Genomic DNA, 64,091 nt, shown 5'->3' with positions numbered 1-64,091 from the left:
ACTGAATACCTAAGAATTTGGTTGACATCTTAAAGGGGAAGGAGGTTGTATTTGCCAGAACTGTTGCTCAGTGCAACTCCTCTCCTATAGCGAGCTTTTCTAAGCTCAGGGTCTGTTAGATTCCGACACACATGAAAAGCTGAATCAAGCACTCACAAGCTAGCGGAGATCTGCTGGTACAGCAAACCTTGGGGAGGTGGGCTTGAGAACGCCAGCTGGGATGCCTGCGCGGGTTGAAATAGTACCCGAGGGCCACCACGGGGCGGCCGCAGGCCCATCCTGGTCCTGCTGAGTTCTCATTGGCTCATAAATGGCCTTGAGGAGCAGGTGGAAGGCCGTCTCCATACACGTACACTCTGGGGATCACCCCAGCGCTCCACGCCCGCGTAAGTGGGTCACTGCCTGCACAGCCTTTTGAGAGACACCCTGAGGAAAGGTCAGCCATGCAGGGTATGCTCGACGTAGAGCTCCTGCTTCTAAGTTTTCGGGGGCGGCCTTAGCTCGATCCTCTGACAGGCCCTTCTGCTAGGGCCCAGCCACTGTGCTCACACCCAATCCAGCCGCATCCCCTCAGCCCCTCACATACCTGTGGACCCCAATCTCAAGCAGTCTAAGCCTTCTACTGTGTTTCCTATTTAGACATGAATCTGTAAAGCGCTTCACATGTTTTTGTGTTGTTCCATTAATCCTGTAACTATCTGGAGGTAGATGAGACAGGTACTATTTACGCTAGCTTTAAAAATAAGCAAACCAAGGCTCCATGAGACAGACAGCACGTCCTGGGACACACAGGGGCTTGGGAGACCCACCCTTCCCTAGGAGTGCTCGGGGCTGCTTTCTATCTCCCTTTAACCTTCTCCAACACCTGGTGTGTTCTGGAACATAACAGATCCTCGAGGGATCTCTTCCAGTGAAGGGCCAAAGACATCTTAAATGAAGCCATGGCTCCATGTGCAGCCACCCTCTGTCACCCCAAAAAGAACAGGGAGGGGGGCTGCCTGGCAAGACACAAAGTCAGAAGCATTCCAGTGACCAGGCGGGTAAAGGGAAAAACCAACTCACTGCCCTCCCAAATCACACATCTAAAAATGTCCAGTTGACCGTGGCAGGCAGGAAGAGAGGACTTCGATCTCCTACTGGTTTTCTCACACTAGGACTCGCTCTGCTTCGGCATCTCTAAGGGACTAATGATTCCATCCGAGGCTTACTTTCGCCTCCTCCCCGTCTCCTCCCCCTCCCCTCCCCTCCTCCCCACCCCAGCACACCAGGCCAGCTATAATGAACTAGTTAAAAAAGCCTGCACTTCGGTAAAGCACATCTGGCTGTACCTGCCCCTCTGACGGGCTATGTGACCTGGGGTGGGTGGCTTCCAGAGACACTCAGCCTTCTCAGCTGAGGATACCACCTGCTCCTTAAGACTGATTTGAAGGTTGAAACTAGGTAAGTGCCTGGAACACAAGAAACGAGAAATGGTACAGTATCTTTCTTCTAAGTGTTTGGAGGAGGTGAGAGGGGTGAGGTGGTAGGAGAGGTGAGCAAAGGACACTAAAAATCATTAGAACGGCTCACTGACCACTTATCAACGTCATCACTAACTGAACAGGAAGAGTCGGTGTCATTTTAAATGTATCTGGAATGAACAGATTTTTGTACAAAGATTTATTCCAGTATTACGGTAAGAAAAAAAACAAAGACAAAACCCCAACCCAACCCAACCCCAAACCATTAACCCAAGTGTTTTTAAGACTGTTAAGAAGAGACAGACCTGTTAAATTATGATACAGCCATATGGTAAAGTATCAGGCAGTCATTGAAAAAAATTGTACCTTGAAGAATACGGAAGACATGCATTCTTGAAGGGGGAAAAGTTGGTTCTTAGGGGGTTAAAAAAAAAATCTTAGATATTACAATGATGTGTGGCTCCAAAGGCTGTGGTACATAAAAAGATATACAATATATTTGTGGTATTAAACTTTCAGAGTGGGTGAAGGGCGCAGAGTGATTAAAGAAAATTGTCTTAAGAAGTCTCCTTAGGAGGAGTGATAACGAAAAGGAAGGATGACAGATGAATGGATAAAGAAGATGTGGCACATATATACAATGGAATATTACTCAGCCATAAAAAGAAACAAAACTGAGTTATTTGTAGTGAGGTGGATGGACCTAGATAGAGTCTGTCATACAGAGTGAAGTAAGTCAGAAAGAGAAAAACAAATACCGTATGCTAACGCACATATATGGAATCTAAAAAAAAAAAAAAAAGTTATAAAGAACCCAGGGGCAGGATGGGAATAAAGACGCAGACCTACTAGAGAACGGACTTGAGGACATTGGTAGGGGGAAGGGTAAGCTGGGACAGAGCGAGAGAGTGGCAAGGACATATATATACTACCAAATGTAAAACCGATCGCTAGTGGGAAGCAGCCGCATAGCACAGGGAGATCAGCTCGGTGCTTTGTGACCACCTAGAGGGGTGGGATAGGGAGGGTGGGTGGGAGGGAGACGCAAGAGGGAAGAGAAATGGGGATATATGTATACGTATAGCTGATTCACTTTGTTATAAAGCAGAAACTAACACATCATTGTAAAGCAATTATACTCCAATAAAGATGTTAAAAAAAAAAAAGGGTGAGAAATACCAGATTAAAGATACATAGAAATGCTCACAATACCTCACATCAAAATAAGCAGGTTACAAAATGTAACACATGCACAGTCCAAATACTGATATATGCACAATCTAGGATATATTTCAAAATGGTAACTGAAGTTATTTCTGGCTGGTGGGATTACAGGGGTTTATTTTCCTCCACACACTTTTTTTTTTTCTTAATAGGTTTCACATTTTCTACAGTACTTTTTAAATTTTAGAATTAAACAAGATTATATCTAAAACATATACCTTGGTATTTAATGAGTGAATTTTACGTAGGAATATAGAAAGCTGTTTTCTTTAGAAGTGTTCCTTGAATAAAGTCTCCAGGAACGGGTAGGCGGGCTACACTAATGCTTTCGTAGTTATTAGCCTGAAAACGCACATGTGCGCGGGGAGTGAGGCTGCGGTCACCTCGGGCCTCGAGGGGTGCGCTTCACACCGATCCCCGACAGCCCCCACACCTGGAGGGTGAAGCTGTGAGAAAAGCACGATTCAGACCCCAAAGTAAAAAAGCAGCACAACCCGATTTCTAAAGTTTTCTTCAGACCGAAATCCCTAAAACAGAGGGCGTCAGTCGCCTTCCACCTCACCAAGAATTCCAGCACTGTCTCTTGCTGTGATTCTCAAATTCTGTCTTAATCCTCGACATGTTCACGAGTTCCTAAAACACAGCCACACGCAAAGCCTGTTGCTCACGATCAAGCCCCCAACCTTCCTGTTTGATTTAATCGGGGCCACAAGCTGTGACTTTTCAAGCAGCGTTCAAAGACACGAGTGAAGAAAACCTTCTCCAAGTCAGTCCACTTTCTCTTTCCTAGTAAACATGCACACCTTTACAGCACCTTTACACTTTGTCATCGCCAACTACTCAGTTTATATAAAAATCAGTAATTCTTTAATGAAGACTGTGGTGTGCAACAAATTTTTAAAATTTAGAAGAAAACATTACTCAATATCTTAGGCCTCAATTTCACTATTACTGTTAAAATAATTTTTAAGAAACCCAACCATTTTGGAGCTATGGCTACCATCTCTAACAGGGGTAGGAGAGAGCCTTTTTCTCCCTCAAAATGAGACAACTATCCACCCTGCTGTGAGAGCGGCAGCTTTACATCCTCGTGGTCCGTGGGCCGGGGTCATCGTCAGACTGGCTTTCGTCACACGGGGGTAACTGGGTTTGTGGCAGCGCATGAAGGTGGCAGGGTCCTGTGTCCCAGTCACAGTATCACCTGACAGGATCTCACAGGTGAGACCCGTAAGGCCCTGTAAAACCAAAGTCTTCTAACACAAGAATTCAACCATTTCTTAGGCCGTCTAACAAGTTCCTCTCCCTAACTCCCCCTAGTGCCCTTCAGGATATTCCTAACTGCGACGCACGCTGTCCCAGCACCCGTGTTGCAGACAGAGGCCGGGCTGCCCATTTCCTTCCTCTGGTGACTGCCGACAGCAGCTCCTCCAAGAACCCATCCTTCCACACACGCTCAGAGGCGGGATCTGAAGCCTGCAGGGGACAGGGCGCGAGAGCTGCACTTCGTGAAGCCGGGAACCGGACCCTCTTCACCATATTTAACTCCTGACCTTTTCAGCTGTTGGAGCAAGTTGTTTAGTGAGGATTCAACTGGGCCAAAGCCTGAATATGCCAGCAACTCCGTCTTTATTTAAAGCCCAACAAAAACTGAGTGACAACATTGGTCAGGACAAACCTTTGAGACAACTACTTTTCAGTTAAATCAGTCGCCATATTAAGAAAACCTATAAAGGTTTCTAGCATTACACACACCTTAGATTAGCTAGACAGACTGTGGTAAAGATGGAATTCAGTGTAAATCATCCTGAAAATGCATAAACCTGACTGAATCCCCACACTGACAGGTTATAACCTATTATATGGTAACTTATAGATAGATTAGAAAGCCACATAAATATGTTTTATTCACCAAAATACTTTTATTAATACTCTATTATTTATGTAGACAAATCTGACATTTTTCCCAATGAAGTAATCAGTTATCAAGCTCACAATGAATTAGGCCCACTTTGTCTTTTAGTTTCATAAGTTAGCAAATTTTGACATTTATCCCACTAGATATTTTCCCCCAGACCTAACCAAAATAGATACCGAATATTCCAGACACTGTCCAGTACATAACATCCAGAGTTACAGCAATTTCAGAGACAACTTAGTGCAATCTTGCCATTTTTAGAGTTATAGAAGCTGAAGCCTAGAAGTGATCCGTGCATACACGTAGCCAGAACCAGGACCCTGGATGGAGTGAGATAAAAAGGAAGGGTAGCAAGTATGAAAACCACAGATAAACTTCAGATGGAAAAGAAGAAGAAAAAAATATCATGTAACCGAAAACTAAAACTACAGTCATACAACTATTTTGTAGTAGCTTCCAAATAAAGTATAAAAAATTCAGAAATACATGTTATAAAACTGTACAAACTTCTAGATGTTTAAGGTCTAAAATTTTTATAAGGACACACTCAGACAAATTTTCAGGAACAATGACCATTTTTAGCAAAATCACATTTGTCCCTGGACATAGTATTCATAATTAGCTTTTAAAACAAACTCAAAGTAAGGATTGGACTTCAAACTTCCCAACTGGTCTGCTTGCAGCAGGTCCTTCACCTCTGGCAGGTACTCACTGAGCTGAATGCCTATAAACACAAACACAGAACGTTTTTTTTTTTTTTCACATAAGTCTCAAATGAATTGAGATGACTGATGATAAAAACACCTGTGCTTCTATTTAAAATATAATGTCACTCTGCTCTTGGGAAATACTCTGTTCTAAATTCCTTCCCATCTGCCAAGCATACTCGCAGGCCTGAGAATATGACATTCTTTACTTAGCAGGGGCTGCGTGACTGTTCTTCCCCCTAGTGGTCCAAACAGCCACTCTATTTAAAGTCTTTAATACAATCTGAAATACTTTCATTTTTCTCCACAGCTTAAGCCATTCCTTCAGTGTGGAAGTTTTAAACTAATAATCACTTGAAGATAAGTATTTCAAGCCCAAGCAAACAGCATTCTAAGCAGCTATACAGTGAGAGGTAGAAGGTATCCGTGAAAGATGGCTTATAATCCAGCTGTAAAATTTGAAAGACAGGAATCTGAATTACTAAGGAAGGCAAGTTATACCATGTCTTCTTAAAAGGCGTTCAGACATTTACCTGTCCCCCAGATCAAAGATCCACTGTTTTGCTTGGGTGGGTGGTCTTCCCACACTCTAGAGATGCTTCACTGCAGAGGTGCTTATTTGAGAACAGGTTTTTAATGTTTTTTTCCTGGGGTGATTGGTCTGCTTAATTTATTATTATTATTATTATTATTATTATTATTATTATTATTTTATGTATGTATGTATGTATGTATGTATGTATGGCTGTGTTGGGTCTTAGTTCCTGTGCGAGGGCTTTCTCCAGTTGCGGCAAGCAGGGGCCACTCACTCTTCATCGCAGTGGTCTGCTTAATTTTTTAAAAATTATTTTCTAGAGTCAACTTTGGTAATATGTATTTTCCTTGAAGTTGATCAACTTTATTTTGTATTTCAAGTTTACTTAATTGTTTAAAAATTTAAACAAAAGAAAACAAGTATTTCAAACAATATTCTCCTATTCAGGAAAATAATTTAGTAGAAACACGGCCGTGAAAGCTGTCTACAGTGTCGCCAAACGTATTACAGCTTCTCTCTACGACTGGAGAGGGGAAGAACCATGTCCTCATCAGTCAGTCCTCTACTGAGCTGGAAAGCCAATGAGCATCTGTGTAGTCACAAAACAGTATGTATGATTTTTCTCATTTGATAAATAAAGAGAACTGGAGGAAACATTTTAAATTAATAAGGCAATATTTTATAGTTTGTTACATTATCGTAAGGTTCTCAAAATCAAATACTGTTTATTTTTAATACCATCTAAGTGCCTAGCACCATGTTTGATACTTAATTATTATACAATAAAAAAATCTCGGGGCTTCCCTGGTGGCGCAGTGGTTGAGAATCTGCCTGCCAATGCAGGGGACACGGGTTCGAGCCCTGGTCTGGGAAGATCCCACATGCCGCGGAGCAACTGGGCCTGTGGGCCACAACTACTGAGCCTGCGCGTCTGGAGCCTGTGCTCCACAACAAGAGAGGCCGCGATGGTGAGAGGCCCGCGCACCGCGATGAAGAGCGGCCCCCACTTGCCGCAACTGGAGAAAGCCCTCGCACAGAAACGAGGACCCAGCACAGCCAAAAATAAATAAATAGATTAATTAATTAAAAAAAAAAAATCTCATAACAAGTGTTATGAGACTAAAGCTGCAATATTTATATATCATTTATTACAATTAACACACTTTCAATAGAGACTTTTTCTCTGTAAAACAGCATTACACTTGTGAAAATATCACATTAATTTCCTAAAGATTAATTCTCTTAAAAAAAACCATCTTATTTAACTTCTATTTTTATAATGCATGCCTTCTGTTAGACATAATATTTGATGGTTTATTTTTCTTTAGAGCAGGAGTCAAAAAAACTCAAAACGCCTGCAAAGCCCTGGCAGGTACCATGAGGAAGAGGGCCTAGGGGTTCTGGTAAACTTAGGACCAGCGCCCCTTTCAAAGCGGGCAGTGCTCATCAGCTCCAGCTGCCAGCTGCCAGGTAAATATTTCAGTCTGGTGTAGGCAAATCTTTTGACTTTTAAGACAAGTCAGAAAACAAGACTTTTGTAAGAACTCTTCTCAACTATTAAATGCCAGAGACTAATTAGGAAAAATGTTAAACTCCGTGCAATGACATGCATTTTTTTTCTGTATGTATAATGTACTTTAATAACATGTAAAAACTGAAAAGCTCCAGGTGGGTAATTTAAATATATCTGCAGGCTGAATTCATTCCACAGGCTGAAGTGATTGTTGGGCTGCCCAAGTCTATGAAATATAATGTGAAGCTATCTATATCTACCTTCAGAATCTGCCCTTTAAAAACATTTACTCTTGGGCTTCCCTGGTGGCGCAGTGGTTGAGAATCTGCCTGCCAATGCAGGGGACACGGGTTCGAGCCCTGGTCTGGGAAGATCCCACATGCCGCGGAGCAACTGGGCCCGTGAGCCACAATTACTGAGCCTGCGCATCTGGAGCCTGTGCTCCGCAACAGGAGAGGCCGCGATAGTGAGAGGCCCGCGCACCGCGATGAAGAGTGGCCCCCACTTGCTGCAACTAGAGAAAGCCCTCGCACAGAAACGAAGATCCAACACAGCTAAAAATTAAAAAAAAAAAAAAAAAAAAAAAAAGAATCACCCTGTCAAAACAAACTTATGGTTACCAGGCGATGGTGGGGGAGGGATAAATTGGGAGATTGGGATTGACATATACACACTACTATATATTAAATAGATAACTAATAAGAACCTGCTGTACAGCACATGGAACTCTGCTCAGTACTCTGTAATGACCTATATGGGAAAATAATCTAAAAAACAAGAGTGGATATATGTATATGTATAACTGATTCAGTTTGCTGTACACCTGAAACTAACACAACATTGTAAACCAACTATACTTCAATAAAAATTAAAAAGAAAAAAAAAAAAAAAAAAAAGAATCACCCTGTCGACTGAAAGCAAGCGTAGAACCTAAAAGTTGAGAATTATGTTTTAAAAAAAAAAAAAAAAAAATTTACTCTTGTACATGGAAGCCATATTATTAAAAAGGTTCCAAAAATAAATGTCTTTGGCTTGGTTTTATTATATATGTATAATATTATAAATGTATGTTATTAATATATATTATATGTATTATATATTATATCATTACATATTATAATTTATATATAATAGTTTCCACTTGTTTTTGTCCTTTGGTCAAAATTTAATAATTCTTTTTGTAAAATTATAGGTTTCTATTTCTGGTTTTCATCTATGATTTATAATCTAAAAATAGCAAAAACTGAAAAGTGAACTTTAAATAGCACCAAATACTTAATTAGCCACAATTCGGTTCAGTGGCACCTTTACAAGAACTAACTTCATGGAAAGCATCAGATTTGGGTCCGAATGAATCTCTTCAACAGCACAGAGAAATCAACCATATCCAGTTATTTCTTCAATTCCAAATCTAGAAAAGAGAAAGCCTAGTAGATATATTTTAACTCTGTCTGAATTTCAAGTATTTTTAAGCAAAAGATATTTTCTTTTGCTATACCCCTTCATTATTTAATTTTTTATTTTTATTTTTTTGACAATGAAAAGGCTTAATTCCCTTTGTGTTATTTATTCATCTTTGAGAAGAAAAGCATTCAGTAAATCTACTGTCAATGCGGGGTAGTCAAGTATTCATTTTTCCTAAGTAAACATCCAGGTCAATGCTGAGGTCGACAGCTCTATCCAGAGCGAACTTCCGGCATGTAAACACCGAGGGTTTGCTGCTCCTTCACCTCAGCATATTGGCTGGTATGGTGAGCTCCACAGTGCTTCTCTGAGGCCCCCGTCATTTCGGTTAAGCCAGTGATTCTCAAGCAGAGGACTGCAGAGTGGAATCTATTACAGAAGAACTGGGGCTATGAATCTGTAAAATAATTCTAGGCATTCAAAGAACAAATGTTTGTTGGGTAGCTACTATGTACCAGGCACTGGGCCGGGCATGTCTTATGTAGATTAAATAATGTGTCTTGCAGATATATGTACAGAAATTTCTGAATGTGTGTAAATGTCAGCATCATGAATAAAATCCACATCCATTTAGAAGGGCTGTTGAATTTACTGTAGTTTTTTGTCATTGTGTACTTTTTTCCAGCTGGTATTAAAGAGAGTGTCCTTATATCTGAAAAGACTGGTAAACACTAGGTTAGCCTATTTTGCACACTGCCTGGATTATCATCATATATTTTGATTTAATAATTCTACAACAAATGAGCCACACTTGTCTTTATGTATAAAATGTGGAAAATCTCTCACCTCTAGTCTTTCTCCATATATTAAGCTCCAGTTATATTAAAGTAAAAGTTAAGTACCCTCTAATTCATCTTCTCCCTTCATAATAAACATTTAACCATAAACGCTTCTTTACTTACTTGCACCTCGATCAGCAAATGGAATTTTGCTGTCTTAGGTACAAAACATATACGAAACATACTCCCTTCCTGTCTCCTTTTATTTTGTTCTTTTTTTTTTTTTTTTTTGACGTGGACCATTTTTAAAGTCTTTATTGAATTTGTTACAATATTGCTTCTGTCTTATGTTGTGGTTTTTTGGCCCTGAAGCATGTGGGATCTTAGCTCCCCAACCAGGGATTGAACCCGCACCCCCTGCGTTGGAAGGCGAAGTCTTAACCACTGGACCGCCAGGGAAGTCCCTTATTTTGTTCTTAAAACTAATTTTATAGTATTAATGTCCAAAATGGATTGATAAAACAGTTTGTAGCTTGCTCTCAAGCATGGTATGGCCAGTTCAGTACGGGATATACCAAAAAAGTCACATTTTAGGTTTTCAATCTTCACAAGAGTTAAGTGGCCAAGCAGATGGCAACTCCACCATGACACAGCTCCTCAACGTGTAGGGGAGGAAAGAGCCCTCCCTTTATTTTAAACAAATTTCTCTAATTCTAAGTATGATACCGTTTAATTTTAACCCCCTGGCATTTGACACCTAGGCAAATCCCCATTATTCTAAGATTCTAAAACTGAGGAGTGACACTAATTTCCAACATGAACAAACCACTTACCGTCTTTTAAAAGTTTCTGTAAGATTTTCACAAATATACTGTCTTTAGATACTTCAATTGGATCATCTTTACCATCTGAACTGGACCAGCTAGAAAACAAAATCACTGTGAGGAGAAAATGAAACTGTGGCCATAATCTGAAACAAATGACTTGTTTGCTATTGTGGATTTGTTTTGATGTTTGTAGGGGGTGAAGAATCTTGAGTTTTGTGATACTGTTGAAAACTATTTAAATAAAGGAGCTTTAAATGTTGGATATACCCAGAGTTTCTCTATTAGATATGAGATGCTATACTCAGGTAGCTATTCGCCCAGTATAACCAGCATGTATTCGATGTCAAAACCAAGTAGTGAGGTATCTTTCCCAAGAAAATTCTATAAGTAACAACCTAGTAACGACCCCAAAGTATGACCCTTCAGAGCACAGGCGATAGTTAAAAAATGTTATATTCTGTTTCTCATAAAAGTAAAATGGCAACTAGTGTCTGGTGTGACCTAAAAAGTTTTCTTTATCTAGTTGAGATTATCTACTACTGAAATACAAATCCACAGAACCACTGCTTTGCAGTAATCAATGGCTATATCCCTCATGATACCTTGAAGTGTTTAATCAGGAAGCCAAGACAAGGAATTCCAGTCAAATGACATAATACATTTTTTATGATTGGGAAGGAGAACCCAACAGGCAGAGCTAGATGCTTCAGAGGATGACCTCCAAGACCAAATTTGACAACAATTTTAACTATCTGGGAGTGATTAGAGGAAGAAATGCTTTAGTAAAAATAGTTCCACTGCAAGTTCTCAAAGCCACAGCAAAAAGGAAAACTGAGTAGGGAAGGCTTTTAGCACTCAAGTCATGCTCTCTTTAAAATTCTTTCCCTGGGGAAAATCCATCTCTACAGCTGATTATTCTGTCTCTCTTTGCCACTGAATCTTAACACCACCGTTCCAGTGGACAGAAATCCTCCTCTGCAGGGAGGTTACAGTGAAAAAGACGTCGCAATAACTTAGAAGAGGGTACTGATTCTCAAACTGTACTAACTTCTTATTTAAAAAAAAAAAAAATGTAGCCTCAAGTCTTTCTTGGCAGAACTGGCCCAACTTCTGTGAAAATAAGGAACATACACATTTCTGTGCAAACTGACAGTGTAAAATTTAAAATCAAAAGTAGAGAATTATAATACCAGTGGTCCCAAGTCCTTAAGCTATTCCTTAATTATTGAATTAAAAAAATTAGGATTGCTAATGAAACCATTAACATTTTTATAATACACATTACAATACAATTAGGTTACAAAACGATTTGATGTGTATGGTATCATAACCTCCCTAAAGAGTCCTTTTCCAAAACAATGTCTTATATTCACACTATGGGAACTTACTTATCTCTCTGAAGAGCTTTGCAAAGGATTTCCAGTTTTAGATCATTTATATTTATATCTTCCTCCTTCACAGCAAAACAAAAAAATCCTCATTAAGTCCTGATTTTAAAAAATACATGCTTAAATTTGAGTTATATCAACTCCTAATTCTGCATAAATATTATTATGCTTTAATTTATAATTTTAAAAAATTTCCCTTTCTTTGGGACGTTAATACTACTCAGAAGAGTAAAACTATTAAGAACTTTGTGTGAATTTGTTTCCGATTATTCTGAGACAATCTGATTTTATCAAGAAGCTTGAGAGAGTCAAGATTTTAAACAGAGTAACATAAAAGCCCACATATTATTGTCTTTATAATCTACCAAACTACTTTCAATTTGCAGGGCCGACTACTTACCCTACAGAATTATCATTATAATCTTTTTATTCAAAGAAGGCTGAGAAACAGCTTCTCTTAGGGTGAATACTATGAAGAATAAATTGACAAGCAGCATATCAGTTTGAGAAACTAACAACGACTCAATAAATGAAAGAGAAAAAATATGTCAGGACCTTGAAAAGCAACATTTTTTATTTGTGCAGGGAAAAAGACACCTGGAAATGTGTGAGAATTATCAAGAGGTGAGATCTCTTGACAGCTTTTCTAAAGAGCTATACGTATTCCAAGAGTTATGGGTAGCTGAACCAGAAAGTCTTTAATTTTAATTTTTTGAGTCTTTTAAAATTAAGACATTTTCAAGATGTACTCAGTTCTACAGAAAACCATACACAAACTGTGATCCTTGCCTGAGATCATCAAGTGATTTTACTCACCTCATCAATATACTCAAGCAAGTCCAAAGCTTTCTTGAAATCATACTCGTTAGCTCTTCTGTTTTCTTCACAGATATACAGCTATGGCAAGTTAAAACAAGGTAGAGAATTAATTTAACTCATCATATAACCAAGACTGGAGAGATTTACAGAGAAGTCATCACGTCTGTAGGGATCTTTATAGCAAAGAACAGCAACACGTTTGGAAATTATACTCCATCTACCTCACAGCAAACTGTCTTTTAAAACACACCTATGTTCTTTCACAGTAACTAACTTGTATAACTTGGTATATATACTTTTAAAATGCCAGTAAATTTATATTCATAAGTTCAAGATAGTATACATTTCAGTACTCTTTCGAGCATGCTCTGTAATAAACAGCTGCCCTTGCATTTTTAAAGCTGGCTATAATGCTTTTGAAATGTTGCCCTTTCAATAGTTATAAAAATTGAGACCTATGAGAAAGCATGCAGTTGGTCTACAGTTTACTTAAGAGATAACAAAACACACCAACATGTTACCAATGGTTATCCCTGGTTGGTTAGATCACAGCTGACTATATGATTATAAATGTCCCGTAATTTTATAATCAGAAAAATGCTTGCCTTATTAACAATATCAATTTGAATTTTTCCTATCTTCTTTTTCCAAAAACTATTTATAACAAATTTCATTTTAAAATACTGCACATAATCCTTTAACAGCAAAGACAATACTCAAACCATTTCAGAAGAAAAGCTATCTACTTGTTGTCATTGTCTTACAACACTTGAAAACAATATTTTATTTCACTGTTTCTGAACCTTTTTTCCCCACAATGTTAACATCCCTGAAATTGGAATGTAGTATTACAATTGATTCAGTATCAAGGTAAAGTTGGACAACTTTTTCCTTCTTACCAATACATAAAATAATGGTGAGTCTTAGAGGCAACAGCCCTTTAGATTTTTAAATTAAATGTGCTCTATCAGGAGAGGCTGCTGTGAGCTCAACGATAGGAAATCTGTTACTAATAATGACTAAAGTACTGAAGTTTTTGAATTGTCTGCTTTCTTAGTAACATAATTAGGGCAATGCAAGGTGATCCTATGACACCGCTTTTGCATTTGAAATGCTTTCTTGAAAGGAAAAGAGAGAAGCAGAATTAAGGCTATTAAGTGTGCACAGCAACAAAATTACCTTATCTGGGTTGCAGCCCCTAATCTAGCTATGTCCTCAGGAATGTGCTATGTTGCAGAGAAAAATGGTGACGATGGCACTTAGAGGCTATGCAAATCCAGTTCCTAAAACCATTTTTTTTGAAGAGCCTGAACTATTTCTCATGGTACATATCTGTCCTGTACTAGAAAAGCACAATGGAAGTAATTTCTTCCGGTCGCCTGGATAAGCGTCTTGAGGAACAGGCAGAGAGCTATGGGGGGCAGAGGCTGACCCACCGCTTTCTGCTAACTGGCACCCTGCTCCTAAGCAGCTTCTGACACCTGACTCCAGGGGAAAGCGACCAGGAAAATAGGAAATGGAAAGGTGACTCCTCTGAGGAACTGTACTACGTGGTCCAGGAAACACTGAGGTTGTTCTGAGACTAAGAAACGGTGCAGGGATTTGAAAAGCACATACGCCAATGAGCTGCGGTGCAGTCAGTACCGGCATCGCACTGAGACTCAGCTGTTTCTCGCCCAGCAGCTGTTCAGGCAGGGTCTCCTGGTGCAGCAGAAAGCGCTCCTGCTCAGCCATTTCTAGAAGGCAACACAGGAGGAGGGGTGAACATTCACTTTTGCTCTGTCATAAACAAATCTGAATTTAAAAAGAAAAGGAACAGCTCTAAAGGTAATCCCATCACTATTCAGTGATCCTAGAATGTTATTAATTCTGCTTATTCTTGATTCCTAATTATGTTACAAATATTCAGGGTTTGATCCAAGTCATATGGATTATCACAACAAGCAGAAATATTAGGAGGGGAGAGAAAAGCTAAGAAAACAAACCTACCGACTGAAGCGACTGTAGAGCAGACGGATTTCAGAAGCACAAGTCCCCCAGATCTGAGGTCTCTCAGTCCATTTCAAGGTTACTCTGTAAAGTACTACTTTTTACTTTACCAGAGTTTCTAGTATAATTTCATTCACTAAGGGAAATGATCTACTTAAAAGCCACCATGAGTACATGCCAGGAAAAACACAAGCCAGAGGACTGTGCACCAGACCTATTACCCAGCAATGGTTATTTATCGCCATATGATAGGGTGACGGGGCTTTTGATTTGCATAAACTCTCATTACCTGGCTTCACCCATGAGAATGAGCTGGGCTGCAGGAAAAAAGGACGCAGAACTGTTTGCTAACAGCAGTTACAGCAAAATGGAGTGACTAAATCACAGATATGCTCATTCAAATACTGGCATCATTCCACATGATCCCAACCTTGTAAAAATTAAACAAAACTGTTTTGTGCAATTTCCATACCTAAGAAAACAGACTGGGAGGATTAAAAAAGTAACAGTAATTATCTCTAGGGCAGTGGGATTATAGACGATTTACGTTTTTGTTGTTGTTTTTTCTATACTTTACTAATTTCCATAATTAAATTTGTATAACCAATAGAAAGTTATCTCTTAAAAAAATCTACTCCCTTCAATTAGACACACTGTGATGATAGTCTGTAGGAAATTACGAGACCTGAAAATATTCTCATTGTGCTAAGAAAGCAAAAGCTAAGAAGTGATCAAAATGCAAAGTGATGACCAGAAGTGGGGGGGGAACCAGAAATAATAAAGCCATGTGTTAAGATATTTTGATTAACATGATCTAACTCTGGTGGCCAGGTTAAAATACAGCTCCCCTTTCAGACTACCAGCCAGCCTTGCAGAACATATACACACTTCTCTAGAACAAGAGGCACTATTAGCGTTTAAAAATAAAAGAATGAGGAAGAATCTCCCAAACCACCACCTACAGCAGACCACCACTACAGAATTACCACCACCTACAGCAAACCCACTGAGTAAACGTCAAGTTTCTTTGCAGTTGGTTCGTAGCATATGAGTCACTAGGGGTGTAATCAGAGTACTCTGTTCAAGTCATTTGAATTTACTCTTTAGGAATTCTTATTTAAGGCACAAATTACTTTTCCATAGAAAGAGAATCCTAATTATGTAACTGAGTAATTGCCTAAGGACACTGAATAGAAAGCACTCCTCGCAAAGGAGATGGCTCCTGTTTCTAATGGACCCCATTAAATGATAACAAGAGCACATTCTAAGAATACATTGACAGTATGACTGATTTGTATGTCTTCTTGTTCAAATACTGTATTTTACCTTCAATTTTTCCTTGCAGTGTATCTTCTGAAAAGCCTGAAGCTAATGCAGCCAATTTACTCAAGCCAAGAAGGGTTTTTTTCTTTGCAAAGTAACGAGTTTCCATATTTGCCAAACCTAGAAGTGTTGCATGAGCCTACAATAAACAAAATATGAAAACTATGATGAAATCCTGGATACTAATTCAAGTTGAAATAAAGATTAAGTAAAACCCAAACTTGGTTTTTCCCCCCAAGCTATATCAATGAAAGATCAAGTCACTGTTAGCAAGCCTAAAAACACATCAGTACCATACTTTGAGAGTAATTACACATAAAATATCAGCCATCCACACTAATTACTGGGAAAAGAGACATGTATAGAACATTTGCTCTCAGAAGCAAGAAGAACTACAATTCTGCAGCTCGCAGAATGAAAACCACATTCACAGAAAGACAAAATTAAAAGACAAAGTACTATGTCCCAGATGAAGCAACAAGATAAAACCCCAGAAAAACAACTAAATGAAGTGGAGATAGGCAACCTTCCAGAAAAAGAATTCAGAATAATGATAGTGAAGATGATCCAGGACCTCGGAATAAGAATGGAGGCAAAGATCGAGAAGATGCAAGAAATGTTTAACAAAGACCTAGAAGAGTTAAAGAACAAAAACCAGAGATAAATACTACAATAACTGAACTGAAAAATACACTTGAAGGAATCAATAGCAGAGTAACTGAGGCAGAAGAACGGATAAGTGACCTGGAAGACAGAACGGTGGGAATCACTGCCATGGAGCAGAATAAAGAAAAAAGAATGAAAAGAAATGAAGACAGCCTAAGAGACCTCTGGGACAACATTAAACACACCAACATTCGCATTATAGGGGTCCCAGAAGGAGAAGAGAGAGAGAAAGGACCCGAGAAAATATCTGAAGAGATTATAGTCGAAAACTTCCCTAACAGGGGAAAGGAAATAGCCACCCAAGTCCTAGAAGTGCAGAGAGTCCCAGGCAGGATAAATCCAAGGAGAAACACACCGAGACACAGTAATCAAATTGACAAAAACTAAAGACAAAGAAAAATTATTAAAAGCAACAATGGAAAAATGACAAATAACATACAAGGGAACTCCCATAAGGCTAACAGCTGACTACTCAGCAGAAACTCTGTAAGCCAGAAGGGAGTGGTACGATATATTTAAAGTGATGAAAGGAAAGAACCTACAACCAAGAATACTCTACCCAGCAAGGACTTCATTCAGATTTGACAGAGAAATCAAAAGCTTTATGGACAAGCAAAAGGTAAGAGAATTCAGCACCACCAGACCAGCACTACAACAAATGCTAAAGGAACTTCTCTAAGCAGGAAATACAAGAGAAGAAAAGGACCTACAAAAACAAACCCAAAACAATTCAGAAAATGGTAATAGGAACATATATATCGATAGTTACCTTAAACGTGAATGGACTAAATGCTCCAACCAAAAGACACAGGTTTGCTGAATGTATACAAAAACAAGACCCATATATATACTGTCCACAAAAGACCCACTTCAGACCTAGGGACACATACAGACTGAAAGTGGGGGGATGGAAAAAGATATTCCATGCAAATGTAAATTAAAAGAAAGCTGGAATAGCAATACTCATATCAGATAAAGTAGACTTTAAAATAAAGAATGTTACAAGAGACAAGGAAGGACACTACATAATGATCAAGGGATCAATCCAAGAAGAAGGTGTAACAATTATAAATATATATGCACCCAACATAGGAGCACCTCAATACATAAGGCAACTGCTAACAGCTATAAAAGAGGAAATCAACAGTAACACAATAATAGTGGGGGACTTTAACACCTCACTTACACCAATGGACAGATCATCCAAAATGAAAATAAATAAGGAAACAAGTTTTAAATGACACAACAGACCAGATAGATTTAATTGATATTTACAGGACATTCCATCCAAACACAGCAGATTACACTTTCTTCTCAAGTGCACACGGAACATTCTCCAAGATAGATCACATCTTGGGTCACAAATCAAGCCTCGGTAAATTTAAGGAAATTGAAATCATATCAAACATCTTTCCCAACCACAATGCTATGAGATTAGAAATCGATTACAGGGAAAAAAACGTAAAACACACAAACACATGGAGGCTATACAATACATTACTAAATAACCAAGAGATTACTGAAGAAATCAAAGAGGAAATCGAAAAATACCTAGAGACAAATGACAATGAAAACACGACGACCCAAAACCTATGGGATGCAGCGAAAACAGTTCTAAGAGGGAGGTTTATAGCAATACAATCCTACCTCAAGAAACAAGAAAAATCTCTAATGAACAATTTAACCTTACACCTAAAGGAACTAGAGAAAGAAGAAGAAGAAAAAAAAGTTAGTAGAAGGAAAGAAATCACAAAGATCAGAGAGGAAATAAATAAAATAGAAACAAAGAAAACAATAGCAACGATCAATAAAACTAAAAGCTGGTTCTTTGAGAAGATAAACAAAATTGATAAACCTTTAGCTAGACTCATCAAGAAAAAGAAGGAGAGGACTCAAATCAATAAAATTAGAAATGAAAGAGGAGAAGTTACAACAGACACTGCAGAAATACAAAGCATCCTAAGAGACTACTACAAGCAATGCTATGCCAATAAAATGGACAACCTGGAAGAAATGGACAAATGTTTAGAAAGGTATAAGCTTCCAAGACTGAACCAGGAAGAAATAGAAAATATGAACAGACCAATCAGAAGTAATGAAATTGAAAGTGTGATTAAAACTCTTCCAACAAACAAAAGTCTAGGACCAGATGGCTTCACAGGTGAATTCTATCAAACATTTAGAGATGAGCTAACGCCCATCCTTCTCAAACTCTTCCCAAAAATTGCAGAGAAAGGAACACTCCCAAACTCATTCTATAAGGCCACAATCACCCTGATACCAAAACCAGAGAAAGATACTACAAAACCAGAAAATTACAGACCAATATCACTGATGAATATAGATGCAAAAATCCTCAACAAAATACTAGCAAACAGAATCCAACAACACATTAAAAGGATCATACATCATGACCAAGTGGCATTTATCCCAGGGATGCAAGGATTCTTCAATATATGCAAATCAATCAGTGTGATACACCATATTAACAAATTGAAGAATAAAAACCGTATGATCATCTCAGTAGATGCAGAAAAAGCTCTTGACAAAATTCAACACCATTTATGATAAAAACTCTCCAGAAAGCGGGCATAGAGGGAATCTACCTTAACGGCCACGTACGACAAACCCACAGCAAACATCATTCTCAATGTGAAAAACTGAAAGCATTTCCTCTAAGATCAGGAACAAGACAAGGATGTCCACTCTTGCCACTACTATTCAACATAGTTTTGAAAGTCCTAGTCACGGCAGTCAGAGAAAAAAAGAAATAAAAGAATACAAATTGGAAGAGAAGAAGTAAAACTGTCACTGTTTGCAGATGTCATGATACTATAAATAGAAAATCTTAAAGATGCCATCAGAAAACTACTAGAGCTCATCAATGAATTTGGTAAAGTTGCAGGATACAAAATTAACGCACAGAAATCACTTGCATTCCTATACGCTAAGTATGAAAGATCAGAAAGAGAAATTAAGGAAACAATCCCACTTCAACAAAAAGAATAAAACACCTAGGAATAAACCTACCTAGGAGGTAAAAGATCTATACTCAGAAAACTATAAGACACTGATGAAAGAAATCAAAGATGACACAAACAGATGGAGAGATATACATGTTCTTGGACTGGAAGAATCAACATTGTGAAAATGACTATACTACCCAAAGCAATCTACAGATTCAGTGCAATCCCTATCAAATTACTAATGGCATTTTTCACAGAACTAGAACTAAAAATCTTAAAATTTGTATGGAGACACAGAAGAGCCCGAATAGCTAAAACATTCTTGAGGGAAAAAAATGGAACTGGAGGAATCAGACTCCCTGACTTCAGACTATACTACAAAGCTACAGTAATCAGGACAATATGGTACTGGCACAAAAACAGTAATATAGATCAATGGAACAGGATAGAAAGTCCAGAAATAAACCCATGCTCCTGTGGTCAACTAATCTATGACAAAGGAGGCAAGGATATACAATGGAGAAAAGACAGTCTCTTCAATAAGTGGTGCTGGGAAAACTGGACAGCTACATGTAAAGGAATGAAATTAGAACACTCCCTAACACCATACACAAAAATAAACTCAAAATGGATTAGAGACCTAAATGTAAGCCCGGACACTATAAAATTCTTAGAGGAAAACATAGGAAGAACAGTTTTTGACATAAATCACAGCAAGATCTTTTTTGACCCACCTCCTAGAGTCATGGAAATAAAAACAAATGGGACCTAATGAAACTTAAAAGCTTTTGCACAGCAAAGGAAACTATAAACAAGACGAAAAGACAAGTGTCAGAATGGGAGAAAATATTTGCAAATGAATCAACGGACAAAGGATTAACCTCCAAAATATATAAACAGCTCATGCAGCTCAATACCAAAAAAACAAAAACCCAATCAAAAAATGGGCAGAAGACCTAAATAGACATTTCTCCGAAGGAGACATACAGATGGCCAAGAGGCACATGAAAAGCTGCTCAACACCGCTAATTAGAGAAATGCAAATCAAAACTACATTGAGGTACCACCTCATACCGGTTAGAATGGGCATCATCAGAAAATCTACAAAGAACAAATGCTGGAGAGGGTGTGGAGAAAAGGGAACCCTCTTGCACTGTTGGTGGGAATGTAAATTGATACAGCCACTATGGAGAACAGTATGGAGGTTCCCTAAAAAACTAAAAATAGAACTACTATATGACCCAGCAATCCCACTACTGGGCATATACCCAGAGAAAACCATAATTCAAAAAGACACATGCACCCCATTGTTCACTGCAGCACTATTTACAATAGCCAGGTCATGGAAGCAACCTAAATGTCCATCAACAGACGAATGGAAAAAAAAGATATGGTACATATATATGATGGAATATTACTCAGCCATAAAAAGGAACGAAATTAGGTCATTTGTAGAGACGTGGATGGACCTAGATATGGTCATACAGAGTGAAGTCAGAAAGAGAAAAACAAATATCGTATATTAACGCATATATGTGGAATCTAGAAAAATGGTACAGATGAACTGGTTTGCAAGGCAGACACAGACACACATGTAGAGAACAAACGTATGGACACCAAAGGGGGAAAGTGGGGGGTAGGGAGTGGGGGGTGGGATGAACTGGGAGATTAGGATTGACATATATACATTAACATGTATAAAATAGATAACTAGTAAGAACCTGCTGTATAGCACAGGGAACTCCACTTTGCTGTAAAGAAGAAACTAACACAACGTTGTAAAACAACTATACCCCAATTAAAGAAAAAAAAGGGCTGTAACAGGAGCCTAGCCAAAAAAACCAAAAAAAAACCCAACATTTGCTCTCACGTCAACACCCTGTCAAGGACAAACTTTAATTCATGTACACTTTTTACTGATAATTTGAACATTTTTATTACAAGAAAATACTCATTACAAAAAAAGGCCAATAACTGCTAATTACGTGTTAAAGTTTTTGTGATTTATTTTACTGTAATAACAGTTGAATCACAATAGGCTTCATTTTTTTTTTTTTTTACTGAGATATAACAAGTAATGGCAATACCATCATAAATGAAAAATACTTTTATCAAATTATGTGAGAGAATAGGAGATACACATTTTTTAAAAATCCATAAGTTGTATTTAACTACAAAAAACTAAACTAGTTAAAACTAAACAAAAAATTGCCTAAATCTGCTCCATATAACTGAATCCTTCTTACCTTTTCTAACTCTTGGCTATTAATTTCGTGTAACCAGCTGAGATGTTCATGAGCTTGCAAAAAATTGGCCAACTGTCCGTGCTGAGAAATAGGCTGAGATAATAATTTGCCTCGCTTTCCTTTCTCCAGATACCAACGGAAGAGAAAGTCTGAAAAATTCTATAAAGAACAAAGCCAAGAATTCAATAATATATAGTAATACAGTTTTTAAAAATACATTTCTGATAATAAAGTATTAAATTTCTCCCAAAGGTCTTAGACTCCAGAATAGAAATCCAGTTTTAAACACTCATTTCCTGCATTGTAGGGTCCTCAAATCACCTCATTTAACAAATGAGGACATTCAGATTCAGAAAGGGGATCTTGCTCAGGGTCACACAGATGTGCGCTGTCCAATAATATGGCAGTCACTGGTCACATGTAGCTGTTTAAACTTAATCTAAAATGTAAAATTCAGTTCCTCAGAGACACCAGTCACATTTCAAGTACTTGAAGGCCATCTGTGGTCAGAGACTCCATTTGGGACAGCACATATGAGCAAGATCTCCATTACCACAGAAAGTTCTACTGGACAGTACTGAGACGCTTTCCTTCCAGAATGAAAGGTTCTCAGGGGCAGAACTGGGTGCCACGTGTCCATGTGGGCTGGCACAATAAATCAGGATCTAGAGAGGCACATCCAGTTTCCCCACAGGACGTTTGCTGGATGCTGGGGTGGTGTGAGAGGCTGGGCTGGAAAGGAAGACAAAAGTGTCCTGCAGTCTCACAGTACTTAAGAGAGATTTCCACTAAAGGGGGAATTCTGCAAGGAACACACCAGCCCCATAAGACATCTGAAACCAGAAATGAATGAATGTAACGGAAGCTGCAGTCAAGCCCTGACCCACCTCTATTCTTGATGAATTGAGTGATCTGCCTCTCATCTTACCTGCCTCCCAGGGGAAAGAACAGCATTGATTTCCGTCTTTACGGTTCTTTTATACACAATGTCGAAAATACAATTTAAAAAATTGCAAGGGACTTCCCCGGTGGTCCAGTGGGTAAGACTCCGTGCTCCCAATGCAGGGGGCCCAGGTTCAATCCCTGGTCGGGGAACTAGATCCCACATGCATGCCACAACTAAGAGTCCGCATGCCGCAACTAAGAAAAAAGGATCCTGCATACCGCAACGAAGATCCCACGTGCCTCAACTAAGACCCGGCACAGCCAAAAGAAAAATAAATAAATATTTTTTTAAAAATTGTAAGACATAAGAAGCAGAAAAATATGAATATGCAGGCAGCAGAAGCAGACCTAAGAATGATCACTTTGGAATTAGCACAAAAGGACTTAAAATAACTAGTAAACATATTAAAGAAAATAAAAGGAACAAAGCACAAAAGGATGGAAAATGTCAACAGAGAATAAGAATCCTTAAAAAGAATAAAAATTATGATGGGCACAAAGTACATACTTCAGCACTATTGTGAAATACGAGATAAGCCATGTCCAGCAATCAGGTACTGATCGAGTAAGTTACATCCAGTCCATGAAATACCGTAACACCATGAAAAATGTGGTTGTGTAATATTTAATGATATGGACAAATGTCTGTTATGTATTAAGTGAAATAAGCAGTTAACAAAACATGTTTGGTAGAGTAAAAAGACTAGAAGAATACAAACCAAATGTTAAAAAGGGTTCTCTCTGGGTGGTAGAATTATGAACGATTTTTTTATCTTCTTTTTTGTTTATAGTGGTTTCCTGAATTTTATACAATGTTACCTTTATAGTAAGAAAAAAACTCAGTTTTTACATAAAGATCAACTGACTGAATAGACTGGCTTTAAGGAACAACTTAAATTTACCTGAATAGTGTCACAATGCGAACTTTAAAAAAAAATAGTAAGCGTAAAAAAACAAAAACAAAAACGGGAAGCATGTCAAAGAAGGAAAACAAGAATCTTAGGTGTACGGAAATCTGAGCTCTCTAAAAGTAGCATCCCATGCTACTCAAGTTCTCAAACTTTAGAACTCTAGCAATATCCGTATCCCTAAGTACTTTTAATTATAACTGAAAATATAAGAATAGAAATAAAAGTCTTAACATATTTTTCAAAGGTTAAAGAATCCGTCAGTAATATTTATATATAAAGAATTGTCTACCTATTTACAAAGAAACATAATGTACAAATTAGTATCTGGTAATCTGCAAAAAGACTGTACCATCTTCCAAAAACCCCAAGTAAGATTTGAAATGGTAAAGCCTTCTTACAGGATCCACTGCCTACACCCCCAGGGTTCGTTACCTGATCAGCAAACTGTGTCATGTAGCGCTGCAGTCTGGTCTGGTTGTCAGTCTGCTCACACATTTGTACTAAGATATCAAAGTCACAGTATTTTTCTGCTAACGAAGCAGCCCATGGGTACTGGCCTAGTGTGACTATGGACATGAGAACAGATGGAAAAAAATCCTGTTAGCGAAAACTTAGTATGTAATAAGAAAAATATTCCTTGAAATTTTACCTTTATTCATATTATATACTAAAAATAATTAATAGAAACCTTTCCGGTTACTGGCATTTAGTTTCATAATCCATATAAACTCATTAAAGATGTAAATTCAGTCCCTCGCCTCATCACTGCCCACCTAAGATGCTACTCCCTTCCTTCACGTAGCAAGACAAGCTACTTCTCTGAATCCTGGCTGTGACCGTCTCGTGTCCTCCGCTGAAGAGCCGTACCACCTCTCCCGACCCTGGAACGACCCTTGTCTGCTCTACCCTGCGGTCTAGCTGCTCCTGTGAGGGTCTGAGATGGTAAGCAGTCTCCACATGCTGTTAGTTTATTCATTTTTAAATCATCTTTAACACCATCTAGGACAACTGTTACCTGGTAAGTAATGACGAGGCTGAATAAATGAACACAGAAAGCTGTACCTAGGAAAGCTGTGCTTTAAGCTCTGAGCTACAGCTGGGTTAACGACACTATACTGCATAACACGTTGCATGAATGATTTGGCTCCTACATCCGTTCTGCAGACTCAAGACCCACAGCCCTCACTAAATATCAGGCACTTACGAAGCGGAGATAAGAGATCTGATCTTTTCTGCAGGTATTCCATTTCCAGATTGTTATATCTTTCTTGATCACTGGATCTGTCCACAGACTTGAGCTGAGAAACATAACCATCCAGGAAGCAATCAATCAGGGCTACCAGCTGCTCTGTCAGAATGTTTCGGAGGTTGCTGTCTGCCTGAGGATAAACCATTTTCAGGACAATCCCATGCTGGCGCACTATTGCTGTTCGGATGCCGGCAGGACCACTCGTTGCTGTAAAATCACACAATATGACAAGTAAGGATTCTATAATGGCTACGGGAAAGACCAACTGCCTAAAAATTATATCCCGTCAGCCTTGATGGATGGAAAAAGAAATCAAACAGGAGGTCAGCTGATACTTCTCTATGTCCTGCTCAAACCCATCTTCTCTATGAGGACGGCCTCAGCAAAGCCAGGTAAACATGATTCTTCTTCCTTCTAAATTCCTTTAATGCTACTCCACTTACTTCCTTGTATCAAATCAACAAAAAATACAGTCAGTACATCCAGGGCCTGCTGCTATGAATAACTATACGTACTAAAACCTAGTAGGGGCTTCCCTGGTGGTGCAGTGGTTGAAAGTCTGCCTGCTAATGCAGGGGACACGGGTTCGAGCCCTGGTCTGGGAGGATCCCACATACCGCGGAGCAACTAGGCCCGTGAGCCACAACTACTGAGCCTGCGCGTCTGGAGCCTGTGCTCCGCAACAAGAGAGGCCGCGATAATGAGAGGCCCGCGCACCGCGATGAAGAGTGGCCCCTGCTTGCTGCAACTAGAGAAAGCCCTCGCACAGAAACGAAGACCCAACACAGCCAAAAATAAATAAATAATTTAAAAAAAAAAAAAAAGAAAGAAAAAAAGAATTTAAAAAAAAAAAAAAAAAAAAACAAAAACCTAGTAGATGCGTGAGTACCAGTTTAAAAAAATGAGTTACAGAGAGATCTACAAATTATTCCAAGGCGATAAAGCGATTTTCATAAGAACTACTCATTTTGGAGATGGCACTTATGTTATTTTTCATTTCACTTACAAACTTGCACTAGGAGGACGATATGGCTTCCGAAAATAACAGACCATTAGAAATATATTTTGAACAACTGCTAATGAATCAGTATATTTGGGCTCAGTGCTTGCAATCTCACCTGTCCATGGAATATACTCAGGTTCTTTTTCTAGTGGCTCTTCTCTTCTGTACAAGGAGCTTCTATTTTGTCGATAGTGACTAGCAGCTTGCAGCATGTCCTGGAAAATGAAATGTGTTATCACATGCAGGAAGCGAGGGATCCCGGGATCTCTAAGATACTCTGAAACATCAAGTCTATTATTACAAAAAATTACTCGGCACAGGCCTGTAGGACTACTTTTTGATTCTTTCTGCATTTGAAATTTGTTTTACTCTACAGTTTAACTTCAATTTTAGAAAACTATGATAACTGAACTAGGAAAACCATTACTATGAAGTCCATGAGCTAAAATTAAATGAAACATTTTAATCAATAATATAAGTAGTGAGCTTTTGTGTAATTAAAAAGCGGACAGTTACAGTAACATTAATACATTTGCAATGACATACATGTCCTTCTCCAAATAAAAGGTTTATTCTACCAAATAGAAACTTTTAACATGCACAAGGCAAACACTCAAATGTATATTAACTGACTGATAAAATGACTGAGGTTTTCCTAACTTTTTGGAATTAACAAATGGCTAAACCATTATGGATTACTGGTGATGCAAAGTAGGAGTATGGAGACCACTTTCTCCTCTATCCACAGTCTGGGCTTTGATTTGCTGGTATCTTCACTGCGCGTTTGTACCTTGAGAATACTGTTCACACTGATCACCACCTCCGCCCATTCGACTGATTCCAAGGACGTGTCCTTCAGGACTTGCTCCTCGTGCTCCAGTAAACACTCACAGATGGTATCCACCTGGGACACCTGAGGGAGGACAGAGACGGCACCTACTAGCAACAGAAACCATACTGATGGGTGACAATTACAGCTGCCTGGAATCGACTCAGCAGGCTTTCCTCACTAAGTCACACCCTCTGCTCAGTAGTCAAAGGGACGGTCAGTGATGAAAACAAATTCAAAAACCAAGAAAAGTGAGAATCTCCTAACTTTAAAAGGTAGAGAGCCCAAATAACTGAGTCTGATAAACAAGCAAATTCTGGATTGGTAGCCGGTAGATTTTTTATTTAAATATCAAGTAACTGAAATATTTGTTTATTATAGCTATGAGGGCTCAATGCCACCTTTAAATAGTACTAGGCTACAAATGATGTCACATAACAATGCGAGACCCCAAAGTAATGAATTAAACGAATGAACTAATGGATTAAAATAGTTATCCAACCAATGAACTTGCTTATTTCTTTCTTTGAAGAACTTCTTTTCTTTAGGCATAATAGAAATGTTTGTAGAACAGCAGTAGCTACATAGAAACTAACTAAATACATAACTTGTAACTGTTCTATTTTTTGTCATTAATTAAAACATGACGGTAACTGTGCAAAAATGTTAAGCACTGAAACACTTGTTTCCAGTTTCAGCCCACAGTTAAGCTTTTCCCCCTTTATTTATCAAGTGGATATTTACTTGGCATTTAGACTTTGCATAGCATTGAACACTCAGAGATAAGAAGAAATGGAAATTAGATTTGCTGCCCTCAAGGAGCTTACATACTAGTTGAAGGAACAATTCATAAACACATGCACAGTGGAGCCCAAACAAAATCACTCTTCTTCCTTTAGTATTTCTGATGTCAGCCAAAGGCATCCTAACAGCCCTAGCAAGAAACCTCTGGCACTTTGAATCTGTAAGAATTTTTTACACTGTTAATGTGAAAAAGATAATGAAAGCATATGTGATATAAAAGGCAGGAAATAATATAAAAGCAAATAAAATGCCAAGACACTTGCTAGACAGCCTTACCACGTGAGTGACATGTTCAGTGGTTTCAAACATTGCTCACAAGCTGTACCAACACTATTGAGGGCCTGTTCTGAAGCAGTTAACTCGCTTTACAGAGCCCCAGGAGTTGCGGGGGCTCCTTCCAGACTGGCGACAGGTGGAGGGTGAACCCTCAAGCAGAGTCTGTATTATTTTACCTTCTATCCAGGGCTGTGAGATCGCATCTCCTCTACACAGCCCACCAATCAGAGCCTGACTTGGGTTAACCAGCTCTTCTCTTAAAATGCATACCTGTTTGTAATGTAATTTACCACTCCCAAGTGGATGGACACAGGTAAAAAGAAAAAAAAAATGGATACATATTTTTTCGCTAAACACATGCATACCCTCTTCAGCTCTCTCTTTTTATTATGGTTATGCCATGTGGGGGGACCTTTAGAACTTCACCCAAAGGAAGCTCAAGACCAGTAAATGTAAAGAGAAATTAAGATAAATGGTGATGTAAACAGTCTTAAACATTACTATCTTCCATATGGAGCATTCTTTTGAGGAACCAATCACATTTTTAGTTTTTTTTTTTTTTTTCCCTATCATATTCCTACAGTGCTACTCATGAATTATGTATTCATCCAATTGATAATTTCCAGACCCTTTTTTTTTCCCAGTTAATTGGAAAAATGTACTTATACTTAATTAACTAGTATGCTTTACACTTTGATCCAAAGCAGAAAAAGGAACCAGGCTCTTGCTCAATTCGTCATTAATAATTAAAAAAGAAAAACAAAAACTTTATCATGTAAAATTATGTATGAATAAAGACAAAAAAGGACACAAAAATGACAACAGTTTGGTTAGATCATGAAATTTGCATGACTTGTCTCTCTTTTTTTTCATTCAGATTTCAGGTATACTTGATTAAAAAACAAAATAAAACAGAAAAGTGCTTTGCCTTACATTCCCTAGAAAAAAAGCCCAAATGCATAAAAATGAGGCCTTCTTCAAACTAAATACATTTATGGAGTCAACAGAACTGAACATAGTTCAGTGTCTTATTTTTGGTTGCAGTACATCAAATATTCAGAGTAGAAGAGACCCTTGGCACAGGCTGTTAGATGCTAGATGACAGCCAGACTGCACGAGGAAGGAGATAAAATTAGAGGCACCAGACAGAAAAGTTTCCCAAATGCAAAAAACAATCCCAAGTCCCACAGAGCTGGGGGAAGAGCGAGCACTGCTTCTAAACTCAGACAATGCCACAGAGGGAGAAGGAGCAGCCCTAGTGAAGGGCTACAGACTCCTGAAGCGACTGACTAGCACCCCCAAAACAGCCTGCTGAACGGCGGCTCAGAGCCAGGGTCTCAGCTGGGTCAACCGGCCCCTGGGTCCTGGCGTCAACACCTGTAAAGGGAGACGGGAAAGTCAGCCCTGCCTTTCATGAGGCTGTGAGGTGTCACTCAGGTACCAGAGCTGTGTGCTCTGACCAGCGTCCGGCTGCCACCAGCTGGCCAGCACCTTCATCTTTTCTCCCTCCCAAGTTTACAGCAGGTTTTTCTTTTCCTCTGAAAATAAATCTGACTTTAAAAGTGAGGTGTAGAGCAGGATCCCAGCGGGCAGCTGAGGAGAGTTTAGTGAAGGGACTGTTTACAAAGATGTGGGCGGGAGTCAGGGGACCAAGGCGGGATGGTGCAGCCCCGGGCTAGCAAGACGGGGAGCCACGATTAGGTCCAGGCCTGAAGGGGCACTGGGACACAGCAGTCGCTGGAGGGGCGGAGAGGGCGGCCTGAGAGGAGCCTGGTCGGACAGCAGGCACAGCAAACAGGTGGAAGCAGCAAGGAAGGAAGCTGGGGACGACAGCTCCAAGCTCTGACCTGATGGTGCTGCACCTTCATCAGAACAACAGAAGCCGGGGGGCAGGGGAGCCCACCACGGAGATGCCCTCCGGGGCAGAGTCAAGACGTGGTGTGGAGAAACACAAGGAAAACATCCAGATGTGATAGGGAAGACTTTGTAGTCATCTTTACAAGCCCTAACTTACAGGGAAAGCGATAAATGAGTGATACTTTTGAGGGATAATTTACCCAGAAAACATGGAGTCCAATTTAAAACTTCAAGGAGCTCTTTTGTCCTCAATCCTTTCCTCGCCGGAGGCCCGTTCCGTAAATGGCACGGCGCTCCAGAGCCGCACTAAGGGGAGGACGGGTCTCATCTCACCTCTCTGAAGAAGACGTCTGCGGGGGTCAGGTTGCATGGGATGTCGCAGTCCCTCTTGTTTAAAGCCATCAGTATCGCTGTGTTCACAAGGTCGGAAAGCCTCGAGTGGTGGTTCTTGAGGACGATGGCGGCGGCCAGCTTCTCGGCGTGTTCACAGAGCAGCAGCCGTGTGGCCATCGGCAGCCCTCTCACTGGAAAAGTGCCGAGACGTCCAAACAAGCCGACCTTGTGACAAGACGAACACATTTTCTTAGAAAGCATTCACAGTAACATACAGGAGAACGCAGTCACATTTCCACCAGCAGCTCACTGGGTACAGAGATGCTGGCCCCATCCTCCCCCAGAAAGACCTCAGTCTATTGGTTTTTGGGGCTGTTCCTAACACACACACACACACACACACACACACACACACACACACACACTCTCTCTCTCTCTCTCTCTCTCTCTCTTCAGCCAGGGCCATTTACACCTGTAAGAAAGTACAGACATTCCTGTTCTAAGATTAGGGTCAACTACTGTTGTCTCTACCTATCTTATTCCTCAAATTATTGTTTATGGTTATCAAAATCATAAAATTGTTCTTTTCTAGCTACATTGATCAGCTCCCCTAGACTCCAGACCTTCAGAACTAGAAATTCAGCAGCCTCCATCTTCCAGAACCCTAAAGCCATGGGGGGGGGGGGGTCTCTGACCCTTTGCATCAGCTGCCTCTGATTTGCTTGATGCCCATTTCTGGCTTGAGGAGAAGAGTTTTATATTCAGAATTATTTCCTTAGATACAAGTATCCAGTTGTACATTTTTCCTGATTATTAACGTAAACCTTTCAATGACATAAGCTCTAAATATTAAAGGAAATATAAAGGCACAGGCAGACTGGGATTTTTAGATCTGGCTAGACATTCCCTCGCAACGGACGCTGCTGCCAAGAGCTGTGTGACTTCCACGAGGGTCTGAGGCCCAGGGAGGCTGTGCCAAGAGATGCCGCAACGGCTCCAACTCCATGGCTCCCCCAACCCTTCGCACCCCCCTCCCCCATAACTTAGCGTCCCCGCAGTGTGGCATGTGAGGGCCACGGACTACTCCCACCCCAACACGCACACCCTTCTGCAACGTGACCTTGCCACTCCTCCCATCAAGAGGCACAATCAATTTCCCAATCCCTTTTATCTGGCCTGGCCTTGTGACTTGCTTCGACCAACGTCGCTTTGGTAAAAGTGATAACATGTGACGTCTGAAGCCTACAGCTTCTAAGTTCATCCCCTTGAAGCGCCGCCTGGAGACCACAGGAGGCCAGTCCAGCCTAGAGGAGGATGAGACTAAGTGGGGGAGAACCAAGAGGCCCCAGCGGACGGAGGCACCGACTGCCAGTCAGACGAGAGACACCTGGGGACCTGCCAGCTCAGCCCACCCCAAATGCAGTTCAAGGAGAGGGCCCGGGGAAATCAGCAAAGAACTGCCCTGCTAACCCACAGTTGTTTTAACCCACCACATCCTGGGGATTTGTTATGTATTAAGAGTTAACTGATAACACTTGACAATTACATCAGGAGAAAACATGTTTTTTCCCCATTGATCTGTAGCCCACCTAAAACACTAAGAAAAGACTCAATGAACAAATAAAGTTCTCTTGCCCAGACAGTAAGAGCAGACTGGAGCCAGATCGTGCATTAAAACTGAAGCAGAATGAGGTATTAGAAACAACCAAGGTATTTCTGGAATCCTCTAGAACCACACTGTCCAATAAGGTAGCCACTATCCAGCAAAGTGGTGACTTTAAGTTAATTAAATTTAAATTTAGTAAACTTCAGTTCCTCAGCTGCAGCAACAATTTCAAGTGTTCAGCAGCCACACAGGACTGAGGCTGCCATGCTGGGCGGCACAGCCACAGGGCAGTCCCATCACCACAGAAGGTTCTATTAGGCGGCACTGACTTCAGTCTCTTTAACAAGGAGGCATACTGATTCTGGGAAAAAATATGCAAAAACGGATTTAAATTAATTCTTTTGGATTATGCCTGGGAGCCACAACTGATCAACAAGGTAAGGATGCGTGATTTTGTGTAACAACTCTGTCTAGCAGCAAAAACAGTTTCTATTATTAGGCTCAATATAAATGGGAATTCCCTTACCCCTTAAAAAAAAAAAGAATACTTTGGGGCTTCCCTGGTGGCGCAGTGGTTGAGAATCTGCCTGCCGATGCAGGGGACACGGGTTCGAGCCCTGGTCTGGGAAGATTCCACATGCCGCGGAGCAACTAGGCCCGTGAGCCACAACTACTGAGCCTGCGCGTCTGGAGCCTGTGCTCCGCAACAAGAGAGGCTGCGACAGTGAGAGGCCCGCGCACCGCGATGAAGAGTGGCCCCCGCTTGCCGCAACTAGAGAAAGCCCTCGCACAGAAACGAAGATCCAACACAGCCATAAATAAATAAATAAATTAATTAATTAATTTAAAAAAAAGAATACTTTAAATGAGTATTTGATGCTAATGGCACCTCGAAATTAAACATCCACATAGAAAAACCTGTCACCGCCTTCAGATTCTTCACTGTCTTTCTAATAATACAAAATCAACTCGGGAAAACCTAAGTTTTATATAAAAGCACACAGGAAATCCGAATGAAAAGCAGGGTATCATAGGATGTAACAAGAAAAGCTGAAATAACATTTCTGCTGAAATACACTATTTTTCTCCTTTTTATCCTATTTTCAAAGCAGCTTTGACTCTTGTAGTAACAGGCCTCCACACAGGCCTGGAATTATTTACTTAAGTCAGCAAAGAAAATGGACAACACTAGTCATGGCCCACCCAATGAAACACCTCAGAATTAGTGAGAAAGGGTCTCCCACTGTCCTGGAGCGAGCCACAAAAGGCACAATAAAGCCAGGTGTCCGGCCATCCCTGTTCACAGCAACTGGGAGGCTTACTTGGTGAATGAAGTCCATAAGGAAAGAATGGGCTTTCATCTTGTCTTCGAGCTGGTGGAGAATAATCAAAGACGTATTGCTGAACCCAGGTGCTTCTGGTGAAACACAATAACAAGACAAAAACATAATACACTGGCTTGACAGAAAGCACTGCTATTAAGAGTTAAGAAAAATCTATACAAAAGGAAAGTACTAACCTTTCAATGCAATTACTAATTACAATACCCAAGAGGTTAAAAACTTAGACGAAACTTTTGGGGGTTTGATACAATTCATACCGTATTTATTCAAAACACAAATATGTTATTATTAGCTTCATCACTCGTATCATTCTAAGCTTGACAGCTCAAAACAGTCAAAGAAAGAAGGTGAGTACTGATGTTTTCTTCCTAAGACTCTAATGAGAATTGCTTGCTAGGCAGGAAATTAGGGAGAGGAAGGATGTTTGTGACAGTTTCATGGTCCTTGGGAACCCCCGAGTGCCCCGACGCTGCGTGGAGGGTAAGAGGGACAGTCACCCAGGGCGAACAGGAGGACACATGCCCACTTCTACAGGCTGAGATCTGACCACTGCTGCTCTTAGAGAAGCACATAATTTCCATTAGCCAAATTCAGTAGTTATGCTAAAATTATCATTTAATTTGGGGCAAGTGTCAAATGTCTACCTATGCCACCAATTTCCTTTTAGAAATAAAATGCTGAGAAAGCTAAGTAGGGCTGATTAATCTGTTCTGACAGAACATGTAGGATTTGCTCCAGTGTTTCCTCAGTTTCTATTCTACTATGTAGACCTGTTCTGAGCCCTCTGTATGTATGTATGCATGTATGTATGTAAAATAGATGAGGTGGTTTTATTTTTCTTATTTTGGCCGTGCCGCACGGCTTGCGCGATCTCAGTTCCCCGACCAGGGACTAAACCCGGGCCATGGCAGTGAAAGCTCCAGATCCTAACCACTAAGACCATCCAGTAGCTCCCTGTTCTGAGCCCTTTTCAAAATCTACCATAAGGAAAGTTACAACTTTTATAAAATACTGAATTAATATTAAATTGCTTCAGAAAATAAAAAATATGCACTGAGAAACGTCTGAACAAAAGACCCAGCATATCCTTCCCCATAACATTAGAACTAGGATGCCGCTACACTGAGAAACGCCTGAACAAAAGACCCAGCACATCCTTCCCCGTAACATTAGAACTAGGATGCCGCTACACTGAGAAACGCCTGAACAAAAGACCCAGCACATCCTTCCCCGTAACATTAGAACTAGGATGCCGCTACACTGAGAAACGCCTGAACAAAAGACCCAGCACATCCTTCCCCATAACATTAGAACTAGGATGCCGCTACACTGAGAAACGCCTGAACAAAAGACCCAGCACATCCTTCCCCGTAACATTAGAACTAGGATGCCGCTACACTGAGAAACGCCTGAACAAAAGACCCAGCACATCCTTCCCCGTAACATTAGAACTAGGATGCCGCTACCCTCGGGCACAGACTCGGCCCACCGCGGATCGGAAGCAGGGTAGTCGTCCGCCAGGTCCACGCTGATCTGGGTAACAGCTCTGTCTAGTTCACAGTCGGAGTCCGAGTCAGGGTGAGAGGAGAACAGCTCGTCAACCAGCGTCTGAGCACCACCTAAATCTTTTCTGAAAGAAAATCAGAAAACAAAAGTATCAAAAGTAAAAGTATTAGGAGATAGGGGGACATATGTATATGTATAGCTGACTCACTTTGTTACAAAGCAGAAACTAACACACCATTGTAAAGCAGTTATACCCCAATAAAAATTTTTAAAAAAGGATTAAACTCATCATGAAAAAGTTAACTGTGAAATTAAAAGTCCCATATGTTAGCCCAAAGTTTATTACTTCTAATAACATTTATTTAAAAGGGAGACAATTATGCATTCATTAATTCAACAGATATATGTTGAACACTGATAATACGCAGGCTCTGGAGACAGAACAATAAACAAAACATCAGAACACAGTCCTAAGACTTCACAAAGTATACAGTGGCGTGAGAAGTCAGATCATTAAAGAAGCAGTTACACACACACACTAAACAGGGAAAGAGCAGAGGCCACATAGCGCACAGAGGGAAAACCAAAACCCCCAAGGGGCGGGGCACACTTCCTGGAGGAAGAGGCGCAGGGAGGCTGGGGTGAGTGTGGGAGGGGCACACAGCGGCGGAGAGCACAAGACACACCTCTAAGAAGTACGCCTGCATCCCAGCAGAGAACGGAAGCCCTGGGGGAGAGAGGATCACCCAGTGAGGAGAGAGGGAAGAAGGGTCCAAGGCAGACCTCTAAGAAGTACGCCTGCATCGCAGCAGAGAACGGAGGCCCTGGGGGAGAGAGGGTCACCCAGTGAGGAGAGAGGGAAGAAGGGTCCAAGGCAGACCTCTAAGAAGTACGCCTGCATCGCAGCAGAGAACGGAGGCCCTGGGGGAGAGAGGGTCACCCAGTGAGGACAGAGGGAAGAAGGGTCCAAGGCAGACCTCTAAGAAGTACGCCTGCATCCCAGCAGAGAACGGAAGCCCTGGGGGAGAGAGGGTCACCCAGTGAGGAGAGAGGGAAGAAGGGTCCAAGGCACACCTCTAAGAAGTGCGCCTGCATCCCAGCAGAGAATGGAAGCACTGGGGGAGAGAGGGTCACCCAGTGAGGAGAGAGGGAAGAAGGGTCCAAGGCACACCTCTTAGAAACAAAGGGCAGAGCACAGAAGGTCTCCTAAAGCATGTGACGGAGTTTGAGCTTAGAAGGAAATGTCGCGATCTGTTCTATTTTTAAAAGATCATTCTAACTATGCTATGGAGATGGGGGGTCAGACAGGAGAGAGAAAAATCCAGTGAGGAGGTTACTGCAGAAATCTATCCAGGCAAGAGAGGACAGGAGTTTCCACCAGCAGCAGCTGCAGCAGCGAAGGAGACAGGCAGACAGCTTTGAGAAAGAGACACAGGCGGGAGATTCTGGCCATCGGTTGGGTCTGATGTGTAAGGATGACTGAACAACTGACTGTGGCTGCTAGGACCTGCCACTGGAACAGGGGCTAGGAAAGAAAGAATAAGCTCTGGGGAAGCCAAGCACAGTTTCAGATGTGTTACAACTAGTTTCCTGTGGAACACACAACTGCTTCTGAACGTTCTTCATTTGTATGTAATGGCCCAGAGCAAGGCAGGGTTGTGCTTCTTCAGCAAATGAAGCCAAGGAAGGAGGAAAGATGGTGCAGGGAGTAGAAAGAGAAAAATATGGAAGACAATAACAACTGGAGACAACGTTTCAGGCAGCTTAGCTATAAACAGGAACAAGCAGAAGAGGTGCCAGCTCAAAGGGGGACAAGTCAAAGACTGGTCTTTTGTAAAAATGGCAGATTAAATATGATTAACAGCTGATGAGAAGAGGCCAGCACAGGGTCAAAGATGTAGAAGGGGAGTAACTGAGAGAGTACAGTCTCAAGGGAAACAGGACACCAGGGCACTCAGAGCAGAGAGACTGGCCTTAGGAAGAAGAGCACCTCTTCCTACTCCCCAGGGAGGGAAAGGGGAGGAGGAGTCGGGATGCAGGTAAGTGTGCGGGCACTAAGGGCAGGGAGTTGTCCTCTGATGGCTTCTACTATCTCTGTGGAACGGGAGCCTGAGTCAGCTGCCTCGGGGGGAAAGGGGCAGAGAAATGGGAAGGCAGAGGAGGCGAGGAAAGGGTTGAAATGGTCTCCACAGAACAGGAGACAGAGCCGACCAGAAAAACACAGAAAAACTGCCGCAAAGTGTTAAAGGCAAGGTTGAAGCCGGAAACCTAGTTATGCTAGAGGTCATGGGAATACAAAGTGGACTGTGGCACGATCACTCGATAATGAACTATTTTAACCAAAAGACTAAGTTTCTTAAAACTCTCATGAACAAAAGCTTTTATATTTATATTAAGTAAAATGAAAATCAAAACAATATAAAAATTAATTTCAAAGAAACCATGCTATAAAAATAGTAATATTACCTTAGCAAAAACCTGAACGGATAACAGTTGAGAGTTCTATCCAGCAGCTCTGACCCCCTGAAAATAACGCTGGCTGCCACGCGCTGGGGGGAAGGAGGCTACCGGCGTCAGACGGGAAGAGGCCAGAGACGCTGCTGAACACGGTACAGCGCACAGCACGGCCCCACAACAAAGACCGTCCGGCCTCAAACGTCAGTAGTGAGAAGGCTGAGCAATGCCGCTTTCAAGGTTCCATGATCCCATTTGTGAAGAGGCTAATTTTTTTAGACTACTGGCTGGCACCACCCCAGAAATGATTACTTGCTAACCTCATGGTACTTTATGCTAAACAGGGTAAGTAGAAGGCACAGTTGTGTTAGAAGCCCAGTAACACCGGTCCTGAGGTTACTACGCTCTGAGCACTTGAGGTCAGGGACCCCTTTTCGTACTTAATCATCTTCCCCAGTAAAACATTTAGAAATGACTATACTGGGTTGAATAGTGTTCCCCCAAACCCAAGTCCACCCAGAACCTCAGCACGTGACCTTATCTGGACATAAGGTTTTTGAAGATACGATCAGCTAAGTTTATGATGAGGTCATACTGGATTAGGGTGGGCCCTAAACCCAACGACTGGTGTCATTATCAGGACACGTGAAGACAGATGCACAGGGAAGAAGGCCAGATGCCAATAGAGACAGCTGGAGGGAGGCGTACGTGGCCAAGGAAAGCCAACAACTGCCCGCAATCACCAGGAGCTAAGGGAGAGGCTAGCGAAGACCCTTCCCCAGAGCCTTCAGAGGGTACACGACCCTGCTGCCACCGTCCTTCTGGACGTCTGGCCTCCAGAACTGTGACAGAATAAATTTCTATTGTTTTATGCCACCCAGTTTGTGGCAATTCACTACAGCAGGCACAGGAAACTAGTACAGTGACTCCATAACCATTTAAATGTTGAGATGCCACAAGTCTGACAGAACTGTTAATTAAAGGATAAATTTATACAAGATAAAATCATAGCATTAATCCAAATCTTGGCAGTCAGACTGAACACCATGCAACAGAACAAGATTAAAAGAATACTATTTAAAAACAGAAACAAAAAAACTGCCCTCTTCTGGACAGGAAATTAAGCTCAGTAGACCATCACTACGATGGCAGAGAATTTTCAACCTGTAAATGCACCGCGAAGTCTCAAGGGTGTCCCTTCTGTGAGAGGGAGCCCCCACACACCAGACACCACCAGGAGTGCAATTACAGGACCATGAGCTGAGAGCGGGGAAAATGGAGGCAGTAAAATCTGAATATTTCTTCAAAACAAAGATCCGCTAAACCCCAATTCCAGAAACATTAAGCAATCTGTCCAGAGTCTCACAGAGCTAATCAGGGACAGAGCAAGGGCTGGATCACAATTTTCCTTAGTATTCACTCCAATATAAATGGAAGGTACCAGATACAGAACATGCAGAATGTGTGTAGGACGAACTGAAATGACTGTATAGGGGCAGCAAGCGTGACAGAGCGAGTGCAGCTGTTTCCTCCAGGCCGCACACCCTCCTGCGAGCGTCCTTCCATGGGGCCTCACCCCGGGACTCGCTGGGGCCAACGGGATATTAGCAAATGTGACCAAGCAGAGACTCGAAGAGCACTTGTGCAGCAAGGCCTCCTCTCTTCCACTTCCAGAACCCTGAGGTTTGCGAGCAGGCCAGGGCAGCCTGCTAGAGGAAGAGATGCCACAAGAGGCAGACAGAGCTGACCAGCCAGGGTCCCCAGACGGGAGCAAGTGTAACCAGACAGCTGGCTGCTGACCACAGACCATGCGCGAGCCCAGGCAGGACCAGGAAAACTGCCACCCCAGCACAGCCCCAAACAACCAGACCCAGGGCCAGAAGCTGTATTAAATAAGCCACTGAGTTCTATGGTGATGTCTACACAGCAGAACTCAACCAACAGGCCAAGCCTAATTCGTTTACAACAGCGATGATAACCCTTTGTAAGCAACTTCACTGCCTTCACATTATACATAAAGCATGCTTGCAAGCTGTCTTCATGACCACCATTTCTAGTGGGACATTGTTTCCATCGAGTGGAGAGGCTGTGTTACACCAGGTTTTTCCCAGCCTAGCTGGAACCCTCCTGCGGATACCAAGTTCAGAACAAGAGTTTGTTAAAGTGCTAAAGCTCAGAAAAACATCTTCTCCTTGATGGCTTCACTCCTCCAACTCGCTCCCACTAATGAACAAATAAGCAGCATATGTCAGTAACATGTGTCCTCGGACATCAAAAGAGCAGTAATTTTAAAAACTTGTTATACCTGCAGTATTGCAGAAAAGCAGCTTTTAGCAATTTGGTTTTATCTTCCCGGGCAATAGTCTCATTCTTGGTAGAGGTGTCAAAAACCACACTCTGTAAAATAACAAACTCTAATTTAGAGGTGAAGGTATAAGAATATTCTTAGTTATTGGACTAAACATTGGACCCACCTATGAGAGCAACAGTACAGACACACAGCTGTTTGCCATACTCTCTATACCAATGGTTTATATATTGATACTTAAGACATTTATTGAAACAAGATAAAACACACCAAATGATCAACTAAAGTCCTATAGAAAATGTATATATAATTCAGGGATTATACTGTGAGTAAAATCATCTGGAGATTTCATCACAACACAACCTTCTTATAGGCTTACCCTTATACAACTCATCACAAAGTATATTTCTAAGCATAATGGTTGATTTCAGTCTTAAAGAAAAACTTAGAGAAATTTAAAAGAAATGGAATACTGTAAGACAATTTCAGAACATACAGCAGTATTATGAAAACCACATGATTACAAAAGAACAAAAGTAAAAAAAAAAAGTTACTTTCTGTTGAACCTGTATCAAATCATTTTCATTTTGAATTACACAGTCTATATATTTTACATACTATTCAAACAGAAATTACCCCAAACAGTGTTCATTTTTAGCCTCCTGTAAAAGAATGATAAAAATCTTTTTTAAGGATCAGGGTATTTCAGAATTCAAGATGACAGGAAAAAAAAAAAAATGATGTTTTCTTCCCCACTCTCCCCTCAAAAATCATCCCAGAAGAAAAAGAAACACAACCACCACACATCTGCGGTTCCAACTGCAACACACAAAGATGGAAAGCAGGAGGAGCAGCAAGTGACAGAGCAGGCAGGAGGCCGGGCAAACCCGTGCAGTGCGGGGCCAGGCAGTTCCCAGCAGACAGCAGGCAAGGGGCTTCTCTAGAGACGTGACCCTGGGCAAAGCTTTACGGAAAGGCGCCTACAGAGCTGCTGGAGGGTGTGGGAAGATTAAGCCAGATATCAAAGGAAAGTAAGCGAATAGGAAATTAGTCCACTCCAAGAATCGCACACAGTTGTACGCTAAAGGAGATGTAATCAGCACACTGCTTCACTCTGGACTATCAACAACGTTCACACTGCCATTATAATGGGAAAAATGTATACTGGGATGATAAAGGCAGAGAGAGGAGTGCAGGCTACCCCAAGTCCTCATCTTCCATGACAGGAGATCTACAGACGACGAGAATTAGTGAATGAGAGACAGCAATACACGCATATTACTTAGAAATGTGGAGGAAAACACCAACAGAAACAGCTGAAGGACTTACAAGTAGTCGCTTCTGAATAAAAGCACAAAAGAGATGAGAGAGATAAAAGAACTAATATCTTCATCACAACTCTTCTAAAAGTGTCTGACTTTTAAACATTTGTGGGAAATATCCTGATAAAAATGGTTAAATCCTTTGCAAATCAACTACACTTTAAACCAACTATACTTAAAAAAAAAAAAAAAATCGTATGGAACCACGTTACCTCATTGCCTGGTCCAGCAACTGAAGATGCCAGGGAATCTTCAAGGTCTTCTACCAATACGGACACATTTTCCCTTGAAGTAATCGACACCAATCCACTGTTTCTAGAAAAAAGGATGGGAACGCCCCCACAGGAACCAGCTCCTAAAATACTGTCTCCTAAGAGAAAGAAAAATACACGATCAGATAGACATAACCAAAAAGTACTTTCCTAAATCCACCTCCCAGAAGAAAATCCTGGTGATATCCTTTGCCGTGTTACTCCTACTCTGTAATCCCATGTCAAAAGTCAAGGCTCCCCGCTATCTGGAGTGGTAGGCTGTGTCCTTCACTGTGCCTTGCAAGAGTAGTGGGTACAGAGCACCAAACAAGAAAATCACCCCTTCTGCGAGACTCAGAGTACAGCTTGCCAACCCTACCCTGACTTACTGAGTAAGCCAGTGCGGAAGGAAAAGGTTTAAGCTCTCTTGGAGTCTTAAGAGCATCCCATGCACCCAGTCAAGGCTCTGGTGCTGGGACTAGAGAACCGAGGTTCCATCCTGCTGCCTCACATGGATTTGGCCTTTGCCCCTTAAGATAAAGACCCTGATGAGACTGTCCGCTTGGTGTTTTTCACTCCTGGCTGGCTCCCCCCATCACCCACACCTCCCCGCCAATTCCAGCCCCCTTGCATTAGTCCAGCACCTGGGATTCTTCTTACCCAGGGGTCTGGACAAACATTTAAAGAATATCAACTCAGAATAAGTCACTCTTACTGACCAGGAACAAGCAATTACTTCTGTTAGCATCAGTTCTTTTCTTCTTGGCCTCTTCTGGGAAAAACGTTACTATTTTTTGCCCATAAATATATCAGTTGGGAACTCTACCACCCTTCCAGTCTTTCAGCTATTGTACGTGTGGTATTGAATGTCACAGGCATCACGCTTGAAGCAAAGTTTACGGAAAGAGAACAAAAACTGCTCAGAATGACTAATGAGTTCCCTAATCCTAGCTTCTAAAACCACTACCCTACCTTGTGTATTGAAGACGATTTTCTCCTGAGGAAGAGAAAACTTCCCAGTTCCTGTGGAGCACACGTAGACAGCACTTTCAGTATACAGATAGGCAGTCTGGTTTGAAAAGTTTGGGACCATCAACTGACATATAATCAAGTCTTCAGACTGAAAATTAAATTTAAGATTACATTTAATCAGAATTGAAACAAAAATACTTGTTTGTATGATTTTATAATTCACACTTTTGTACGCTCATAAAAATGATAAAATAATTCGTTGATTATCCTTGTGAAAACCTAAACACTACCCATCAGATGATTTACAAAACATGACAGAATAAGTTTATAAACATCAATTAGAGAGATCATTTGCTGAGTTGCAAATAATTAGCAAAGTTTGAAAACGTTTCCATGGTGATAAGATTTTAACTAAATGCCTGTAACAAATGTGAGGACGAAAATAAAAGGATTAGTTTATTATTTATTTTAGAATTGACAAATTTATTTTATAAATGACCCCTGATAAATATTGTCTTTTTCTTCACTGTCCAGATATCAAGCACAAGAAAACTGAGTTAATTTGTTCATATATGGAATTAAAAATAGAAATAAGACCTAATTAAATTATAAAATTAGCAAAAGCTAAAAAGGATATTCCATTTATTAAAAGAATTTTACAAACATAACATAAACATGGAATTTTTTTATTCTCAAATTGTCTTCTTTATACCCTTTCCCATTGTCTGAAAAATTTTAACACTGAGCATATTTTTCTTGTATAATCAGAACACATAAGGTTTATTTCTGTTTGAAATAAAAGACCAAACTAAAAGATTTCCTTACGGCACTCAGCTACACAAATCATATTAAGAGTAAGAGTTCAACAGAATTAGATACTATACAAGGTTAAATGAACTGAATTTACAGCAGTTAAGGCCCTTCCTCAAAAACATCATACTTATTCAACAATGTTCAATGGCTATTAAGGAGCTTAAAATTAGAGAGCTTGCCTTTTAATCGTTCACATGAACTTTGACAAGTATATAATGTGGTTACCTACAAATATAATCCTACTTTGAGCAAAAACGGGATTTTTCTGTAGTATATAGGGCTCAAAACCAAAGCCCAATTCATATCAGGTTTCTTCCTTATTTTTCACCTGCAGTTCATCATCAGTGTTTTCTTTCTTCTCAGTAATACCGAAATGAAAGTCCCTTCACAGAGCTATGGCAGGAGAAACACGTTCCTTGCCGTCAGGGGCTCCCACCCTCACTTCTCGTTAGCTAAGGCTGAGCAAAGGACTGAGTATGAGATGGCAAACAGAATGCAATGCCTAAAAACTAGCTATTTAAAATGTATTTCCAGGAACTCCCTGGCAGTCCAGTGGTTAGGACTCTGCACTTTCTCTGCCGAGGGCCCAGGTTCAATCTCTGGTCGGGGAACTAAAATCCCGCAAGCTGCCAAAAATAATAGTCACAATAAATCAATAAAGAGATTTTTTTTAAAATAAAATAAAATGTACTTCCAAGCTCTGCAGATGAATTTCTCAAAGAATCTGACCCTGCAATGGTTAGGAAAAAAACTCAGCATGTTACTGTCACTTTGTACTTTAACTTACAGATGGAAATCTTACCTGAAAAGGTGGGTTATACTGAGTGACTTCCACAGTCACTGCATCTGACATTTGGTAGCCGTTATCTTCTACTGTCACCAGCGAGTAATAGACGAGACAGGGCTTGTCCGCCAGGTGCCACGCCGCTGCCAAAATCAGGAGCCCATCGCTAATCAGTGAGAAAGAAAGATCTATTGCCTCTTTGGGAAAACAGTCCGGCAATGTCTTGAAGAGTTAAACACGCATTTCCCATACGACCTAGCAAGCCCAGTCCTAGATATTTACCCAAGAGAAATAAAAACTTATCTTCACACAAAAACCTGTGTCCAAGTGTTTATAGTGGCTTTACTCATGACTGCCTAAAACTGGAAACAACCCAATATCCTTCAACTGCTGAATAGATAAACAAATCCTGGTAAATCTATACAATGAACTACTACTCAGCAGTAAAAAGGAAGAAACCACTGAATGAATATCAAATGCATTATGCTAAGTGAAAGAAGCCAGACTCAAAAGGCTTTATACACTATGATTCCATTTATACTATAAGGACAGAAAATACATCAATGGTTGCCAGGAGCTGCAAGTGGAGAGAGGGGTTGACAAAAGAGTACCAAGGAATTTTTGGAGTGATAGAACTGTTCTGTATCTTGATTGCGGTTCTAGTTAAATGACTACACGTTGTCAAAACTCACCAAATTATACATTAAAAAGGCTGCAAGGTATTTTCTATATGTAAAATATAACTCAATAAATCTGACTTAAAAAGACCAACAGGGCTTCCCTGGTGGCGCAGTGGTTGAGAATCTGCCTGCCAATACAGGGGACACGGGTTCGAGCCCTGGTCTGGGAAGATCCCACATGCCGCGGAGCAACTGGGCCCGTGAGCCACAATTACTGACCCTGCACGTCTGGAGCCTGTGCTCTGCAACAAGAGAGGCCGCGATAGTGAGAGGCCCGTGCATCGCGATGAAGAGTGGCCCCTGCTTGCCACAACTAGAGAAAGCCCTCGCACAGAAACGAAGACCCAACACAGCCATAAAATAAAAAAAATAAAATAAAAAAATCAATAGGGGGAGAGGAATTCAGGTGAAAGGGAAAAAAAAAAAAAAAAAGACCAACAAATCATCAAATACAGGGATTGGCAAAGTGCAGCTCTCAGACTAAACTGAGCCCAGGTTGAGGTTTTGTAAATGAAGCTTTCCTGCCATGCAGCCACGCCACTTGTTATGTGTTGTCTATGGATGCTTTAATGCTACCAGTGATAGAGTAAAAGAGCTGCAGTGAAGACCACATGGTCCCCAAAGCCTGAAAATATAAAATAGTTTTGGACCCTTCACAGGAAAGGTTGCCAACCCCTGATCTAATCTGTTCTTTAAAGCTTACTTTTGTACAGAGGAAAAACATTTTGTTTTTAATTTTAATAACCAATCATAGAACTGCTGCTGTATATTCAAGCTGCTGTATATGTGAAAAACAAACCTTTTTCCATCTTAAAGTGTATATGGTCCTCTTAAGTCTATCAAAGTTGTTGCCCCCAACCAATTAAATGGTCTCTAATCTCAACCCTTCTAAAACATTTAGTAGCATTTTTAGCAACTCTCGTTCAAGTCTCAGAAATATTAACAGGGTGGCAAGCACCCTCTACTGACAACTAAAAATAATAAACCGAGCTAGTGGCTGGACGACATGCACTTCAAACCAAGCAGTCCTAACGCGGCTCTCATTTCCCTTCTCCACTGTTCTCTTCCTCCAGCTCCCCAGACCTTATCACTTCTACCTGAATTCCCGAGAAGAATTCAAGGACACTGGCCCACATCTGAACATATTGGCAGTGACCTAAAGAGCTCCTGATGACACGTAAGAAGGAAGTGAGCGAGGCCGCAGAGACTGCGCACCAGGTAGGGAGGGAGAGACGGCCACGCCCAGATGAGGCTCGACACTGAAGCCACCCCAAAGACTGGACCGCCGTGGGGTACGGGGTGCCCCCCGAGGCCCGGAGACACAGCTAACAGAGGATTCCTCAGGGAGTGGTGCTCGGACCAGTTTCATTTGACATCTTTATAAAAAAAATCTTCCTGATTAAAAAAACATGAAGCTATTTTAGGTAGTAAAGATGATACGAAGATAACCAATTCTGCAAATCAGTAAAAATTGGACAGGGACTTCGTTGGTGGTCCAGTGGTAAAGAATCCGCCTTCCAATGCAGGGGACATGGGTTCGATCCCTGGTCGGGGAACTAAGATCCCACACGCCGCGGGGCAGCTAAGCCCACGCGCCACAACTACTGAGCTCACGCGCCTCAGCTAGAGAGCCTGTATGCCACAAACTACAGAGTCCACACACTCTGGAGCCTGTGCGCCACAACTAGAGAAGAGAAAACCTGCATGCCACAACTAGAGAGAAGCACATGTGCCGCAACAGAAGATCCGCATGCCTCAATGAAGATCCCACGTGCCGCAACCAAGACCCGGTGCAGCCAAAATAAATAAATAAACAAAAATTTTTTTTTTAAATTGACAGATTTTTATGTGAGTATATACAGGGCAATACATTTATGATTTCAAAAAATCCAGAATGAAGCTACCTGAGCTCTGCATCAGTAATAATCTGGTAAAAGAACTCATAAGGCTGTTCACCGCAAATAGGAGCCGAGGTTGCAGCTCTGGCCAAAATGAGCAGTCGATCAAGGAGGAGCAATAAGCATCAGGGAGACACACGTGCTTCTTAAACAGAAAAGACCCACCCAGACGTGGAACAGTCTGCACGGATCACTGGAACAAGAGTATACATAAGAGCGATGACTGCGTCATTTGGAGCTATGGTGGGGAGGGGGCCCAGAAGGAGGATGAGAGCTGCATCTCACAGGCCCCACAAGAATCGAGTTGTGTTAGTATCACAGCACCAGGGGAGGCGCCCAGGGTCTGCCTCGGCACAGCCAGTCCTAAGCATGTTTCTCTGTTCTCAACCCAGGTCTCCATTCTGAAAACTATACATGAAAAATCGTCCGCATCCCCGCATCCTACACCCACAGTGGGCTGTGTCCTGGCAGCAGTTCTAAATTTATGAAGGTCTGGTAATGCTAAATGAAAACGAGATACACTGTACTTAATGAAACTGTTTTGGGAAATTAAATATATACTATTTTTTTACTTCTTTGATAGTTTACATATGAGGTTTTCAGAAACTATAAAGAAGGATCCTGATAGTCTCAATAGCCCAAGAGAGAAAAATTAAACAGCAGAACTTCAAGCCAAGAAACAAGAATTTGTTCTACTAAACTAAATTACTCTAGAACACATAAAAATAGTCCTTAACTTCCAGTAAGCTGTGTTTTGAAAAACTACAAGTCATGTATTTGCACTCATTATGAACTCTGCCACAGAAGCCATATTACAAATGGTTTTTAAGTTCCATATGGCCTCTGGTATTAAAGCTGAACAATAACATGGGATTAAGTAGCTTTATCAGACTAACCTGGGATCTTAGGCACCATTTAGAGCACCGTTTCTAAGAGGAAATTCACTCTGAGTATAAACCATGACGGAGTTCTAACTTGTACCACCACGACAAAACCTCACCCCATCCTTCCTTTATTCAATACAGCCACAAACACTGGCTAAAGCTCCTTCAGCAACAGAAAAAGGGCGGAGAAGAGCGCCGGCGTCTCCTCTGAGTGGGGAAAAATGACAGCACGGAGCACTCCCAGCAGTCCCAGCAGCGGGGCAGGCAGCTCTGAGAGGCTCCGGCTGTGACAGCAGGACACAGGCTCCCTGCTGAGGGCACACAGCCAATGGCGCACACAGTGGAAGGCCGACAACTGCCTGTACTTCTCAAATGAACTAGCATCTCTAGACAACACAAAGCGATTTAGTAAGACATAACGGTGTAAGGTTAGCATCAGAGGCATTCGAAAAACAGATAGCAAGACTGCTCATCATTTTATAACAAACATCGGTTTGTTTTTCCAAACAACTCCTATGTTCTTCATGACAAATTAACTGCTTACCAGTTTTGCTTCAAATCCAAATACCGAATGTTGACCCCTTCTTTAATAGCTTCATAGTTACTTTCAGATCCCTACATGAAAATATCAATAATGTAAGCTCCTTGAGTTTAGGAATCATTTCTTTTCACCTTTATATCCCCAGCACCTACTAAAGTGCCTCATCCACAGTAAGTCAAACAGTTATTGAATGAATGTATGCATTTAAAAAGTTAAGTAAATCAGTGAGTTCCAATCCTTCTAAAGATTGACTACTCCATTTCAGCCTATCTGATGGCTAAAACTTTGTGTATCACACTGAAACGTGTTCTAATAAATACAACAACGAAAGGAACTAGCAATCTCACATAAATGAAAATTACAGAGAAGAATGTTACCGTTCCTTACCCAGATAGCATCGATAATGTTTTCCTTCAGGACTCTATTTATATCCCAACTATGTGCTTGTTTTTCTGAAGAATCATCTAATTCCCATTTACTGATGTTTGAACTTGTCAAGCTGTAAAAGCTTGATCGCTCTCTATCCCAAAGGACACTTGAAAGCTATATGGAGAGGAGAAAAAAGTTTATAGATTATTAAGTTCTAATGTTAATGAACTATTTTTCTGAAATTCAAAATTAGTACATTTTATAACTATTTGATTAGTAATCCTAGCAGAATTCTTCATTTAGGATTCAAAGGAAGGAGTGATCCTGAAACAGACCTTGAGTAAGAAGGATTTCCACAGGCAGAAATATAAAGGCAGAAGGCCCAGGAAGAGCAGAGTTGGGCGGTGGGAAAGTCACAGGATCTTCAGAGAACAAGACACATTTAGACAATTTAGTCCTGCTAAATTGGAATGTGGATTATAACTAGGAAAGAAGCAAAAATAAGGTTCACACACAGCACAGTCTTAAATGTGCGTTTGTAAACCTAATAAGCAAGGGAGATAGTCTCAATGGCTTGTGAGCACAAGAGCTGTGTTACAGGAGGAGGAACCTGGTAGGGCTGTGTGTAGTTCCACGTGGGTATGTTACCTCGTCTTTCTTGCTTCTGAAGAATAGATGTGTTTTTTAAGTTGGGTATACAGGACTGTTGAGTGAAAACCCTAATTGTCTCCACTTCTGTCACCATGACTCTAGCCACTAATGGGACCGGAGGGGCCAACAGTGAGTAAAGCAGACTGGCACCAAGACTTAGGAGAAATTTACCAAGAGTGCATATTAGGGCCTTACAATGGAAGCAGGAAGAAGGGGATGGCAGTGAGACATGAAAGAAGCCAAACCTAGAGAACCTGGTAAGGAGAGAGAGAGAGAGAAACACAAACACACACACACACACACACACACACACACATCAGGGTTTTATACCTGGGTCTCTGAAAAAAGTGACAGTGCCATTAGAAACAGGTCAAAAGAGAAACGAGTTTTGTAAGTCAACAGGAGAGAAGAGAATATGAGCAATTTGTTTCCAGACATGTTAAGTTTTAGGTTCAAAGACCAGTTAAGGAAGCAGATAATAATAGTAACCTGAAATCAGAGGGAACAGCATAGTTTTAAAAAAAAAAAGGTGTGCTCTCAATTCAAACAGACGTGGGCATGAATCTGCCGCTGAGTGGTTCTGTAACCTTGGGCAATTTAGCCTCACTGAGGCCAGTTCCTCATCTACAATTGGAGATGAAGCTCTCTACGTTACAGGTCATCTAATAATTACAGGAGGTAACAATCATGAAGCACCTAGCAGAGAGCAGATGCCCCCCAGATGTTAGTTCCCATCAGCCTCCCTTCACTATTCCAGAGACTGAGGCAGAAGCCCAGCAGACATAGATTTGAGTCATCTACACAGATGGCTGGAGTCATGGGGGTGGAGAACACACTTTTGGTTACGTCTAGAAAGCAAAATTAATCCTTAAACACATTTATAATTTTATATCATAGTTTTAGTTCAAAGAATGTACTTATAAGATAATCTGTGTGACTTAAGAATATTAACGTTACAGGGTATGAACTCATTTGACCATCATAATAAAAATGCTTCACTGAAAGATCAAAGCTTTCATCTCATGTACACCACTGTTCATACAGAGGCAATATCAACTTCATAGGAAACTGCCAACTTATTGATTTCACTAAGAAAGAAGCTTGTAAAACAAAGTTATTTTATCAACTTACTATGAGATCACTACTAGGAGATAAAATTCCCAAAAGAGAAGAAACCTTCCGACCAATTCCTGAAAGCACACCTTGCCCTTGAGGCAGGATATGCTGATGAATTTTTCCTACACTTTCGGGTATCAGGCGAATCAGTTGGCCTCCCGCTGAGGATAAAATAAAACTTCCTCCCTGTGAACAAACATAGCAAAATTAGTTAAGCATTTAAGACTAAGAAAAGAAAATTAACATAAATCACTTTGATACAGAAGGAAATCATCTGTACCTTAAAACAAATCTAAAAGAAAAAGAACAGTGCTATTTTATTAAAATCACTTACTTATGAATCCATTCACTTAATATTAATTCTACACAGAATAACTTTGTTGCAATATTTTTAACTGCGTGTATTTTTTTTTTTTTTTAATGAAAGCTTCTTTATTTATTTATTTTATTTATTTTTGGCTGCGTTGGGTCTTCGTTTCTGTGCGAGGGCTTTCTCTAGTTGCGGCGAGCGGGGGCCACTCTTCATCGCGGTGCGCGGGCCTCTCACTATCGCGGCCTCTCTTGTTGCGGAGCACAGGCTCCAGACGCGCAGGCTCAGTAGTTGTGGCTCATGGGCCTAGTTGCTCCGCGGCATGTGGGATCTTCCCAGACCAGGGCTCGAACCCGTGTCCCCTGCATTGGCAGGCAGACTCTCAACCACAGCGCCACCAGGGAAGCCCCAACTGCATGTATTTTTTAATTCTGATTTTTAAGTTATAGGTTCACCATCATGCAGGTTCAACAAATCAAGTATCAGATTTTATTTCTTCAGTAAATCTGCAGAGTATATATTAGCAAACCATTCCTCCTACTGTCTAAGAGTTCCTAAGTCATTTTATGAAGACCTTTCTGACAGAAATGAATAACATCGGTTACTACGCACTACTGCTATTTCAGAGCCCTATGAGAAGGGCTTCCCTCCGTCTAAGTGTTCAAATCCTAGATCCTGACATTCTTTTCTTGCCTCTTTTTGATTCCCCTCACCCCCTGCCTGTATGATCTGCTCAAAACCCCTAATTTTTAGTCATTCAAATTCCACTTCCAAGCCAAAGCACAGCTTACCAATAAATATAAAAGAATATCTATCATATACCTGCACTGTTGTTAGGAAACTGTAAGTCTTATCACCTCCCAGATCTACGGAAGTCTCTGTGTAGGTGTCTTCACTTGCAAGGCTTGGCCAGTAGCGGATGGATCCTTCTCTGGTGGCAACCATGACAGCAACAGCCTCAAAACAAGACCATAACACTCAGCAACCACAATAAAAGAAGGAGCCCAAATCGGGAGTTTGCTGACACTGATATAAAGAAACCAGGGCAGTGCACTATTGATTAACAGAAATCAGAAATAAAAATTCCTTTTTTTCAAATTTAAAAAATTATCATACAGTAAAATTGACATTTTCCCCCTTTTGTTTTACAGTTCTATGAATTTTTATACTCTGGTTTCTCTTCAGACTGCATAAAATCTTTTGCTTTTTACAGTTCTGTGAATTTTAAAACACGTGTAGACTCATGTAACTACCACCACGATAAGGATACAGGACAGTTCCATCTGCACCCAAAACTCCCTAACGCTTTCCCTTTACTGTCACACCCTTCCCTATCCTAACCCCTGGCAATCACCGTTTCCATCATTATAGTTCTGTCTTTCCGAGAATGCCAAACCAATGAAATCTTATAGAATATAACCTTTTGACACTGGTTATATTTGACACTGAATATAACCTTCATCTCACTTAGAATAACGTCTCTGAGATTCATCCAGGTTGTTGCATGTATCAGTAGCTCATACCTTTCTACTGCTGAGTAGTATTCCATCCTGTGGATGAACCAGTTTGTTTATCCATTCACTTGTTAAAGGACATTCGGATTGTTTCTGCCTTTGGCTATCACAAATAAAGCTGCTATGACATTAGCGTACTGTTTTTTGTGTGAACATAAGCGTTACTTTCTCTGAAGTAAATAGCCAGGAATGAAATTGTTGGGTCATATGGCAAGGGTACTTTAACTTTATAAGAAGTGAAAATCAAGTGGCTGTACCACCAGCAGGCGCACCAGCAACGTATGCGGTTCCGGTTGCTCCACATCCTCGCCAGCACTTGGTAGTGTCAGTGCTTTTCATTTCAGCCACTGTACTAGGGCTGTAGTGGTATCTCACTTGTTTTATTTGCATTTCCCTAATGGCTAATGATGTGAGCACCTCTTCATGTGCTTATTTGACATCCTTATATTCTCTTTGCTAAAGTGTTCAAGTCCTATTTTTAAATTGGGCTGTCTGTTTTCTCACTAAGCTTTGAGAGTTCATTTTATGTTCTATATACAAGTCCTTGGTTGGATATATGATTCATAATATTTCCTACCAGTCTGTAGTTCTCTCTTCATTTTCTTTTCAGTGCCTTTGGCAGAGCCAAGTTTTAAATTTTGATTAAGTCCAATTTATCTATTTTTATGAATCATGTTTTTGGTAATTTCTAAGAACTCTTCACCTAATCCCAGGTCATGATGATTTTTTTTCCTGTTTTCTTCCAAAAGTTTTTAGTTTTACATTTCACATTTAGATCTATGATCCATTTTGGATTCATCCTTACATAAAGAATGAGGTTTAGGAGGAATGCTTTTTTTTTTCCATAAAGACAGCCAATGATTCCAACACCAGTTACTGAAAAGACCATCCTTGATCCACTGAATTTCTTTTGCACCTCTGTCAAAGATCAAAGGGCCACCCTTGAGTGAGTCTATATCTCTACTCTCTATTCTGTTCCACTGCCCTGCGTGTCCATCTCTTTGCCGTTACCTCTCTGTCTTGATTCCTGTAGCTTTATAGTTACGTTTCAGAACTGGTCTGGATGATTCCTCCAACTTTAGAACTCCCTTATTTTAAAAAATGTACTTCAATAAGCATTTAAGTCACCTACCTGAGTAGAATGTGCTTCACCTGAGGTAGCAGAGTAAGAGAGAGCCACCAAGTTGGCACTCCAGTGGAAATCAGTAGGTGGTAGCTGAAGTTCTTTGCAAACAGATAACTACAGAACAAATCCAAACAAAAAATCTTTCACGTCAAATCCAATTTTGTGAATATGCATCTGGCTTCACTATTTCCTTTCTCTGCATATTTTAGATTCTAATTCATTGCTGGAAATACCATTCTACAAATACTCTTTCTTCTCATATCTTTTTGATCAGGCTTTCAACATCATTTTCAGTAATTTTAAAACAAAATATTTTAAGAGATATAGAATCAAGAAAACTTAACAGTTAGACCAGACCCTTAATATAAACTACTCCAATCTCTTCCCAGACCAAAAAGTCTATTGGTTGAAAGAAGTGTGTAGGCTTCCCATGGAATTTTCCCAGTCTAATCTTGATTTGTTTAGTTGACATTTAAAATCAGCATGACCACAGAGTTAGTATTCCAAGTCACCTAGAAAACATTTCTTAGACTCAGCCAAGTATCAGGTTCCTCTGCTAACTCAGGATGCCCACCCCAGGCCCTCTCCCTCACCTATGCTCCTAAAACTACAAACACGGTTTTCTAGGCAGCAGCAGTACAGAGGCCAGTAGATGTGAAGAGTTTAGGTAAGTGGGAGCCCAAGTCCCAGTGGAACAATGGCCCAGTGAACACAAGTGGTACAGGAGAGTATGCCTGATCTGGAGCGGAAGGAAAAAGACGCTGCTGAGGGTACGGTAGTGGACGTACAAATGAAAACCCCCGTGTGAGAAGTTGACAATTGAAAGTTAAATTAGCGTTATAAAAATTGGTATCATTTTTTCCTATCTTATTATGCATCATTCAGTAGATTCAGTGAAATACATTCCTATCTTCTAAGAAACTCAGTTCATCAGCTTATGTGGATGGCTTTTAGTCTTAGACTTCATTAGACAGAGTGACTAGCACGACATTCATTAAAAATTTCCACGTCTCTAATTTTTAAATGTAAATAAGATGGATCTTGCTTAAAATCATGATAAGGGGAGAAACTTTTTTGAAATGATATGCTCAGTATTTCATATTGCTACGAAAATGCAAATCTATAATGTTTGAGTAGATTCAAATTATGGTCCTCCAACAACTCTAAAAATTTAGGGTAAAAATTCGGAGCCAATTAGGGATCCTCTCCTCTCTCTCCTTCCAGCTCTCTAAAGAACCATTACCTTGGTAATAGGTGACAGAGCAATCTTCCAAATAATGAGTTTCTCTTTGCAGACCAGACAAGCCCATCCACCTTCATCTATGTGAACAGTCAGCTGATCGTCAACTGAAGAAAAAAAATGAGGTACGTAATTAATCTTAAAGTATGAATAAGAAAAACTTAAAATTTCCTCACACCAAAATCTTCTTCATTGCCACAATCTTCACCTAAAAAAGTAATCAACACACACACGAGGTTAACTCACAACAAAAAATACTCTTGAATAATTCAAGAGTTATTAATATCCAAAACAAGAGCTCCATTTAACTTTGACAACTATTTTTAGAAATATATCTAAAGGCAAAAAGTATATTTTGGGCCTAGGTTTAGTATTTCTTAATTTTTGTTATAGACAGATATCTTACTTTTTATAATATTATATTCAGTAACATTCATAATTTTGATAAAGCAACACAAATAATAAACCTTCTCATTAAATATATAAAATATTTCAAGGAAAAATCATGTTCCTTCAAAAGAACAAGATTTTCAAATAAGAGCTCTTTGAAAGTATGATAAATTACTTCATTATATGGTGACCTAAAGGGTTACATTCCGTATTAAGTGACAAAACTAAATTAGTATACAGTAGTCACTCCTTATCCTCGGTTTCCGTGGTATCAGTTACCCGTGGTCAACTGCGGTCCAAAGTATGACATGGAAAATTCCAGAAATAACACTTCTGAAGTCTGTGATGAAATCTCCCACTGCCCCAATGTCCTGATGGGGAGGTGAAGCACTCCTTTGCCACCCGCCCACTAGCCACTTAGTAGTAGTGCAGGTCATCAGATCCACTGTCGCGGCATCGCGGTCCCTGTGTTGAAGTAACCCTATTTTACTTAAACATGGCTGGAAGCACAGAGACGTGACGCTGGCAACTTGGACATTCTCTTACTGTGCCTAATTTAGAAAATTACGCTTTACCACAGGTATGTACGTCCAGGAAAAAACACAGTACACACAGGGTCCGGTGCATCCCCGGGGGTCTTGGAACGCACGCCTGTGGAGAAGGGGGACTGCTCTGTCGCTGTTGTACGTGTTGGTGGTAAACCTGAGTAAATGTATTAGCGGCCCTAGAAATTTAATTCGTGTGAGCTTTGCTCTTCGTCTAAAGGCAGGGTAGAGGGGCATAATAAAAGGCATCAATAATGTACAAGCTAAAATATCACATCATACCTAGGTTAAGGGTGGACTTTTTTGCTGAACTGGAGTATCTGCTCCATACTTTCTTTTCCTGAAAGCACTACAGCAGCTCCAAATCCTCCACTGGTGAACCCTCGAGGACGCTAACACAGCACACCAACTGACTAGCACTTGGAAGTTTCCAAGTGAGGACGAGTTCCTCTCAAGTTTACACACTCTTCAATTTACACATCCTGATTTCTAGAGACTCTCTCCTCTGAGGCTGTGTACTATTTGTTATTAACATGATCTGGTGGCAGGAACCAGGAGTGTGTCAAAAGGTTTAAATGCAATTTAAGCTGAAATTTTTAGACGGGAAATGAAAATATATACTTAAAACAGGAACAATGCATGACAGAGGTTCATGGAAGTTTAGTTGCCTGAAAATAATTGTACCTGAAGCTCCCGTGGACTTCCTGGCAAGATGTGCTGGTTTAAGTTGATGAGAAATATTCCTTCTTGTGGAATGCAGTACTTTAAACTTTTGTGACTGTCATTCACAGTATGAAATACATTTTACATCATGATGCATTCATACACAATTTTAATAAAACAAAATGAGAAGCACTCTGATATTTTGCAATCTATTTTACTTCATTTTTTAAAAAAATGCTGGTCATGAACCACTAAACTGATTTCAGTCACTACCTGCAGTTTCAAAAACACTGTTCCAGGAAATCACAGGATGCTCTGAACTTTGCTCTTCTAGTCACCCCAACTCCTCACCCTTAACGGTGTCTTTCTACAGCTTGTGTTGACTGCAACGTCTACACTTCCACTCTAATTGTCGGCCAAGAGAACCTTCTAATGGTGCACCAAATTGATAACATAAATTTGTGCATACAGCCTCCAGGGTACTACATAGGATCCAGAAATGGAGGTAAGACTTGATTCTACTGCATTATTAGTAGCTTATTTTTTTTTATAAGCATATTAGTGTTTTTTTTTTTTAATTATTTATTTGTTTATTTATTTACTTATGGCTGTGTTGGGTCTTCGTTTCTGTGCCAGGGCTTTCTCTAGCTGCAGCAAGTGGGGGCCACTCTTCATCGCGGTGCGCGGGCCTCTCACTATCGCGGCCTCTCTTGCTGCGGAGCACAGGCTCCAAACGCGCAGGCTCAGTAGTTGTGGCTCACGAGCCTAGTCGCTCCGCGGCATGTGGGATCTTCCCAGACCAGGGCTCGAACCCGCGTCCCCTGCATTGGCAGGCAGACTCTCAACCACTGCGCCACCAGGGAAGCCCTCTACTGCATTATTAAACCCAGTAATGTGAGGCAGTAGTTTTTTGGATTTTCTTTAAAAAGCTAAACTTCATATACTCAATCAACTTTTGAAATTGGACTAAGTTTTGCATATACAGTATGTACAACCATAAACACTTATTTTGATTGTGTTAAAATGAACTCATTCTGCTTCCCAAATTTATCATATTTCTCAATTACAATGAAAAACCAAATAAGCCACCTATTTCTCTCCATTGAAGTGAAGGTATACCAGAGAAAGCACAAATTTCAATCTCCATGCCAGACCTAGGCTTCATTTTGAATTGCTAACAGAGACAAATGGAAAATGACACCCACCTTCAGCCAATGTTAAGGCTTCCATGACTTTAACAGGGAGAGAAGATCCAAATGTTTTCACATCATAGTTCACAGACTCAGTTATGGAGTGGTGTGGGAATATTCGTGTAGGTGTTCCTCTAAAGAAACGAGACCAGATTATTTCACTCATAACTTAAAATTTTCCATTATTCATTATAATTTTTATGTATATATTTTCACAAAAAAGAGAAAATCTCTGATAAACAAGAAGAAAGATGAAGTATAACAGTGAAGACACTCTGGCTCATATATACTGTGTTATTAAATTTATTTTTCATTAAAAAAAAGAAGACTGACAGGATTTAGGAAAACTTGGCTTCAGACTTTCATGCTCTAGTAATTAGATGTATGATCTATTCACTTAAACTCTTTATAACTCTGCTTCCTTAGCTGTGAAATAAGAAGGCTGGACTAGATCAGTGTTTTTCAAATTATCGGTCATTTTGAGGGTCTCAATCAACATTTTTAAAAAACGAAATAGAATATAGAGTAGAGTTTATCATACTCTGTGGTCAAAGAAGTTTTACAAACATTGGGTTAGATTATCTTTAAGCTCTCATCAGACACAGAATTATAAGAATCTACCAGATTTATACAATCAAAATCAAGAAGTTAAATAGGGTCGTATCTGCTGCTACCTGGTCTTCGATAACAGATACAGCAGTAGAAATTATATTTCCTTCTCCCCTTCCTCTTAACATTCAGAAAACCAGTGTAAATTTATTAGTATAAAAGTTATTCTACCTCTTATCACAGGATTAAGGAGATGCACAGAGTGATTGAGAGCATTGTTTCTGCTAAAGTATTATATCAAAGGTTTTTTCTTTCAATGATTACCGAGAGGTAAGAAGAAATTAAAAAAGAAAACAAAGTATGACTTTTATTCACTGACTTTTCTCAAAAGGAGTAGAAAACAATCACAAGATCACCATTTGAAGAGCACTTTACAAAACGCAAAAGGATACAAGGTATTCTTTAAAAATCATTTCTCCTTTAAAGTATTGCAAACTTCTAGAGATAAATTTTAACTATAAGTTCAAGACCCAGTATTACCGTCTTCTTGCAGGGGAAAATTCATTTTTGATAGACGAATTCAAAAGAAACCACTCACGACACATGTTAGCTCCTTCTAAAATCCTGGTTTAATTATGAAAGGGGAGATGCAGGCCACGGTTTCACGAGTGAAGTGAACTGGTGTGCCACGCTTTTATTTGGTAACAAAACTACTAGTCTTATCTCATTGCTTATGGAAAGCCTTTTCCCTATTAATTTAGCTACAAAGCTAACTTCTGTAGCTAAAATCCCTTTAATTATCCACCAGCGGATATTAAGGGCAGTTAGTATGTTAAGCACATATAATGATTTTCCAGGGTTTGAGGTCCTCACTCCCACCATCACTTTACATCTGCATCGTGGCATTTCATATTGACTCCTCGCAGGCTCAGGTCAGGTATCGTTATCGCCATTTCGCAGACGAAGAGATCATGAGTGACCTACACCAGATCACAGGGGTACTAAGAGTGAGGCGGGTAACCACTGATTCTAATTCAATGTGTTCTTCACCTCTACACAAAGGTAATTCCATGCAAAGTGCATGATGCGAAGACTCAATTGATGAATTAATCAAAGCGAGGCTGAAATAACAACACACAAGGATGCAAGGGTGACAGAGGTCTATTCTCCCAGTACTCTGGCGTCCCGCGCCGTCCCCGGTTCCGGTGACTTCTGGAGGCCCGTGAGCCTGTGAGTCGCCAAACCCAACCCGGGACGATCACTCACCGCGAGCTCAGCGAGCTACGACGGCCGGCCGGCGAGAAGAGCACCGGGGAGCTGACCAAAGACCCCAGGGCCAGACCCTTCCTGCTGGTCGCCCGGGGCGTGGAGCCCGGCCCGACTCCGCCCAGCGGGCCCCTTCGGGCCCCGGGCCCCGGGGTCCGCGGAGAGGAGACGGCCGGGAACATGACGCAAGGGAGAAGCTACAGAGAGCGCACGTTCCGGCCGTGAGGTTGAAGCTCGGCCAGCGCACGAAGCTTGAACACCTGAGGGGAGGGAGGGAGCGCGGTAAAGACGTCAAAGCGCAGCGCCAGGCCGCGGGGGCGCGCTGTGATGACGTCAAAGCTCCGCGCCGAGGCGCGGGGCGTGGTCGGGAAGGCAGGAGAAACCGGGAAGGAGGGGGCGCGGTGATGACGTACAGGGCAACCTTGAGCCACGGGGCGTGGTCAAGACGGCTACCCCTAGAAGCGTAGAGGGACAGTGTGCGTGTGACCGCGTCCTGGAGCGGCGAGAATCCAGAGTTTCCAGGGAAGTGAAGCAGGAGAAGCAGGTGCCCTTCTCCAGTCCGGCGGGTGGGGGTGGCCCTCCAGCAACTGGAACGCAAAGCCTCTGCACACTGGTCCTTCCTGAGCCTCTTGGGAGATGAAGAGTTCTTCCCTGGTCCAAGCTGAGAAGAGAGGAAAAGTGTTAAATCTGACACTGGTTTCACACTCAGTGTTTTAGATGTTATCCTCTAGGTTTGTCATTTCCCATTCACGTTGGTGACGCCACAAGTCCGTATCGCTAACCAGATCCTGCTCAAAAACCACAGGCTTCTGACAGCCGCCTAGTGGACGCTTTCACCTGGAAGTCCTGCAGACGCCTCACAATCCAATCGCTAAAAGCTGGTTTCACGCTTTCATTAGGACCCCTATCTTACTACCACCTCTGCCCCATTTGGTAAAACTGGGCAGTTGGCCAAGGCAAAAGGAAGAGCTCTGTCCTAGGGTCATTCTTCACACTCTCCTCCACTGTGACCCCTGGGACATTGTACTGAGCATCTCTAGTAGAAACCACATCTGCACTGCCTCTGCCCTGGTTCAGGTGTTCACCTTTTCCCTCTTTCGTAGACTTTCGCCTCTTTTTTGAGTCTCCGTGCCTCTGTGTAGTCTTACAACACTGTCCTCCCACGCTGCCAGCTGATAAATGGAGTATTGCCTCCGTATCAGTAAACAGAGGATGTCAGTCATCAGCGATTGCAGCCACAGCTGATGGTGAGCTGGTGAGTCTTGAGGAAACTCAGGATATGAAAACACAGGATGCAGACCCCAGATAGCTGAGGTGCACATCAAAGGAATGATTTCGGTGAGCCCAGACTCTTGCATCTTCCCATACATAGAAAAGTACTAAATTCCTTAACTTGACATACCTGGTTTTCTTTAACAGTAATATTTTGACATTCAGACTACCTGCCCTTTGTTGCAAAACCTCTATATATCCTGGCTCCCCCCCTCACCTCCTTGGAGCAGTTCTCTCAGGTTTAGTTGAGATGCTGCCTCCTGGGCTTGAAGTCCTAAAAATTCCCGCCAAATAAAACACAACTCTCAACTTTTAGGTTGTGAATATATTTTTTTAATCGACACCACTTAACAAACTCAGGCAAACCAGAAGCTGCTCTTGGGCTTCTAAATGCTCTGGCTGATCGTTGCCCAAAGGTAATTTGCTAAGCTCCCTTGCAAGGTCCTTTGTGATTTAACTCTGGCTGGCTTTTCTGTCCCTAACCCACACCCGCCTCCACTGCCCTTGCACACGTTTCTTCTGCCTGGAACGCGTTCTCTTCCCCTTTGCCCACAAGCGTCTGCCTCTTACATCAAGTCTTACTTCAGTGCTGCCTTCTCGGTGCAGCCTTCCACAGGACTAGGGATCCCTTTATCCTTTGCCCCCTGTGCTCCTACGTAGAGGCTATTTATAATATTTTTTCCCTGCATGATAGTTGTTTACATAACCGTCTCTCACTTAGCTCCTTTTGAATGCCTTAACAGCTGTTCCCTTTGTGCACACCATAACAGGTACATAGACTTTCATTAAATATTTGTTGAAATAAGGGAATGGTTAAGTAAACACTGGCGTATGCATATGTGGGAGACCACAATGTGGATGTCAGGTGTTGGCATTTCCCCTGGGAAGCCATTCTTTTGTGCACGTTATAGCATCAGGAGAGTCATCTCAAAGGTTATATAGGCAAGCTGCTTTGCTCTTTCTTCCCCTTAGTTTTTTTTTTTTTCTTTAAGCTGACTGCAGAGCCTGCTCTTTTTTTTTTTTTTTTTTATTTATGGCTGTGTTTGGTCTTCGTTTCTGTGTGAGGGCTTTCTCTAGTTGCGGCAAGCGGGGGCCACTCTTCATCGCGGTGCGCGGGCCTCTCACCATCGCGGCCTCTCTTGTTGCGGAGCACAGGCTCCAGACGCGCAGGCTCAGTAGTTGTGGCTCACGGGCCTAGTTGCTCCGCGGCATGTGGGATCTTCCCAGACCAGGGCTCGAACCCGTGTCCCCTGCATTGGCAGGCAGATTCTCAACCACTGCGCCACCAGGGAAGCCCTCCCCTTACATTTATAACCCAACTTTGCACCTCATCTTTGAGTCTTGTAGCTTTTATAGCCCCGTGCATTCCCCACTTGTTTCATTCTTACCAGGGGGATGAGAGTAGTCGTGGCTGAGTGGGTATTTGTGGGATAAATCTGTTCTTGGGCTTTGTGGGTCTGGTTAGTGGTTTGTCCACCAGCCAGTTATAAAAGTTGTTATTTGCAGGGGCTGGAACGACTCGTCAGCACCTTTGTGCTCAAAGGAACTTCCCTGGAGTCCAGATGTATGACTAAGGAAGGATGGCGAATAGACAGTCACTCATTCATTCTGGATTTACTGAGTACCCACCGCGTGCCAGACTATGCGCTAAGTGCTGAGGTTTATAACGGTAAACAAAGCAGCCACGGGCCCTGCCCTCATGGAGTCACAGGCCAGTGAGAAGGACGGATACTGAACAAATGGACACAAATTTATTTACGCAACTACAAGTTGAGATGCGTACTATGAAAGAAAAGAGCAGGGTGTCTGACAGAGAATGACTGGGGTACCTGATTTTGGAAGAAGATCTACAAGGCCTCTGAGAGAAAAGGCCGTCTATGCTGAGACATGCGGTCAGCCAGGCAAAGAAGAGGAGGAAGAGTGTTTGAAGCAGTGGATCCTCAGGCAAAGGTCCTGAAGCAGCAAAGAGCTTGGTGCATTCCAGGGACTTTAGACAAACCAACCAACGACAAGTGAGTAAAAGTAGAGGAGACTGGAGAAATGAGGGCCCAGGAAGGGCCTTGTAAACTCTATCAAACAAGATCCCAGAGGAAATAGATAGCACCCTCAAGCTGGGTAGAGAGTTTAATAAAGGACTATTAGGGGGACTTCCCTGGTGGCGCAGTGGTAAAAATACGCCTGCCAATTCAGGGGACGTGGGTTTGAGCCCTGGTCCGGGAAGATCCCACATGCCACGGAGCAACTAAGCCCATGCACCTCAACTACTGAGCCCTCATGCCACAACTACTGAAGCCTGAGTGCCTAGAGCCCATGCTTCACAACAAGAGAAGCCACCACAGTGAGAAGCCCGTGCACTGCAACGAAGAGTAGCCCCCGCTTGCCGCAACTAGAGAAAGCCCATGCACAGCAACAAAGACCCAATGCAGCCAAAAATTAAATAAATAAATAGATGAAAAAAAAAAAAAAAGGGCTATTAGGGATTGTGTAAAGCCCTGAGGCTCCTAACAGCAGATGGGCCAAGAAAGGAAGGGGTCACCAGAACCTGAGAAATAGGTCCACCTGCCAGAGCCGTGGCCTTGGGTCAGGAGATGCAGCCAACTCATAGCAACCCAGAAGGAAGGGGACTGGGAGTGTTCGTATCATGACCTCAGTGCAGGGAGGCCAGGGTGTGAGGGAGGAGGACACTAGGACAGTCTGTGGAGGCCGGCCTCCTGGAGGATAGAGTGGAGGCACGTGGAACAGAAGATACTCAGCACGTTCGCCTTGGGGCAGCCGAGGGCTTCTTTATCCCTCCCCAGTGCTGCCATTTCCCTGTTTATCTTTCTACCTCATTGAGTCTAGTGCAGCCACTTACTCTAGAAATCCAGAAGGAAGGGTAGTGTAGTGCAGTGGCGCCCCAGCCTAAGTGGGCACCAGCACCACCTGGAGGGCTGGCTAAGCTACACGGCTGAGCCCCACCTTGGTGTCTGCCTCGTTGGGCTGAGGCTTGAGAATCTGCATTTCTAACATTTGCATTCCCAAGTGTTATCAAGACAGCTGTCTTGGGACATTTTGATAACTACTGTGTAGTAACTGACAGAGTGTATAGACTCTGGAATTAAATGGGACTTGTTTCAAATCCCACCTCTGCTATCTACTATCTGTGTCACCTTTTTGAGCCTCTGATAAACTACTAATAGTGCCCACTTGTGAGAATTAGACAATAGAGATACCATTACATTTGTGGATGTCAAAAAACACAAAAAATCTGAAGAAAAAAATATTTATAATAAAATAGTAAACTTTAAAGAAAATCAGTAAGAGAAAGCAAGCTACCCCAATAGAAAAAAATGGAAATGTATGAAGGGCATGAAGTAGCACTAGATCAAAGACTAAAAATGACAAAAAAACACATGAAAAGGTCTTAAACTTCACTAGTAATTAAAGAAATGCAAGTTAAACCACCCATCAGCATTGTTTGCCTGTTGAACTAGCAGGAATGTTTTAAAAAACGAAAATAGCTCATGTTGAAAAGGCTGTGGAGAAAGAGGCCCTACTATATAGCCTCCTGGTGGGATTATGAATTAGTAGACTTTTATGAGGACAATCTATCAAAAAGCCTTATAATTTGTATATGCTCTTTAAACTTAGCCATGTCACTTTCAGAAATTTGTCTGGAAAAAAATCAAAGAAATCAAAACAAAGATATATAGGTAATGTTGTTTATGACAGCAAAGAATACAGCAAGTAAGATAAATGTCCAACAATAGATTTCTTGTATATTCACATTATAGAATGCTATATGGTTAAAAAGAATACATGTGGATGTGTGTAATGAATACTTGCAGATGTAGGAAGATATTATCAAATAAAAAAAGCAGGTTGGTTAAAAATTAGTATGTCCAATATAAGCCCATTTTTGTTTAAGATAAAAAGAAAGATACCCCACAAGTGCAGCATGTGTGTAAGATTCTCAGCCTAGGTGTGCCTCCCTCTGTCCAACCTTCCTAAAACTCAGCCCATTCTGTTAAGACCGAACTGATTGATGTGGGACTCATCCTTTCAGTCAACAACAGGAAAGCAGCCAGGATTATTTCCTGCAGACGCGGTAGAACTATCAGAATTCCATTCTCAGCAACACGGTAATTATGATCCTCTTCAAATGGAAAGGCAGGGGTACAATGAAGAACTCATCATGGAAATTATCCACGCCCAATCATTTCCAAGGCCCCCATCTAGTGGCAATGGAACTTCTTGAGGTAACGCTAAAGTTCAGCATAGTGTAAACGTTCTTCAAGCAGTGAAGAATGTGTGTTGTTTTCCCCAGTTCTGGAGGCTGCAAACTTTTTCTGTCAAGGGCCAGAGAGGAAGAATCTCCAGCTTGCTGTCTGTTGCCCTGAGTGAGTATGGCGGTGTTCCAATAAAATTCTACTTATGAACACTGAAATTTGAATTTCATATACCTTTCATGTATTATGAATTTTTTTTAACCATTTAAAACTGTAAAAACCATCCTTAGCTTTGCAGGCCATACAAAACAGGTAGCAGGTCACAGCTTGTGGACCCCTGTGCCAGCTTCAT

At 41.2% G+C, this 64,091-nt stretch overlaps 1 protein-coding gene and 1 long non-coding RNA gene across 2 annotated transcripts; one reads left to right on the top strand and one right to left on the bottom strand.

The window, feature by feature from the left end:
• Positions 1–4,291: 4,291 nt before the first annotated feature.
• Positions 4,292–58,572, bottom strand: NUP133 (nucleoporin 133). The gene is made up of 26 exons (XM_082424994.1): positions 58,260–58,572; positions 56,460–56,578; positions 53,660–53,763; positions 52,423–52,530; positions 50,599–50,733; positions 49,482–49,652; positions 47,718–47,873; positions 47,334–47,404; positions 43,346–43,493; positions 41,731–41,878; positions 40,720–40,877; positions 39,183–39,274; positions 34,384–34,547; positions 32,897–32,991; positions 29,969–30,193; positions 26,660–26,782; positions 25,985–26,084; positions 24,822–25,073; positions 24,050–24,183; positions 21,762–21,920; positions 15,887–16,022; positions 14,189–14,307; positions 12,569–12,649; positions 11,753–11,817; positions 10,371–10,459; positions 4,292–5,323 (listed from the first exon to the last, which is right to left on the bottom strand). Exons 1-26 carry the CDS (start codon positions 58,439–58,441, stop codon positions 5,187–5,189), a joined length of 3,471 nt encoding a protein of 1,156 aa, XP_082281120.1. The 5' UTR covers positions 58,442–58,572; the 3' UTR covers positions 4,292–5,186.
• LOC309642937 lies at positions 53,710–54,825 on the top strand. Its single transcript, XR_014253452.1, has 2 exons — positions 53,710–53,781; positions 54,627–54,825. It is a non-coding gene; the product is annotated as an uncharacterized lncRNA (long non-coding RNA).
• Positions 58,573–64,091: the final 5,519 nt, after the last annotated feature.

This window comes from Balaenoptera physalus (genome assembly GCF_965194825.1).
Source record: "Balaenoptera physalus genome assembly, chromosome: 14".
Classification (NCBI taxonomy): domain Eukaryota; kingdom Metazoa; phylum Chordata; class Mammalia; order Artiodactyla; family Balaenopteridae; genus Balaenoptera; species Balaenoptera physalus.
The sequence above is the reverse complement of the archived record's forward strand: the minus strand, read 5'-3'. Positions and strand labels throughout refer to the sequence as shown.

Bases quoted from the DNA above. Each gene is read 5' to 3' on its own strand.
- NUP133 (XM_082424994.1), bottom strand. From the start codon at position 58,441: ATGTTCCCGGCCGTCTCCTCTCCGCGGACCCCGGGGCCCGGGGCCCGA. The intron at 47,874-49,481 runs GTAAGTTGATAA...CTCTCCATATAG, and splicing joins CTCCTAGTAGTGATCTCATA to CTTTCAAGTGTCCTTTGGGA. The intron at 14,308-15,886 runs GTAAAATACAGT...GTTGCCTTCTAG, and splicing joins ACTGCAAGGAAAAATTGAAG to AAATGGCTGAGCAGGAGCGC.